Below are 72,089 nucleotides of genomic sequence, written 5' to 3' on the forward strand. Positions count from 1 at the left end.
GCATTTACCCTGGTGAAGTAACTGTCAATAACAACTGAAATAAAGAAAATATATCACTTTGAGTCGGGTTTGGGTTACCAGTTGGGTTCTGTCCGGTCAGGTCTTAAGAACATGGGTATTTTAGGCCTGTGCACAACTCTAACATGTGACTCTGATCATTTGAAACCTCACGGCTCTTGGTGATGATTTGTCAATATTCTTTTGTTAACATGGGAACACAATCTTGATAATATTTCTCAGTGGGTGTTAAATTGTGGTAAAATAGTCTAATTTTTCCATCTCTGGGAATGAATATATATATATGAAGCCAACACATCAAAATAAAGAGACTGTATACTGTAGGAAACTCAACTTCTTATGACAAAGGTCATATGACAAGCTAGGTCATATGTCATCTAATGCCACACCTAAAGGTAAAAGTGCTAAGGCCTGTTCTGAATGGCCACATTTGAAGACGGGTTGACGGGTCTCTTAGCCTCGTCCTGGGTGCATTCCATCGCCACCCTGACCTCGCTCCAACATCTTTGTGTCATGTGTCTTTGTAGTCTCGACACGATGAACCATACAAATGGAAATAGCAGTGCACACTTCAGTCCCTCCTTTTAAGTAATTTATGGTGTTACACTCAGTTGTATGCATCTAAAGTGACGGCAGTAGTAACAGTCAGATGGTCAATCACCTGCTTTAAGGAAGCACATACTGTATGTTGGACTGTCTGTTTAAGAAAGTTATAAACCACTGTCTGATGCAGCCCCTCGATTCCACCATTTGAAAGGGCGTTCAAAGGATGAGTCAATCCAATAGCACTTTTAGTGAACACTACACTGCTAAATCCATCATCCGTTACCACCATATGCATTTGTATTTCACATTACAAACATTCTCTCAAATGTACTCAAGGGGATCGTCAAAAGCATCCTCCATCACTGGTTAGAAGCATTTACCTTGCTTACCTTTAGGCTGCCTGACATGAAACGCTGACATTTTTTTGTTTGTGTGTTCGTGTTTTCCCAACAGAAGAGGAAAATGGCATGGCTTCAAGAGTCAGTGGCATAATCACCATCACCATTATCTGTAACAGCTCTACATTTAACTACCACACTGGTTGTCCTCACGTTTGCAATAAACTGTGGCAGTCCACTGTTGTTTAAGTGGATAATCCGCAGAACCTCGCTCTGGACTGCGTTCAGTATTTACTATGTTTGAGAGAAAATTGTTTTCTGTGAAAACTGAGGTCTGAGGTGGATTATCCAGAGTAACAAGAATGTTGTTTCTGGACGTTAGGGTTGAAACCATCCGAAACTGCATTCAGTAATATGAGACCTATACTGGATAACATATTAGGGAACAGGGTCAAAGACTTATCTTAGCAGCGTAACATTGAGCACTAAAGTACTCAAAACGCACTTTAATTATCATATTGAATGTGGATAAACATTACTGATATCTATCAAACTGCCTTATGGGTCTAACTCCAAGACACACACACACACACACACACACACACACACGGGGTAAACAGGCTGCCAGTGTTGTCTGCATGTGCTCATGGGCATGGTGGCCCGAGGTGTGAATGTGTGTCAGATGGTTCGGTGGGCAGCCTGGCAGCCGGCAATGTGGCGGTGCCCACACCTACGGGGAGCAACGCACACGCACACACTCCCTCTACCCCCCATCCCCAGTTCGCTTAAGCCTCTAACCCTCACACACACACACACTCTCTCACACACACACACACAGCTCCTGCTTGCTCGACCTGGAAATTATCCTTTGCATGATAAACACACTTACACACTCACACAAGGGTTAGAGTGGTGATACACCTGTCTGCCTGATCAGGTCATTCTGATCTGACTGATCCTGTTCTTTCAGTGTCATTTAGATTTGAAATGATGAATATGACATTTTACGATGAACGCAAGTTCATTGTAGAATTGATCAAAGATACAGAAGGTGCCAATGGAAGGAACTTAGCCTGAATTGATGATAATGATACATTTTGTTCTGATCTCTTAGCACAAATACTTTTAAATTATTAAAAGTGCCAAATGTTACATAATCTTTTTTTTACCCTAACAACATTCAAAATATTTGTTAACCTTTGACATGTAAAACATGTTGTTGGATATGAGCACATAATCAATTACAATTGCTTCAATCCAGAAGTATCCATATCAGCCTTCTATATATAGTCTCACACTGATGCTCTTTCTCCAGCAGTATGCCTGTCCGTGTGCCCAGAGCCTGATTTTTCCCCATGTTGCTCTTTGTTAGCTATTTACTTGCTGTTTAAATGTGGCCAATCATATGCAGCCATGTCATCTTATCCTCTCTTCCTCTGTTTATATGTCAAGCTTTTCTGTCAGCACATTGTGATGTATTACACCAGCCGGTGTGTGATACTACCGCACAAGGCATCTTTTAGAATCAGGGCTTTCCATGTTCATGTCCCGTTGTGTTAAGTTTCACTTTCACGTCACAATTAGCTGTTTGTTCGTGTCCGGTGTTCACAATGTTCAGTTTCATTTTCACTTTACAAACATAGAAGTTTTAAGCCCAACCATGTATTTTTTTCTTAAACCTTACTATAGTGGTTTTGTTGCCTGAACCAAAAGTGACGCCAAGGGGCGTGACAAAGCGGCGGTATGTGACAAGTTAGGATGAGAGCGTGTTGGTTACACATGCATCAGCTTCAAGTAAGGCCCTCTTCATTCATCACCTGGCATTAACATGTGTCCTGAATGGTCCGAACACAAGAGGACAGCTTTAAATACGTCTGTTCACACCTGACATTAGAATGCGCCTCCACATGCGTCCTGAGTGACCACTTGTGATCCGATCTCGATATGCAAATAAACACGTAGTAAACACACGGCTAATACAGCAGACGTTGCGACGTAATATTACATGAATGTCAGTAGTAATATCCCAACGGCACTGCTGTCTTTGCCAGACAACAGTGGGTACAGAGCTTCAGAGAGCCGGGGAGGAGAGAGAGCGGGCGGGTGTCAGCTCCGTGCAAAGCAGCAGAACAAAAACACAGACACATCTCCGACATTATGATAATAATGCACTTCCTGTGCCTAGTCTGATAGTCTGTAGATATGTAGCCTATAGTTGTACCGACAGAATACCATAGTGGGACGCCAGTTGAGTAGGCGGTCCTTAATGTGGCCCAGGACACATCCGCGTAAACACTACTAAAAGAATGTGGCCATATGTGGCCCTTAGTAACACACGTTAGCCATGGGATGGACGGGTGGCCTGTCCAGGACGGTCACCTACCTCATAAGGACACTCACGTTCCTTCAAATAAAACATGATGTTTCAATTGATTTGTTTTCTGTAAATAAATGTTCCATTAATATAAATTCTGTTAATCTGACTCTTATTTGGTCTATAAAATATTAAAAAAAAGAAAATAGTGAAATATGCCCGTCATGATTTCCTGAAGCCCAAGTTGACATGTTCAAACATCTTGTATTGTCAGACCAACTGTCCAAAATCCAGTGATATACAGTTTACAATCATGGTAGACTAGAAAAAACAGCTTTTATTCACATTTGAAAAGCAAAACACAGTTTTTAGTTTTAAAAAAAATTACAAACGGTTATTCAATAATCAAAATGCTTGCCAATTAATTTTCTATCAATCACCTAACCGATTAATTGACTAAGCGTTTCAGCTCTGTTACACATTTGTATGTCTCTCTGTGACATTTCTTTTCTTTGACCAGTCACAATAATCAGTAGTTATACTCTGACCTCTTGTACTGTCTCCACACAATGTTAGTGCTGTCTCCCTCTTTCTGTCTCACTCCATCTCTCTCTCTCTCTCTCTCTCTCTGCCCCCCTCCTAACCCTCGGTCTCTCCGCTCCATCTCTCAGCAGTAAGCCCTCTAATCTCTCCTGTTCAATCGCCTGGCAGACTCATGCCCTCTGTCTGCAGAGCCAGCGGGGATGTTTCCTGTGCAGGTGTACCACAGAGCATGCACAATAGGTACGGTGAGCGCGGTGAGCACGGCAGCTTTGGTGCGATGAGCAGGGCGGGTTGGATTTGGCACAATGAGTATGCTGAGTAGGCTGATGGGTATATGGCGAGTGGAGTTAACATGGCAGGTATGGGTGGATATGGCAGGCATGGGGGACACTGGGTACAGCGTGGGGGGTTTTGGTGGTTATAAGTATGCTGGGCAGGGTGTGCATGGACTCTGTGGAGGGTACGGCAGGCGTGGTGGGAAAAGTGGGACTGGCAGATGGTGGGCACAGTAAGTATGATACATGGCAGACACTGGGTACAGTGAGCAAGGCGGGAATGGTAGCCATGTTAGTGGTCACAGCATGACCCCATGCAGAGTGACGGGGACCAGGGGCCAAGGTTGCCAGTCGTGCCTGGACTCACACCCACTCTCCCTGACATCCAATGTGACTTTTTCCCCTTCTCCTCTTGCTGAGTCATTAGTAATTTTTGATAGTTGGTAGCTTTTTCCCCCCTTGTTGCTGGCATCTCTTAATCAATGTTAATTGGCTTGGAATTAGCATATGTTAATTAATGATATTTACTTCAAATTAAAGGTATGAGTGGTCCCGGAGGGTTTCCTGTTCATCTAATTAGAACCAATTAGCTGCAATTAACACGTGTAAATGAGACGCCACTGAGTCCAAAACAAACAGTGTGTATATGCAGGCTGCTGCCCAGCTTCGCTTGTGTTGCCGAAAAATGCGCCGGGCCTGTGTTTTCTTTGGTATGTGTGTGTGTGTGTGTGTAGGATGTGTAGTCGCATTGCATTCATGACAGTCACGTGTGTTCTAACAAGCCAGATGAAACAAAAAGTCATTCCAGCTCAAACAAATAACCATTCAGGACCTCTTTGCTCCCAGTTTTCCCGCTGACATCCTCACCGTCTCTCCTATTTTTAGAGCGTGCTGCCAAACTAATTTGTTTTACAGACCTTCCTATCAAGTGAAGAAAATCCCGGAGGTATATTAATTGAAATTCAGTCGACAGCACATCTTGTTTTGGTCTAAGAAACCACCAGCCGTGGTGAGTGTGGAGAGTAATCTCACATAGGGAAAATTGCCAGGAAATGAGAAGATGTAAACAAGGGAGAAGGTAGAAAATAAACAGAAGTCATTCAAGCATCTATGGCATCTCACCATACTCTATTAAAAGTATACTGCCTGTTTTAGTTCCGATTTCAGCAGATACTCTCTTATTTGGCAAGAAACGGCCACATGTTTAAAGACTGCAATCACAAAAGTCATCCTTTTTTCACGTAAATACTTTTGTTATTGAAAGGAAGAGAAAAGGGTGATAGGAAATTCAGAAATGATGCAAAAAAGACATTTACAAATCACATCTAAGATATGAAAATATTATACTGTATGTCCCTTTTTGTATTTTCTGAAAGAAAAAAGCAGGTTTGCTGTACTGGATTATGAAAGTTATGTTTAAGATTTCATTTCTGGTTGATTTCCAGATTTTTGTATTTGTTTTCCCTGAATCCCTTGTGCATGTGCATGTCCACTCACAATGCAAACTACTCACTACTGACTTAAGGGCAGACACACACCAAGCCGACATCACAGAACTAGCGGCGATGAAGGCCGACTACCGCGTTGCCCCACGTCGCCTTTGTCTTGGCTGACAAGTTGCATTTGAACACACTGCAAAAACTACAGCTGACGGACAGTTAGCGTGTACATTCTGCATCGCGTGAGAGGAAATAACTCTCCACACCAACAGGCGGCGGTAGTCTGTATTCATCAAAAAGAGAAACAGGAAGACCGAGGACGGCAGATATACAGTACAAGCCGTTGTTATGGTACGTGCATGAAACAAAGCGGCGTTTGCCAACCATTTTCACACCACTCTCATTCACGTCTAAGCTTCATTCCAGATGTTCATGTAGATGTGAGAATATCCGTGTGTTGGAACGATAAGATGAGATGATGGAGATGAAAAATGAGAAGAGCCTTCTGTGTGTGCACCGTCACTCAATGGCTTGAGTGATTTCTCTCACCGACGAGCTCCGCGGCCGATTCAACATGCTGAATCCTGCCAAAAAATATGCAGACTAGAGCCGACGGTTCAAAACACACCGCAAATACTAGGCCGACAGACGCTCACCGACGACCCCAAACTTGTCGACCGTCGGCCTTAAGAGCGTAAAAACATTTAACGGCTACAGCAGAATGAATATCAGCCATAAATAATATCGGCAAATAGTATGTACTTAGCTACGTATTGGGCAACACACTGTATACATGCTGTTCTGCAGACCAAGTTGACCCTGCTCTGTAGATTTCATACATCTAGCAAGCAGGTTTTCTCCTCTTTCATTTTTTTTTGTATCTGGATTGCAGGTCTGTCTGGATGAGTGAAGTCGACAAAGAACTGCAAAATATAATTGTCTGCTGTGTGTGCTCAGCTCCTAGAGAGACCTAAAGCACTGGCTAGAGTGTATTGGCAGACATAGTGTAACACATATCCTTTCATTCCACCTGGGTATTATAACTTCCCTCCAATGTGCATTCCTTTGAGAAACCCTAGACTTCAATTATCCATCCGGCATTGGCAAGGTGTCAATGATGAACCCAGTGGTGACATCCGCAACTTTCCGCACTGTTCTTTAATGATGAATAGATGCAGATTATTTCTTTTTGTGTTATTTCTTCTCCGCTGTCACCCTCACCTAAACCCCCCACCACCACCTATCAAGGTAAAAGAAGGTGTCTTGTTGAAATCCCTCCCAGCTCAGAGCGGCGCCTAATCTCGAGTTAGTGGTTGTGGGGATGCAGCATTGACAGGCGTCTCTCTCTCTCTATGTATGTAGCTTTTGGCAGACTCCCCTCTCAGTCTCCAGGTTTAGCAGCAGGAAACGGCGAGATGCTTCAGCATACTTACCACTATAACAATCAGGGTGGGGGTGGTGGTGGTGGGTGTGGGGGTAACGTTGCAGGAGGTTTTGCTGCTGAAAATACAGCATCCGCCGCCTTTGTTGGGTGATAAGGGAAAGGTGGAGGGTGGAGGGCGTGGGGGGGGGGGGGGATACATGCACACAAGGAGCGATCTTGGGAGCTGAACAAATCTGAGAACGGCATTATGGGTTGGTAAACACGGATGCCATAAGAGGCTGCAGGATTTGCCGTTTTCCCATTTTCTTTTTTTTTCTCCGGAGGGGCTGGAGTGCGAGGCACAATGACAAGATGGAGGTGGTGTGAATGGAGAGATGGAATGAGACAGACAAAATGAAAAGCAGGAAAAGAAAGAAAAGGAGACAAGAAAGTGAAGGGGGGTTGGGGATGGAATAGGACAGTGAAAGTAAAGGGTGAGAGAGGAGGATAAAGAGCAGCAGACGTATCCAAGCTCATAATGAAAGTTGAATTCAGCGCTCCTCATTACCCTTTCACTCACCTCCAGACCCACATGGTGTCACTTCTCTGTGGATTTGAGTCCTCCTGCTCAAAGGTTTGGCCCTCTGGTTGCAGTGAGTTGTCACATAGCTGTTTTAATAATCCTGAGCTCACATCATAAGGAAATGCCTACAGTACATGCATGTTTACATTGATACATACACTACGTTCAGCTGAGCTTTGTACCGGCCTTGAGGCCACTATACAATGTGAAATAACAGTGATCTTGCAGGTTAATTGAAATATTATTTGAAGTATAAAATATTTTGCATTGCACACAAACATTTTTATAATTGTATATAAATGTAAAAACAAAATACATATTTAAATAGATAAGGTCCCCAAATATATTTCAGATGCACACACAAATATTTCTTGTTTTAAATAAATGTAATAGAAATCCACAAATATAAGTATCTAAAAGTACGATTTTTACAATATATTAGTTCTCTATTTGGATGTTGTTACATTTCATATATAACCAGTTGAACCTCCATTTACAAACTACCTGTCATGTGTGAACTTCATTGCATTTGTGTGTGATGTGCACGATCCACAAATTATAATTTTTTTTTCAACAGGGAATTATCTGTAGCCAATTAGATGTCTCCCTCCTTTTTAGCCAATCACATGAGCATGCCCCCACAAGGGTGTGATTTATGTCATGCACAGGGTGAACACGGAAACTAACGTTAGTCATACAGCGACATGGATGTATATAAAGGACAGCTAGCTTTGTTGAAGTGGTCCAAACGTTTGGCTTGTGCACCAGGTTGTTTTGGTCTGCACCAGAGTACGATTGCTGCGTAAACGAAACCGCACCAGGGGTCGATTAAAACGGACTAAATGTTGGCTCGTGAAAGCGCCCTAAGTCCTGGGCTATGACAGGCACTTCTTTTTAAATGCACCATTAAGAGTTGTGTGGTCTGCATGCCCCCATCATGCAGCAGTAAAGGCCACATCATTTGCTTCTTCTTTTTCCTGTACATGGTGGTATTTGTCCAGGTGCAGTGTGGACTGTACAATAACTTTATGTTTACAACTGTTGGCTCATGTGTAATAAGTCAGAGTGAAGTCTAAACAGACGAGAACTGTAAATGTATCATTTTCAGTTTCAGGTAAACACAGCATTAAAATATATATTTTTAAAAAATGTATTGAAACTTTATAGTAGAATCCTCTGCATGCAATCTTTTATACATTAATAGCTTGACGTTCAGAGGTATACCGAGTGGAATTGCAGATGTCTGTTCGCCCAGAAATCTTTAATCTGCAGCGCTTGTGTCAGTTGTGATCTTGATTTGTTCCGGTCTCCGTCTCGACTTGGATCTCCTTTTAAAGCTCATCTTAGAATTGACTTGATATTCTTCTCTACAGATATGTGTCCACAACAACTGACTGAGTTTAAAGCATGCATTTGGACTAGTAAGAAGAAGCACATAACAGCCGCATCCCTGCCAGTATTCTGTGTTTTGGCTTGAGGGAAAGGAGAACTCTCACCCTGCCGTCGGCTGCTCGGTGGAGATAAAAGATTTCGAGTGTTTTTACCTGCGTTTGTCTCTGCCGCGCTGTATCTGGGAATTACACCAGGGAGCTGGTCGATAACGCCACTACAATCAGGCTCGCCACAGTGAGTAGCATGTTCTCCTTTCAGGGCTGTCACAGAGGAAAGACAATGCAGCACACCTGTAGGCTCCACTGAGAGCTTCCTCTGTTTTATTGTCAGCTCAGCGCGCTGGGACTGAGGCGTGAACTGCTGCTGGATACTCTCTTACATCGCACAGAGAAGACTATAGACAGTCTCTGTAAAACATGCGCTGCATGCTAGCTCATGTGTTTGATGCAATCATGCGAAACGGAAGTCCTACTGCTACATGCAAATATGACATTCAGCAAAATAATAATGACTGTTAGTGGATAGATCGGCAATATAGCCGATGATACAGCTGTTGTCATAAATATATATTTATGTTGATTTTATCAGACAACATTGCGACCGTGAAAAAGTGATTTGCTGCCTGTCCCACTCCTCACCAGATGTTGTCTGTGATGCAGTTTTGTTGTTTGCCAGCTGAAAAGAGAGCAAAGAAAAGGTTTGGACATCTTTATGTTGTTCAAGTGTTCCCTGTCGGGGACTGCCCATTGTTCCGAAGGCTCATTGCTCCAAAAATACACACTCTCCCTGCAACAAACAGGAGCACATGGCTAATTATGAGAGAGAATGACATCATCGGACCTTCCCTTCTCTGTGCATTGAATGCGGGGTGAGATTAGTTAGGTTTAGGGTAAGGATATTAGTATAAACAAACCAAAGGCAGAGCAGGGTGGGTCATGCCTTCACCATGGTAGGAAAATGAATATTGCAACGAGATCCGATGACTTCATTTTGCATAGTAATTAGCCATGTGTTTCTACTGTCGGGACATTTTTCGGACTATTGGTGTTTCGGAATATAGGCCGTTGGAACATCTACACCCTGTAGAGTGACTTAAGTAGTAATGAACAATGATATAAGCAGGACTGCAAACATTCTTGTTCAACTTGTTCAATGCTGTACAATGTAGCCCTTTTCACACATGCACTACAACCTTGAATTTATCTCAACATTACCCGAAGGAGCAGTATGTGCGCACACAAATTTTTGAATCATTCGGACCAGACATTAAACGTACTACCCTGCCAGCCCCCTACTATAAAGTCTGTAATGCCCGATTGATTGAGCCCATATGTGAATAGAGCCGGTCATTGGCTGTTGAGTCAATGAGCGGCTGATGATGTTTCTGTTATGCGGCTGGCGAAAAAACGGAAACATCCGAGGGTGAAGAAGGGGTCAGTTACTGGGCAACAGAAATGCCTTAACTGTTGAGATGACCACATTCAGGAACTTCTGTTGGTAAGGACTGATGCCGAAATTGTCAGACAATTTGAAAAACAGCAAGAGACTTGATTGTTTATGACCAAATTACGAACTGGCTCAGTGACCGCGGTATAATCTGCATCATGTCCCGCCTCCTGCACGCTCTACCTAGGCACCACCCCTCGCCTAAACCAAAGTATTTCCAGCAGGTGAGAAAGAGTCTGACACAGATAATCCCCTGTTGTGTGTTACATGTGTGAAAGGGCAACTCGGACATTGTCTGGAGTTCATATGAGAAAACGGCTTATGGATTTTTCAGTAAATATCAGACATCAGCTGGTCGCAATGGCATAATTTCACACCCCCATCTGCCCCCACTTTTACTGTCTAAAGGGACTGTTTGTAACTTCTTACACGTATAAATCAATCCGGGTCAGTGTCCCATGCGCGCTCACATGTGGCTACGCTGTTCAGACTCAGACTCCAACACAAACTACACGGAAGCACCAAAGTTATATCTAGTGAAATCCATCCTGCAAAACAGTGTTGGCCGCGGTCGGAGGACGCGGGGAAGACCGTAGCTTTGGTCTCCAGGGCCGGAGTCTCTGCTGTACTCTGCTCCTCTGCCTGCCTGCTTTCCGTCACTCACAGCTCGCTCCACCTCACATGCATGCGCGCACTCTACACACTGCAGAAGAGTTAGTTTAGCTCTGAGAATATCTAGTGACTGTACAGTGGACGTTTGTGCAGAAATAAATGCTGCAGCTCCTCCAGACCAACAGAGGTTTCCCGTGTCTTGTGAAGTGACGGGGCTCTGCAGCGAGAAACGTTATTGTCTCCGACCGGGTGCCGGTTTCTCCCTCCGACTGCGGTCGGGAGACTGAAGCTGGAAAAGCCGACACTAGGATCAGCAGTGATTCATGGAGAGACCTCCATCTGGTCAGCTAACATTACTGCCAAGCAGGTGAAATATAGAGTGATATTGTGGTTTTAGCTGACATGTGTCGCCTCACTGTTTTGACGGATGCTCGCTCACATTCAGGTAGTGCATGCACAAAGGCGAGCGTGAGCAACAGGACGCTGACTTTCGTTGACTTAACGGCCACAGGTGTCGCTGTTACAACCAATTTCTGATTCTTACAAACAGTCCCTTTAAGTTTGATTTGCTTACTGGATTCTCTCTTACTGTCAAAACTGTGATGAGAGGGGAGAGGAGTTGATACAAATGTAGATCGGCTCAGCTGGGTCGCCTTCACTTGTTACTGTGCTTTCCCAGCAATACGATGAGCGGCAACCACTTTTTTGTTTCATGTTTCAACCAACTGACTTTTCAACTCTACTCAGGGCTAAAAACCAAGCATTACTTCCTCTGTATGGAAATCTCTAGACATCTTGGGCACCTGCTGTTCGTGTGGCACATCAGTTGGCTTCAGTATTTATTCATTTATTTGTTATTCTCAAATGTAGTTTGCATTTGCTCTGAAGGGATTCATAAAGTTCTGTTGTGTCTCAGTGTATCATCCAAGTGAATGATCATGAATTCAATCTCCCCGAATCTCTCCTTTTCCCTAAAGAGCTGCTGAGCCTAAAAAAAAATGTTATTGTCCTCAACAGACATGCAGAGCTCAGAACATGGACAGTGTGAAACAGTATGGGATGTATTGTATTGATGTATGCTGTAACAGACTATCTTCCAGAGGTGAGAGTAATGCAACGTCTGACTTTGCCATTTAACACTACACACCTACAATAGCATGGCATACCAGCAAACAAAATGAAAAATCATTTTTCACTTCATTGTTGCTTCCAAACTTGGTTTGGTGATTGCAAGCAAAAGATAAAGTTCCCTGCTTAAACGAGTTCCCGCTCATTCTGTCTCTCTGTGCTGTCTTCAAATCCTTCCTTTATTCCCTCCAGCTCTGCATTTTTATTCCACTTTAAATGGATTTCATCTTTTCTTTCCACCACTATAATCATCCCAAAAAAGCTTGCAACTTGTGAACTTGAGGAACACTAAATCCCTCCCCCCTCCAAACCCCACCCTCCCATACACACAAACAGTGGCTGGGATCTTAGGCATTCACAGGCTGATGATTCCGATAATCCGAGTTCAAATACAATTCCTGGATCACAGGATTTAAATGACATTATATAGAAATTAGATTTCACATCTAGAGCAACCGAACCTCCCCCCGATCCCATCTCTTTCTAATTACACTACTTTCCCCTGAATCTGCACCAGACTCTTTCTTCTGCTTCCCTTTTTGTTCATTCTGCTTGAATACAGGCTGGGATATTCTTTAGCGGCACAATGCATCTATTACAATACAAAGTAACCCAGGAGCTGCTATATATTCCCAATGATGGCTCCCCTGTGAATTGGCTGTGTTTGATTCATGGAGGGCCGCAGTGTTACAGAAAGTGTGTGTGTGTGTGTGTGTGTGTGTGTGTGGGTGGGTGGGTGGGGAGGGGAGGGGGGGGTATCCAGTGATCTACCTGTAACTGACACAGTGAATATTTACAGAAAGCCCAGTTCAACTGAATTCATTTGAAGTCCGCCTTGGAAAGTGTTTGAAATCATGAAGGTGATATCAGTGATATGACTTTGTCTGATTTCCCACAGTGATACAGGTGTAGATGAGTACTGAGGGCAACTTTCACTTCTGGTGTTACATTTATACACATCAGGCTGTCCGATCAACGTTTAGTTTCGTAAAAACATATTCACCTAGAATCAGAAATGCATCCCAAGATCCCACCGAACTTTTGGTTTATGGTCTGCTGCTGCATCTGCTCTAGACTGCCAATCACAAAAAGTCTCATTAGTCTGGCTTGTAGTGGGAGCAATACTGTATAGACACAAAGGAGGGTTTCACTGTCCAATGACACTGAAATTGGCAGCTTGTTTGGTATGTAAGTGGTCAGATTTAAAGATGAATATCATCCCTAAAACATCAGTATTGGGCTTGGAACCCCACCCAGCCCCCCATCCCTAGATCCTATCCATCAGTGGCTATCAACCATGTCAGTGTTTGTCATAAGAGGAGCGTGGGACTGTGTACGGTGTGTGACCGGCCAGAGATGGGTCCAGATAAAAGGATTCCGCCAGTCCTGATTAGATCTGCTCCCATGTTTGTCTTCCAGTATCAGGGATTGCATGATTTATTAGAGTGTGTTTGGGATGTGTGTTGCAGGGTGCTAACTCTCCCACCTATTTGCCCCATAGAGGGGGGTGCATTCCAGCAAACTCCATGCAAATGAGGTTTTCTCTTCCTCTTTCTAGTGGTGTGCCCCTGTAGCTTGTTTAACTCTCTCCTCCCCAGCTGAAGCACCTTGGGGTGACTCAGATAATTTTCTCCATTAATGAGCTCCATGATTGCAAATAAACCACAAAGAAACAGCAGATCGATGGACTGCCATGCGTGAGATTGATTTGTTTAATATAGGCCAATTTACTATAGGCTAGTTTTTGTGGAAGGTGGAGAGGGCTGCATGCTTTTTAATCCAAACTATTTGTGTGCATGTTTGCCTATACAAACAGCTTTGTGTGTCTAATTGTCAGTATTGATAGAAAGGGTGGAGATATATGCGGCCAAGCTGATATTATCAATGAAATTGTCACTGACTTATGTTTCTCACAGATATATTGATATTGGTGCATATCGAAAAACAGATATGCCAAAGATGTATTTTGAAAGGGTGTTTTTGATGGTGATCGGGGTATTGTCACTATCAAAACAGAATACAATGTTCATAATGCAGGCTGGCCCACACTACATACTACATACATACTGTACATACACACTACTACATGCACACACACACACACACATATATATATATATATATACACATATATATTTACGCAAAGTTGTGTTAATGCCACTAATTTCTTTAACGTATAAACACAACTTGCGATTTTAAGGGTGTAGCGGGCTCCGTTTTAAAGCTAAAGGGAAGATACTGATATCATATTAAACTACAACACCTAAGGAACCCATTGATACCAATCATGTCATACTAGCTTGTCGCAAAGGAGGCTAAATAACGCTCAAGACTTATGCAAAATTTGTCGAGAAAAAAAAGGCATGGCCATTTTCAAGGGGTCCCTTGACCTCTGATCTCAACACATGTGAATGAAAGTGGGTTCTCTGGGTACCCACGAGTCTCCCCTTTACAGACATGCCCACTTTATGATAATCACATGCAGTTTGGGGCAAGTCATAGTCAATTCAGCACACTGACACACTGACAGCTGTTGTTGCCTGTTGGGCTACAGTTTACCATGTTATGATTTGAGCATATTTTGCTTGAGCGTGTGATGATTCTGTAAGTTTTGTTTTTGGTTGTTGGATTTTTGTGTCTCTCTTTTTCCCCTTCCCCTCTGTATTTTCCTCCTGGCAGGGCATGTGTGTGGCAGGGGGTGTGGCTGGCTCCGCCTTTGGCAGCAGACAAGGCACACCAGGTTCCACTCATATCATCAACCTTCCCATAAAAGCTTGGTCTCCACTCCACTACGGTGCCAGATATTTCTGCCTCATTCGGTAGTGCATCACGTTCCTTCCTCCTTAGTGTTTTTTTCAAGATTGCTATTTTTCTAGTGTTCGCTTGTGACCATCTTACTTACCTGTGTTTTTTTTCCTGTGCGCAGATCATCCGGTTTGCCTCGCTGCTTCTGCGTCTCCAGTGAATGAGATTTCCCATGTGCTCAGTCCTCGTGTTCCATTCTCTACTTGCCACGAGCCGGTCAGCTCCCCGCCCTCCTGCTTGCATTTTTCCTCTTCGTTGGAAAATAAACTATGTTATTTTTTACTTACCTGTGTCAGTCTCTGCTTTAGGGTCCAACCTAAAACAAAACCTAACACCCATGTTGATAAGAGTATTATATACTTGACAAATCTCCATTTAAGGTACATTTTGAACAGATGCAAATCATGCGATTAATCGCAATTAATATAAAATGTATATATTGTCAGACAGAGTGGAATAAGATGACTCTAACAACTTTAAAGGCACTTACTTAAGGGGAAACAAAAAGGCGAAACTGTAAAACTGTATGTCAATGGGTTAAACACCCTATTTCATCACACCATAATTCATATTTATTATGCACTTTTAATCAGTATTAATATGTCAAAAAGCCAAAGGTTAGTTGAAAGATATAATTATGACTATAACTTGAATGAGTGGGCAGTGACCACAATATGTATTGTTTACCACATAGAGATAAAGGTGAACCTACATGGTCACATCTGAGGTCCAATAGCTTGGAATCATCTTCCTCCTCCTCCTCCTCCTCCTCCTCCTCCCTCAGGGCTCAGCTGGACGTCCTAAGCGGGGGTCAAGGTGGGTGCTGTTGCTGCTGACCATCAGTCTGCCAAGCCGGCTAATTTACAACCCACCCTCCTCCACCTTGTGATGCTCAACCTCCAACAAACACCCCCACCACCCCCCAACCATCACCGACACTCTTCCTGTGCACACTCCCTCTCTCTCTCTCTCTGTCTCTCTCTTTCTCTATGGCCAGGTGTGAAGACGCCAGCAGCACGCTCCAGTGGAGACAAATCAGACCTTCCCGGCCGTGTCATCGTAAAACATCCCCCAGGAAGGTTGCGACCTCCTCACCCTTTCAACTCATCTGCAGGCATAGCAAGTCGGGAGAGGAGGAGGGTTCTCCATGCAGCAGCATAAATACCTCATCCACATTATCACAAGAGAAGAATTGGGAAATGATATGAATGGAGAGAAAGAGTTCAGCGAAATACAGGAGCAGGGATGGCAATATGACTAAATACTCTCCAATAAATGCACTGCACACAATGCACTGTATGCTCCTGTGTACAGTATGTCCTGGTTAAAGGATCACAGGGGTTCCATACAGTATATATGTCAGAGGGTCAGGGGCCCAAATTCATAAATGGTGATTTTTGCAAATAAAAAAAGAAATGCCTGGAATAACTACTTTTGTGACACTGTTAAAATTATATTAAAATGTATTTATTTAAAACAAACCAATGACCAAGGGCGTAGGTTTCATTTGAAATTTGGGGTGTCTGGAGGTCCTCCCCCAGGAAAATGTGAGCATCAAACACATAATTTCCTCCATTCTGATGAATTTGTATGCACTATTTTGTGCCTTTTTGCGTCAATTTATGCTAGACATATCTTTATTTACGCAAATGAAAACACAAAAAGCACAAATTGGCTTTCTATACTGTAATAAAGCATCTTTTACTCATTCTGCAAAGAAAACCTTGGTTAAGAAGACAATTCTACCAATCCTGGATTATGGCAATTTAATCAACAGATTGGCCTCCAAAAACCTTCTCAGTAAACTGGACGTCATCTACCATACTGCCATTCACTTTGTCACCGGTGCTACTTTCAACACTCATCACTGTAACCTGTATTCTCTAGTCAACTGGCCATCACTCCATTCCAGGCATCAGATCTTGATTACGGTCGCAGTTTTAAACAGTTTTAAACAGTTTTATACAGATGGTCAACATTGTAAATTAGAACAAAACAACTACGTTTGTTGCAGTATTTGAAATAAGTGTTTTAGTTTCACATGGGACATGAACAGCAGTCTCCTGGGTAAAAGTCCAGTGTTTGTTTGACCCATCTATGGCCCCTCCCACCCACTTTGTCGCTTGCTATATTTGTAATTATACCACGTAACTTTCAATAACGGTCGCTCGATGTACTACACCACCTGCTCTGTGCGTTGCTCGTTCTACTATGTCGCTTGCTGCAGCCTTCCGACCATCATAGAGTGCTGCAGGGATGTCATATTTTTGTAGGGCAACCCGGAAGTTAGCATCGCCCTGGGTTCCCTCAACAAAAACCCAATGGTTTTTTTCCATTGGATTTTGGATTATTGCAGAAAATAAGCTCTGTGGCAAAGACATGTTTATGGTACTTACAAGTTTTGTTCATCAAAATAATCTCCGCAAATGAACACCGCTTTTATGATTATCGAAGTGTTAATGCAAACAGCAGAAGTAAAAAGCTAACGTTAGGCTATAAAGGAAACTACACCACGATCACATGAGCGCGACTAAAAGGAGGACGAATCAACATGGTGACGTTTTGTCGTCTAATTTAGCCACTTGTTAGCAACCGCCTTTTTTAAGACACGTAAAAGCTTTAAAATTCCTTGAGTGGTGTATTTACTGATGTATTTTATGTCGTAGAACAAAACGTTAAAATCTAACCACAGACCTTATTTCAGGTATCAAACTAAAAACCCATTGACTTTCAGACGAGGGAACCAGAAGTGCTAAAATGCTAACTCATTTCCGGGTGTTAGGACTCATTCCTGCACCACTCTATTACAAACATATTTGTGATACGTCAAAGACAAACGTAATACGCGACAAAATACGTTTCTCTCCAAACGTAATTGAGAATGCAGTTTAGTTGTATGGGAACATAACTTTCAGTAGAAGCTGCTAGAGGAATCAGGATGCTAAATTGTCTGTTTCTCAGGCACACAACAAGAGTTGTATGGAATAAATCCTCATAATATTTACTGGATGCTCAAGTTTTCTTAGAAAGGTAGTACCTGAGTTCTTTGTTTTATAGTTTGTCACCTCTTCTTTTATCTTTTATGCCTATAGCACTTTTTTTATATATCTATTTTGTTTCCATCTTTGGTGCGAAGAATTCAATGATATTGCACTTTTCTTTCCAACAATCGCTTTTCAAGTCCCTTTTAATGTAACTGCTCTCCTTGGTTGTTGTACACAGCATCACTCCTGACTCCTGGAAAGATCACCCTACTTCTCCTAAAACACATAACACTCACCCACACACGCATTGAACCTCATCCAGCGTCAGACTCCCTGTTGCTCTACCTTGATGGAGCCATCAGCCAGAAGCCAGACAGGGAGCAGTTGTTCTCATGGTCTCATCCCCGCTGTGGAGCCTTGACACAGGGAGAGACAAACAATTTGGCCTCCCTCCCACAGTCACAGCTCTGGGAGCCAGCAGGGGTTGGTGTGTGTGACAGAGAGAGAGAGAGGGAGAGAGAGACGGAGAGAGAGAGGTCACTTGGTGTAGGTGTCTTTCAGTCAGTGAAAAAGAAAAAGAGTGAGTGTGTGTTCCAATATGGAAAATGTCAGATACAGGCATAGGGGATCTATTTGCAGCCAAATAGTTTGTTCCATGAATGTTAAGGGGGTTTGCTTTCAACAAGTGGGATAAATTTCCTCTGTATTCTTTGCATATAGACAGGCTCTCTTGTCCTTCCCAGGAATAGAGGTTGTGCGCATGCAGGTTGTTTGGCCAGCTTTTGAATATTACCACAGGCACGGTAAGGCGGCGAGGCTTTTGACACAGGGGCTAGGACAAAGGGAAATGGGGTCGTGTGGTGAAATGGTTAATGTGAATCTTAATAGAGGCGGCAATGTCATTATCTCCAAATCCGCTGAGCCCTCTCGACCGGGGGGTCGCGCCGTCGACGACCACTTTACATCCCGAGCGTGTCGGGCCGAGAGACCGGGGGCATGACTGCCAATCCCATCCGGAGGATTTGTGTCCTCCTCCGCCAAATTCAGTAAGCGCATGCAGGCTCATAAAGGTGTTGAGAATTGAGGAATTTGTCTGGGAGACATGGCCAAAGTCAATGAGCTAGTTTTGCTTTTGAGCCACAGGACAAGTAGAAAGGGTCGAGGCCTTTTGCGAGGCATCTGAATCTCACCTTCTCCGTCCACTGAAACAGGCCTGAGCAAAGAAGGGCTGCCTGCCTGCCTTTAAATGAGATGAACACTGTCAGATTTACACACTGCCATGGTTTCAACCAAGCCCTGATAATCCCTTCCCAGAAATAAATTGTCCCATTAAAATGAAATGTTGCCCATATAGGTTTAATAAATTGAAAACGCTTGTTTGAATCCTCGGTAATTTGGACGGAATCCCAAGCATGTAGCAAAGGCTCCGGCAAAATAAGATTATTTGCTGTGTATTATAATGTATGCAGCAGTTTTTATGCGACCAAACAGTGTCAGTGAACCCCCCGATGAAATGTGTGCTTATTTATATGCAGTTATTCAGGTATGCAGTAAATTCCAATTACTTCTTAAGATTTCTATTTAGCATGAGGGGGAAATATGACAGGGAAGCTCTGTGTTCTGAGCGGCATTGTAAATCTCGTTAACTCTTTGCAGCATGTGGCGAGAAATCTGCATTCATGTCAGGGAGTGAGCAGTGCATAATATTTTAACAACTAGCTAATAGTTCTGTATGGGGATGTGTTAGAGTGGGCCTGAAGTAGATTCAGCTAATGTGAAGATTTCAAGGCCGATTTCAACAGATGTGTTTTTATGGTGCCACTTACGTGTTGTAAGGCTGTTCAAAATATTTTAAAGGGGACATATCATGCTCATTTCCAGGTTCATACTTTTATTTTGAGTTTCTACTAGAACATGTTTACATGCTTTAATGTTGAAAAAAATCTTTATTTTTCTCATCCTGTCTGTTTGGATATACCTGTATTCACCCTCTGTCTGAAACGCTCCGTTTTAGCGCCTGTCTCTTCAAGCCCCGCTCCTGAAAAAACCCAGTCTGCTCTGATTGGATTGCAAGAAAAAAAATATGGTGCACTTTTTTTCTATTGAGCCTGCATGTGACATAGGAAGGGGAGCCGGATCTGAATGGCTTGTTGAATCACATGTTTTCTGATCCAGGCAGCCCACAAAAAAAACAGTTTGTGGGTTGGTAGGCACTCCGGATACCTAAATGTATGAGCACATGCACTGAAAAAGTGAGTTTTACATGATGTGTCCCCCTTTAAATTTGCATTAATAAATGAAATGTAAATGTTCAAGCCTCTGACCCCACTAAAACCTATAGACTATTGATTGATTGATGTCCCATGCTTATAAACCTGCACACACATTTATCAAAAGGAAAATGTTGGATACATTAGACCTTTAAATAAAGAATCCAATTTGGAAAAAAATGATATTTAAACAACTGAATAAATTAATATAATGTCATGTCATCATGTCAGGTTTTTTTCAAATGGTGGTCTGCGATGAATTTATAGCCGGCCCCCTAGCGTTAAACAAACCACTTGGCTGCTTAATTACATAGTGGCTGCCCTAAAAGAGCAAATTACAAATACGCTCTGTCTATTTTTTTTGTTACAATTTCGGTGTTTATTTAAATAATCTGCTTAATGTTTGTAATTTGTATTTCCTCAAATTTGTCCAGGTTAATTTAGTAGAGCGTGAAAGCTCATTTTTGACCTTGAAAACAAATCGTAATCGCATCCCTAATGCCACTAGTTTTAACATGACCTATGATAATACTGTATAAATGAACTTTGGGAAGGTGTGGGGGGGGGGGGGACTTTGTCCTGGATTTTCAACAAAAGGCCAATTCCAGTAAACGCCTGTATTGATCTAACTGAGGTGTGTGTCATTCACTGATATATACTGATCTTTTTTTTGTCTGAGCTTTCAGTCGATGATGACAACATGAATTTGATTCAGTTGTTGGTTGAAAGTTACTGAATGATAACATCTATTCAATATTTGTAATGGTAGTTTATTGTTGCTGCATGTTTGTATACGACACAATTCTTCTTAAAATTTATACTGGATTTAATTTCTTTTGTGTGTGTGTTCCTAATCAGTGTTCTATATGGCAGATATTTTTAGATTTAGTCTTTGGACAGAAACGCTTATTAGTTTGTAATTTTTATCCTCCGTACAGTTTTAGTCGCTTAAAAGTCATTAGTCAAAATGTTTTCTCTCTTAATTTTGGTGTCTATTTTTTTTTTTTTATTTAGTCTTAGTCCTGTGTCAAATGCCCTTATTTTTTAGTCATTAGATTATATTAAACATTTCAGTAAATCTAGTCTAACCAAATTAATTACTTTGTCATTTTGGTCCAATTTATTTCACATCAGGTAGACAGAAATGCTTAATAGTTTGTCATTGTTATCCTTGGTGTAGTTTTAGTCGCTTAAAAGTCATAACATTTTAGTCAAAATGTTTTCTCTCTTAATTTTGTCATCTAGTTTTTTTAATGTAGTCTTAGTCCTGTGTCATCAGATTATATTAAACAGTTCAGTAAATCTAGTCTATAGCCAAATCAATTATTTTGTCATTTTAGTCCAACTTATTTCACATCAGGTTTTTATTCTCTCATTATCTGACTATATGCCCCCATAAATATCAGGACCAGCCCTAGATTATTAGCAAAAAAGCAAATATTTGCAAACTCCTGCATAGGTTTAACTGAGCTGTGCTTATGTGTTGAACTGTGTTCTGAGCTACAGTATGAGTGGAGTCGTCGTCCCCCCCCCCCTCCCCCCTGTTGGGCCCCCAGGGGCCCTAAATCCCCGCTGCTCTCCCCTGCAGCCCCCCCTCTGACGTGCATGTGGAGGCGAGCAGCGCTTTGCCTATGCATTAGCCATCCATTTCCCCCCGGCTGACACCTCTCCAACATAAAACCGTAAGGCAGAGGTAAAATATCTCTCTCCTGGCGAAAATAAAGCTTTGTCTGCCTGCTGATCTATTGGATATAAAAATAAAGCCGCGGCTTTGATGCGGGCTTTACCTTATGCGCGCCTTTGCTTTTTGCGCACACAAAGCTCCAATGAAGATGGATAGTGCGGGATTGGCCGCGGTGCGTCCAGCACAGCAACATCACTCACTCCTCTTCCTCTTCCTCCTCTTCCTCCTCCTCCTCCTCCTCTCCTTCCCTCTCTCTCTCTCAGCCTTTTTTTTTTTTTTTTTTACTCAGATGTTGTTGAGGACTGCGTTGTGTGTTATTGATCAGTGCATGTCGATAATTATGCAGGGATCTCCAGTCTAATCGGCTTTTGGAAAAGTTGTGCGCGTTCATTCTTGTTTATTGTTTTTTTTTTTTCTTTTCTATGTAGCATGGACATCTGTGATTCCACAATATTTACTGTTTGTAGCCTCTTTGGATGAGGAAGAACAGTGTCAGTCTCTTATTGTACAGGCCTATATAGCTGCATTTGGAACATGCATTTGCAAAGAGGGTTTATTTCTAATTATATCTAGAGATTATAAATATAGGTAGGCCACGGATTTGTTTTCAGTGCTATAGCTCCCCTCCAACAGTTTCAACCCAATATAGCCTGTATGCGTATGTATAACATAGCAGAGCAGCAGCAACTGCTACAACAAAAATGTTTCAGAATAAGCAACATTTTAGCCACAGTCATTTGATTTAAGCACCATGCGAAGTTTTTTTTTTGTTTGAAAGAATTCATCCTCCAAAGAGCATATACACAGTACGTCTTTTTGAAGGCCATTCAGCAGGACTCCACAGAAAGGGGTTTGGTAAAAAGGAAATGGTGATATGATGAAAAAGCAGACTTTTGAAAATTTAATGGCATCAAATCACATTTTAAGAATCACACTAGACTTTGTATTTTATCCATCGTATTTTATTTTACAAATTAAAATGTTTTATTATAATTTAGGTTTTATGTTGCTCTATGTTACTCTGAACCAAAACCTTTAAGACCGTTTTCTTGTGGGATCAAATATAGGCTAAGCTCCGTGAGGTTTTCCACAGGGCCTCTTTAAAAAGCCCTTTTAGAAAAAAAGCACTAAATGTTCCAGGTAGTAGTGGGGCCTAGTAATTAAATCACTTAATGGTGGTGGTTACTATTAAAAAAAACAGTCGGATTGACCACTTTAAGGTGGGAATTAGATGTAGGATATTATTTTAACCATAAAAAAGATCATCAAAATAAATAAATAAATAAATAAATAAAAGAGGTGAATGGTTGAGCAGCATGCATGGGCCAGTCTGCTCTATTTTAATGCAGGTATCAGCGGCGGACAGCTCTCCCTCTCTATTCGTGCTTGCGGGCTTTTTTTTTTTTTATTCCAAAGCGCAGAAATCCGTCGCAGCAGCTTCAGCAGCAGCAGCTATCTTTTGCTCTGCAGCCATGCAGCACCGTCCCCAGAGCATTGGCCATCGGGCGATAATATCTCAAAGGGAGTGGTTATCGCCACACATTATATTATAATCATTAGTGATCCTAGCCCTTTCACCCCGACTGCAGAATAAGCGAGGAGAGCCATTAATCTGAACTAGGGGAACTGCTTTAGAGGCTGCTTCCCATGCAGCGCCTTTTATATGTGCGCTCATTTCTCAGCCACTCTGTTTGGAGCAAATGAGGAAAAAAAAAAAAGGCAGTTTTTTTAGTTTTGATTCACAGTGTGAACGTGGAGGGTTTTTTTTGTTGACGAAGCCCCCACACCTGTCTGAGTCAGTCAGTGTTCACAACCTGATATGATGTAAATATGATGATTTGCTGTTGATCTAAGGGTGAATCTCCTGATCAAATGTTCTGCATGTGTATTATCTTTAATGACTTCTATAGCATAACAACAATTTTGGAGACATTTTCTTAGGGTTTTTTTGCTTGTTCGTTTATATATAGATATTCAAGTATAAATGTACTATAGGCTACATCAATCACCTGTCAAACATAATTAGGAGAACTCCAAATAAAATATAATTCATATTCAATTAATAAATAAGCCTTTTATCCAGTTATAGATTGATTACCAAATATGGCATGTGCAAAGCTTTACTCTGACATAACGCCAGCAATAACTTGGAATTAAGGACATAATAATATATATAGTAATAATAGTATCATTGCCTATAAGCCTCTCTTTAACCGGATTGAATTCGCCCCCTAGAGGAGTGAGCGGGACTCTGGTGGTGGTTGTGGTGGTGGCCTTGTTTCTGGGTGACCTCGGAGTCTCGGCAGGGTCACTTGTTCTGGACCTCAAAGCCCCAAATTCACCGAATCATATGATCTCCTTGAGAAAACGTACGTGTGTGTGTTTGTGTGTGTGAGAGAGAGACAGAGACAGAGAGAGAGAGAGAGAGTTGGGGGTTGACTGGCTGAGAAGAGACAGCTGTAGGGAGATGATCTATAAATCCCATTGGATTTCTCTCAGCACAGGCCGGACCAGAGTTGGGAAGTCTGGAAAATGTTTGCGTAGAGTTGGTGTTGGCTCAATAATCCGCGATGAGTTCACATCGGCATATGTTTGGCTGCTGATCTACAGGAGGAGGAGGAGGAAGGGGAGGAGGAGAGGTGGACACAGCTCAGCCAGTCGATCGTGGGACTCTGCGTGCATGGATGGATGGATGGATGGATGGATGGATGGATGGACAGACAGAAGAAGGAGGGGTGGTCGGATTTCGGTCCTGGAAGTGCGTGATAATGCGGTGAACAATGATTGACGGACTGGGCAGGGCATGGACAGGAAAGTGGCCCCCCTAACACACACACACACACACTCTCTCTCTCTCTCTCTCCTCCATCCTCAAACTCACCCACAGTTTTTGAATATGATGGGAAACTTTGCGTCAAATGTGCGCGCTTTTCGTGCAGCACTTTGCGAAAGAGAAGAGTTGAAACGCCTGAAAAGTGGAAAGCACCGTTTTTACGCACATTTGTTAAAACCAGCTTTCTGTGAATTGGCGTGTTATGTATAAATACCACATTTGAATAACACACATAAAATCTAATGCTGCTTTTCGTTATTGGCAAAAAAAATGTGTATTTTTTTTTCAGAAGAGTTTTAGACGTTTTTCGTTTAAAATAATTCTCTTTGTGTTTAATTCCATGTAAATTGTGTTACACTTCAGTCAATAAGTGCAATGCAATCAAATGAAATAATGTCTCATTTCTCATGATCTTTTCTTTTTCTGTCTTTCTTTCTTTCTTTCTTTCAAAATATGCACATTTCGTCAAAACTGCACATTTGCATAATATTCCTATACTCCCACCTATATAGAGTTTATAGGAATAGAGATGAAAAATTATACAAATGCTATTAAACTGCAGTGTCACAGAAATGAGGCTGTTTATTCCTTAAAAAAAAAATAAACGCATTCATAAGCCAGAATGATCAATGCGTCTTGTTATCAATTATGAATATCAGCCGCTTGTTGGGCAATATTCCTTTTGTAAAAAGAGAAAAAAAAAAAAAAAATCCATTGGAGGAGAGACTGCAAAGAGCAGAGCAGCGGAGCGGTACCCCACCCTCCTCTTCCTCCTCCTCTTCCTCCTCCTCCCCGGTACACTCAGTTGATCAAAGCTCCAGTCGGGGGTGATATTTCTCTCTGTATTACCGGAGTCACGGTTTGTCCCCCCGGCAGGCTGGTCCGGCTGTAATGTCACACAGCTCCGACTTCCACAGCCTGGACACCCTGGGAAAACTACACCTACGAGAAGAAATGCGCTTTTAGTATCTTCCTCCAACACCTCTTCCCAACCAATCTCATCACCTGCTCGATTCAGTCTTTATTCCATAAAACGTCCTCTCTCCTTCCTTCCTTCAGCCATGCCCCTCATGCATTGTTTGTGGTGACATTGTGTCTCTTAACTGAGCCTGGAGGAGAGAGAGAGAGAGAGAGAGAGAGAGAGAGAGAGAGGGAGACAAATAAACGTGTCATGATTAGAATTAATGATTGCATGCATCTTCACAGCCTCATTCATTATCTCAGATTAATTATCTTCGCAGTGTACCAGTTCACTTGTCTGCACTTCATAAACCCCAAATCTCCTGGGCTGCTTTACAACACTATATGGAACCTGATGCAAGAATACCCCCTTTTCTTATACCTGTGGTTCCATGTACAGTATAGCCTATACTGTCCAAAATTAGACTTTGGATGAAGTAAAGAAGAAATGCGTAAAATATAAAATGTGAGTAAAATTAAAGGCCTCTTAATGGACACCATTAAAAGATACATTTCAGATTAATTTGGGTATTTCAGTTTCAACTACTGTTTTCACTTCTACACAGGTCTGCCAGACGGCCTCTCGTTATCAAATCTACCTCCAACCATTCTGAGATTCAAGCAGGACAAAAAAAAGAATAAGTTTTGTTTTCTTCCAACTTATTGAGCACATTAAACGCTGCGCAGCCAATTCCAATTTTACAATTTCTGCCTGCATCAGAATGAAAATGAGTGAGAATATAATCTATTGCTAGTAAGGGATTACAGTGGTAAGGTTAAAACCATTTTTATTTTTTTTTTGCATTTAATAGTGCCTTTGCCTGGAGGGGAGTTGAGATATTTTTAAGCCTATATTTTGATTTCTTTCTATTCGTGGATTAATCTGCCTCTGTGAGCTGGCTGTTTTTTCTTCTCTCTCTCTCTGGCTTATTCTAAATCAGGCAGAGATTATCCCCACTGACAGACTATCAAGGCATCTTCTACACATGGAAATAACAACAACTTTTGTTGTTTACATGCTGCATTTACAAGTTGGTGTGGTATAGTAGGGAGAGAGTATATAAGGCCTGCAGACTACAGACAGGCTTTCTGGAGTTATTTTCACATTCTTCTGCAGGTTTTTGTGCGGGGAAAAAAAAGAAAAGAAAAGTGCGTTTTGTAGTCCAACAGAATATTTCCATTGCTGATTGCCCACCTATGTACAACTATGGCGGCCCAGTTGTCATGTAGCTCAATTGACCCCTCTCTCTTTCCATCTCTCTCTGATGGAAACATAACCAGATGCTCAGCAGAATGCGCTCGGACGCAGCGTTCACAAACAGACAGGAACAAGTGGGGAAAAGGGGGCAGAAAAAGAGATGGGAGACTGGAAGAGAGAGAGAAATAGAGGAGAGTGTCGGGCTGAAGAGGTGCAGCAAAAACAAAAAAAAAAAAGAAATGTGTGTTTTGAAGCCTTATCTCTCTTTTTTCCTCCAAGCCACTAACACATGTCCTGTTGAAGAGGCGCTCCCCAGACGCCTGGAGGCAGCTGGACGGGCGTTTTGCATGAGAAGCAGCCCATATGCAAGAGGATGCTGGCGCGCTATTGGTTAGAGAGTAAATGGGTGTTCCTGAGTCGCTTTTTCTGCTTAAAGTCCCATATTGTAAAAAGTGAGATTTTCATGTCTGGTTAGAAATACACACGGACCGTATTCAGAAACTGTGCGTTTGAAACAAGCCGTTAGGATTTCTGTCCATTTGTGATGTCACAAATCTACAATATTTAGACCATTTCACAGTTTTAAACGCAAACGTACTAAATGTGTCCCAGTTTATTTCCTGTTGCAGTGTATGTGAATGACATTAGTTGACAGGAAGTAAACATGAACCCAAGCTGTTTTCTAGAAATGCAATTCTGTTGCCATTCCGTTGAAATGCGCTAAAACGGAGCGTTTCAGACAGAGCGTGAATACAGGTATATTCAGGCAGACAGTATGAGAAAAATAAAGTGTCTTTAGAACATTAATGCATGTAAACATGTTATAGTAGAAACCCCAAATACAAACATGAACCTGAAAATGAGCATGATATGTCCTCTTTAAAGTGCGGAGCTATTCAGCTCGATTCCATGTTGAGACGCACAAATAAATGTGACATTCTGTTTCTATTTACAATAAAGACAAATACAACAATGTTCTTACGGTAATTAAATTTATTAAACTATACTGTCTCACAGGCCACAATAGAAAAGTTTGTGTAAACAAACAGATTAATTACTACAAACTACTTCAATGTTGGGTATAGATAGAAAACGAATTTGTTCAACAAGCATGCAAACTTTATTTACCTGCAATCTATGTTCATTGAGCAAACAGGAAAAAAAAGAAAAAAGAATCTTATAGAAGAGCATGCAGGCCTGTAAATCATCAACACAATATACTTGACTGGTCTCTTTGATGGGAAATGAGTACTAATCCAGCAGGCTATTATAGGCTCATGGTGTTATTTACTTAAGGTGGACTTGAATTGGATTGGATCTCCCTAATGAATCGTCCAAAGGTGTCTTGGGCCGCGAGCTCCTGACGCGCTGAGCTTTGCACGAGCTGTCAACTTTAGAGCCTTTTCTGTCTTTCACTTCCAGGCTTCCTCTCCATCACACCCAAGGAGAAAGTGCGCGCAGAAAATTTGTTAATGAGCACATGACATTGTGTAATGTTACACGGCGCGCTGTGAGAAGAGGGTAACATCATATTTCCAGAACACAACTAAATCTTGGCAAGAGATGTTCTGCAAGCTTTCTGCTGTGTAATCAAACACTTAGCTCTATATGGATGAACGTCCAAGTGCAAAGCAGGCAGTTAAGATTTTATATTTTACCGGACAGCTGGTTTATTGATGATAAAAAGCCTCCAGTTATTCCCAAAAAACAACAAAACCAAAACATGCCCGACTTGTGCGTAATTTTCTGCGCGCAAAGTAACTTTTACATGAATAAACAGGAGAGCGCGCGCCATGCAATATGTGCGCCTCCAGCTTCTTTATATCCCGAAGACGCCTCTCTGTATCTACCTGCTCAGATTCCTTCCTCCTTCATGCCACCCCTCATGCCCAGAAGACAATTTGCTCATCAGCTGAGAAGAAGTGGCGTCTCTCCGTCTCTCTCCTCTTCGCCGCGGCTGCTTCTTCCTCCAAACACATTCACTAACATATGACAGTTTGCAGGCAAATTCTTGACAATTGGTGTCTTGAGATGTGTGGCATAAATAGCAGGCAGAGCCCTCGCTGTGGTTATGATGGGGCGGCTTGATGGTTTGCTGGCATGGCGCGCTTCTGATTGGTCCGGCCGCGGCCTGACGTCAGGAGGCTGGGAATAAGGCTGGGTTGGAGCTTTAGGAGCAAGACAGTTTTACTGGAGACCAGCGCATCCCAGCATACATACACACGGTACTGGAGACTGAGAGGGCATCCCAGCATCCCACACACTGACTACTACTACCGGAGCCGCCTCCAGCGCATCGCAGCATCAGCACCACAGAGCTGAAACGTCCAGGATCATCGGACTGACACTCTTTTTTTTGGGGTGTGTAATTTTGTTTCTCGCCGGCTTTTCTGAACAAGTGGATACGCTGCCATGTCAAAGTACACTGAAATATGTATAGGCGTGCGTGTCTTGTTGTGTGACAGCTCTGCTCTGCCCTAAAAGCATCTTATTATTAGACGCCTCTTCTTTCCAGCACTGACTGACTGACTGGCACACACCACGCTCCTCTCACCGATGCGTCACATCCAAGAGCGCCGGGACAACAACCAAACTGGCTCCGGTGGTCCGATCTGCAGCTTCCCGTGTTGAAATCTACATTTTTTTTTGGTTGAAATTGCGTGTTTTTTGCCCTCGGATTCAATGAAGGACTGATTATTTTTTTCACCTTTTTTTTTGGCTTTTCGAACCTGAGAGAGAGGACGTGTTTTTGTTTTTTTTTCCTTTGGAGCCTTTTTACGCATGCAGGGAGAAAACTGTGTTGACACCTGATCGACTGGCTTCTCCGCGCACATTGACCAGGAGAAAGCAAGATATACTCGGTCAATGCTCGACCCTGTGTTGTTGATTTTAGTTTGAGTGTGTGCGCTTCATTTGTGTGGGTGGTATATAGCCCAAAACCAAAAGCCATGGTCCACTGCGCCGGCTGCGAGAGGCCTATTCTGGACCGCTTTCTGCTCAACGTGCTGGATAGAGCCTGGCACGTCAAGTGCGTGCAGTGCTGCGAGTGCAAATGTAATTTGACAGAGAAATGTTTTTCTCGAGAGGGGAGACTGTACTGCAAAAATGATTTCTTTAGGTAAGATCGGGGGAAAAAATCGCCAGTAGTGTTTTTTTTTGTTTATGAATGTGTGTGTCGTTTCATGTCAGGAGCTGGACTGTAAGAAGCAGCAGGTCAACAGGCACACGTGCCTTTTTAGGAAATGATGAAGACATTTAAATAGCAGCATAAAATTGTGATGGTGCATCATAAAAAAAAAGATGGAAACACTTATAATTGTAGGCCAAACATTACATTTTACTGAAAAAAAATAGAAAAACTAAATAGATTTAGTGCAGATTATTTTTTTTGTATCTTTTATTTTATTTACAACTTTTAAATGGCTTGCATACTATTACTGTAGTGTTGACTAAACTTTAAGTAATTATTAAAAATCCAGACTGTATATCATGCTTTTTTTCCCCAGACAAATAGTTCAAATTGAATTACCTAAATAACAAAAAAAGAAACTTGGCACATCTGTTGACTACACACACAAGATTACAATAACGCAGAGTTTCTGCTTTACTTGTTTATTTATTCTTTATTTATTTATTCTCTAAGTAAGTGGATAAAGCGACCTGTCCGTGCCTGTAGGCGTGAGTGAGGACGAGGAGGCGATAAGCTTTGATTAGGAGCGAGTAATTAAAAGCTTGTTAATTTGGATTCTTATGCTAAACAACAACAGAAAAGAGGTGCAGCAACATTAAACGCGTGTGCACTCGCTCTCAGCGGGTGGAGAGGGGTGTTTGTTGTTAGGAAATCGAGGAAATCACACTTTGGGTGTGATTTTTGACAAGGTGCAGGCGGCTGGAGGATCAAACCCCGGCCAGAGGAGCCGCTGCCCGGTGTGTTTGCTCAGTCCGACTGAGGAGGACGTGATAAGTGGATTTGAATAGTAAACTAGTTGAAAAGATCAAGTCCGCAGACAATGCAATCACAGACTTCCAGTCAACAAGCCAGTGCACACCACTCAATACACATTGTTTAATGGTGAAGGCAATGGCAGGGCTATCATTTATTATAACAGAGCAGCTTGTGCTGTGTTCTAGTATTAACTGGACCTGTGTAATTACTGGTTTTCATCTTCGTGCAAAACGTTTAAATATTTTAGTATTGTATGGAACAAAAAAAGGTTGGAAATGTAGAGATCAAATATGTAATATATATTTAATAAAACTACTCACTTCAGCAGGTCTATGCACAGTTGTGCAAAGCTTCTTATTTAAAAAAAAATTAAAACATTTATCTTAAGCGCAACATCACTATATTTCCTTTATAATAAAGTATTTATAGAGCGTAATTTCCCCAACGTGTGCTTATGTATAGATAAAAAAAAAGTTACATTTTAATTTATTATTATTATTATTATTATTATTATTATTATTATTATTATTATTATTATATCTATTATTGATTGAGCACGGATGTTATTTTTTAATTCTGTAGCATAATAGCATAAGGTCCAAAAAGCTCCTAAAATGCGTTTTTAAAGTGTCAGTCTACACATGAAGCTGTTCGCTTTTCTCCATATTTGACTACCTGGATTTTATCTATAGAGACATCTTTTCAACATTATTATTTGTATTCTTATTTTCATGTAAAATGTTATGTTTAAGAATGGGTTATGATTCGACGTTAGTCCCCGAATTCAACTGGTCAATACAGGTTTACTTCATGTCTAGACTCTATTATAAACCCTTTTATTCATGTGACTTGAAGCTGGTCAAGTCAACAACAACATTTTTAAATGTGAATCTATATTCTGCTAAATGACTGGGCGTCGATATTATTATTATTTAAACGCTTCAATAATGATTTCTGTAAAAAAAAAAAAAAAAAAAATGTATTGATAACAAAAAAACTAAACCATCATCTCCTTCTTCTTCTTCCTCCTTCACGCAGAAGGTTCGGCACGAAGTGTGGCGGCTGCTCGCAGGGCATCTCTCCCAACGACCTAGTCCGGAGGGCCCGCAGCAAAGTGTTTCACCTCAACTGCTTCACCTGCATGATGTGCAATAAGCAGCTCTCCACCGGCGAGGAGCTCTACATCATAGACGAGAACAAATTCGTTTGTAAAGACGATTACGTAAACAACGCCAATGCAAAAGACGGCAGCCTCCTCTCAGGTACGTCTCTGTGTGTATGTGTGTGTGTGTGTGTGTGTGTGTGTGTGTGTTGGTGTGCTATGCGGGATAAATTGTGATGGATGTGATGTGTTCAGCCCAGACTTTGGCTTCATCATTTCCATGACCAGGACTTATAGACGCGCCATTCAGAGAGTGTAGAATTCAACAACAATCACAGTCCATATATAGTCTATTGCCATATTCTCAGTTCAAGCCTTTTATTTTTTCTCCACACCAGATGACATATTTGGGCTTTTATAGTGTAATTGTTTGTTCCTTAATCTTTCAGAGGAGTTTTTATTAGGCCTATACATTTGTTTGCAAATTTTAGTTCATAGGAAAGTCTTTTAGGAGAAAACACATCAGCTGCTTTTTATTTGTAAAATTCATTTTTATTCCCATCTCTATACGTTTATATGAAGAAAAAAAAAAAAAAACTCAGGAGTTACCATTTATGTTAATTAATGTTGATGGTAGTTTGCATCACCAACTTGAGGTCATAGTTCAGCCACCTAGGTTTGTTTGCAAATTTTAGTTAATAAGAAGTATTTTAGGAAAAAAAACACCACAGCTGCTTTTTATTTGTAAAATGAATGTTATTCCCATCTCTACATGTTTATATGGATCTGGACACGTCACACAGCAGCGTTTAAAAACCTCAGAAAATACCATTTATTTTGTATTAATGTTTGTAGTTTGCATTACCGACTTGAGGTCATAGTTCAGTCACCTTTAATTGACCACTACATACATATAGTGTAGCTCTTTTCCACTGTGCGCCACTCGATCACTGCAATATCCCACATGTTTTGGAGACTTCTAATTGTCCACATGTCCTCTGTCCTCTTTATAGTAACGGCATGTAGCGACCCCAGTTTATCACCGGACTCTCAAGACCAGCTACAGGACGACGTGGTCCTAAAGGACACGGAGATAGCCGCCCTGTCCGACAAAGAGGCGGTGAATAACGAGAACGACGACCAGAACCTCGGCGGGAAGCGGCGCGGCCCGCGCACCACTATCAAGGCCAAACAGCTCGAGACGCTAAAGGCGGCGTTCGCTGCCACCCCAAAACCCACGAGACACATCAGGGAACAGCTGGCCCAGGAGACCGGACTCAACATGAGGGTCATCCAGGTAAAAGGACTTGCATTTATATAGCGCCTTTCTAGTCTTCCGACCACTCAAAGCACTACATGTCAGCATTCACCCATTCACACACACATTCATACACACACTGATGGCAGAGGCTACTAAGGTGCCAACTTTGTCCATCAGGATCTAATCTAAATACTCATTCACACACCGATGGCTCAGCCTTCAGGAGCAGTTTGGGGTTCAGTATCTTGCTCAAGGACACATCGACATGTGACCCGGAGCAGCCGGGGATCGAACCACCGACCTTCCGATTGGCGCTACCCTCTGAGCCACAGCCGCCCCGCGAAGGAATCGGCAACATTTTAGCATCCATCCTCCTATACTGGATTATCCACTTGTTTTCACTATGACTTCATTCACTATGACTTCATTCACTATGACCACCAAATGAAGATGGCTAATAGCCCATATTTATTAGGGGGTGTTTCTCAAACTTGGGGGTCCACGTGGCACAGCAGTTTAAATCACTAGTGTAAGGCAGGCTTCTCGCTGCCTTAACTATAAACTTTCTTGTTACTTAATTAAACTACTGTAGGGCTGCTGTGGGTAAAGCAAGAGCTTCGTCTGTGCAACAGGATCCACTTTAATGTCTCAACTCCAGCCTATAGGACAAGTGAACACCCATAACCAAAAAGGTGGCACATCACTTCTTACTTCATATCACTCAGAACAATCTTAATCATCACTCACCTTACAAGCACACGTGTAAGGTGCGCCATATTATATAGTTCCAGATCTAACTTTAAAGGAGCAGAATACAATATGTATACTGTATAAAATAAGTCTTTACAGAAATAAATCTAATCTTACATTCTTCCCCTTCAATTACAGTTCTGACCGTCCCCAGTCATTTATAGATATATACGGTTCAATAGTAAATCATCAAAACGTGGGGGATCTTCTGAGTCTGTCTGAGATATTATGGAAATAATATTCAGGGTGGACACCCACAGGTTGAGGAGGTGGGCTCGCGCCTTTTTCTGTTTTATAGGGTGTTACGCACCCATTAAAAAGGTGTGATGTAACAGCTTATATTTTATGGAAAAAAAATGTCCCTGCCAAGCTGCCAGACTTGCCATGACCCATCAAGAGAGAGAGAGAGAGAGAGAGAGAGAGAGACTCCACCTCCCATCACCCCCCCACCCCCCCCCCAGCATCACATCCTTCACCCCTCTTTAAAACGAGGGCCTCCTCCCTTCAAACTGCGCGGTCACATTGAATTCATTAGGCCAAAAAGATTGGCCGACGGACGAGGGGTTGATTTGGAAACGGGTAATTTATATGGGTATTTTTGATTCTTGGCGCAGGCGACGAGGCAAAGTCGCCAACTGGCGCCGAGGCTGCTGGGAGCTGCTGGGAGTCCTGGCACCGCGCAGCCAGCACGTTTTGCGACCACATTTAGCCATGCTGGGAGCATTTCCAGCCAAGTGGAAAAGACAGAAATCTGTTTCAAGGGTCTTCAGATTGTCTCCTCGGAACTCTGATTTACAGCAGGGCCACATTAAGTTAAACAAAGAGCAAGACACAGACAACGCATTATTATTATTATTATTATTATTATTATTATTATTATTATTATTTCCCCCCTGTTTTGTATGTGGGACTATTTTCTTTTTTTTTTTTTTTCTTTTGGTGATTTCCCCCCAAAATAAATTAAAGCGGTTATTTTCCGCAGCGCATCAAAGGCAAGGCAAGGCAAGTTTATTTATATAGCACATTTCATACACAAAGGCAATTCAAAGTGCTTTACATATATATAAAATGAGGATAAAAGATAAAAACGAATAAAAGAATATAAAAGTACAAGTTAAAAGAATACAAAATTAAAAGGATAATAAAAACAATTAAAAGACAGTAAAGTGCAGCACTTGATCAAATAAGAAACGCGTCTGAGTTTGAACAGTTTGGTCTTGAGTCTAGATTTAAAAGTGGCTACTGTTGGTGGATCTTTGATCTCATCTATTGATTCATAGGGAACTATTGTAAATTATAGATTCAAGAGCCAAAATATTATTACCCCATCAGGTGTAATAACAGATCTATTCTCTGAACTAATTGGAAAGCAGATTTTGTTTTAGTTTTTTTTGTATCATAATGTGGAGGAGAAGGCTGCGGGGCAGGTCACAGGTAAAACAGGTTCAGCATAGCAGATTAATGGCGATAAAGTGAAAGTGGCGAAGTAGGGGTATCTAATATGTATGAGCATGAGAGAGGGGGGAGAAAAAGGGAAGCTTGTAATTAAAGGAAGCCGGCCTATAGATTAGGAAATGATAACCTCCAAGAGCCCGGTAATATATTGGTAACAACCCTCCTATTAAGCATTAATTGGAGATTTTAAGCCCCCGCTGCTGCAGCCTTCAGTCGGAGTAAATGGAGGGTTAAAAGATCATTAGGGAAGGTTAGATGTGACTCTCGCTCCTGTAACGATAATTGGTGCGCAGTTCTCTCTCCACCGCAGAGCCTTTGCGGATTTAACGCACACGGCTCATCACGCACGCACACCCGCAAAACACACACAGCCCAGCGCGGTTATTTACTCTAATAAAGAAGAAGCCCAATGCGGGTGCAGGTGCCAAGGTAAATATGACACCTAATTACACTTGCTTTTTTTTTTTGTATGGCGGGAGAATTTACACAGTGAGGTTTATTTGCAGATTACAAAAACAACAAAATCCACAACATTTTTTTGTTTATTTGTTTACATACTCATTCAGCCACCTTTCTCCATCACCTCCATTTCTCAGAATCAGAATCAGAATCGTGTTTATATCCAGGTGTAAGAGGTATACACTAGGAATTTGCTTTGGTTTTGTTGGTGCAAGTTAAACAGTATAATAAAAAAAAAGAATAGATACAAACGTTAGAATAAAATAAGAATAAAACAAATTGAAATTCTACCAAAATACAATATACAAAATAAGCTATAAAACAAAAATAAACGTGATCTAAACATATAGTGCACATATTGCTGGTGTGCACTCTTCCATCTCACACACACACAATATTGACAGTGCAATCAAAATGGCGTCAGAAGAAGTCTATTGCACGTGCTGACTGACACGAGGTTTTATGTTTGTGTGTTTTCAGGTTTGGTTCCAGAACCGACGGTCCAAAGAGAGGCGCATGAAGCAGCTGAGCGCGCTGGGCGCTCGGAGGCACGCGTTTTTCCGGAGCCCGAGGCGGATGAGGACGCTGGTGGACCGGCTGGAGCCCGGAGAGCTCATCCCCAACGGGCCCTTCTCCTACTATGGAGGTATGTGTACAATTACATTTTTCCTAAAAGAAAAAAAAAATGTTTTTTATATCCTCCAAAGAGTTTTTCCTCTCATGAACCATCTTTCTTTTTTTAAATTCAAGTTAAAATGATCCTCCTGTCTTATCTCACTGCTCTGTGTTTCAGTCACATTTTATTTAACATATAGTTGAAATTATTATTTGTATGTTTCCTTATTTCCTCTGTCATTTATTTTTCTATTTTCCTGTCATTTCTTCCTGTAATGAGACAAGGCCCCATCATATAGTCAAACAAAGCACTTTTATTTAGGTCTTTTTTTTAACCTCAAGGAAATACAGTACTATGATTGGCCTGTACATATTGAGTTAATTTAGTACACACGATTTAAATAACATATGGAGAAACAAATATATGCAATGCAGTGATTTTCTGGTCCTGCTGATATTCAGCTCTTATTTTCTTAAAATAAATTCAGTTGTGTTATATTATTCAGTTTGGGTGACCTCGTCCATAAGCTTTTTGGAAAATCAGTGAGCAGTGATTTAAGTTTCGATGAAGTTATGTTTACATCCCAGTGATTTGATACCAATGCACACTCTTCCTTTAAAATGCTTTGAAATATCTGATAATTTTCAGAGAATGTCATTTGTGCTCGGGCCTTTTGTCCTTTCTGCTGAAGCAAAAGTCTAATAATATTCTGCTGAAGTGAAGAAAAAAAAAAAAGAAAGATCGGTCTCAGTAGGTAGAATTGCTGATGAAATGGCCCCCCATTTTAATTAATTTTGTGGCCACGTTGTTCTCCCCACCCAATTGCAGTTTTGATTTAAGTGTAACGTGCTGTGTGACTAATGTAGTACGGCGAGGGTCTCTCTCTCTCTCTCTCTAATACAAATCAAGCTATGTATATTCAATGAATTCCTCAATGTCTCCGGAATGATTTCTGCACACCCATTGTTCTCATACCAAACGTTGATTTTTTTTTTTTTTTGTTCTTCTTCTCTTTGGATCTGCAGATTATCAAAGCGAGTACTACGGCCCGGGAAGCAACTATGACTTCTTCCCTCAGGGGCCTCCGTCGTCGCAGGCCCAGACCCCGGTCGATCTCCCCTTCGTGCCCTCCTCGGGCCCCACGGGCACCCCCCTCGGAGGTATGGACCACCCCCTGCCGGGCCACCACCCCTCCAGCGAGGTGCAACGCTACTCCGATATAATGTCCCACCATCCGGGCGACTCTCCCAGCCCAGAACCCGGCATCCCGGGACCCCTGCACAGCATCTCATCCGAGGTGTTCGGCCCTAGTCCGCCCTTTACCTCACTGTCGCTGAACGGCAGCGTATACAACAACCACCTGTCCCATCCGCCCTCGGAAATGAACGAGGGCACTGTGTGGTAGCTCTCCGAGAGAGTGGACTCTATACTGACGAAGGATTCGGTTAACGGAGGGTGGTGAGGTTTTGGTGGTGTTGGGGGGCTGGGGTCGAGAACAGGGAAATGGATATCGACAGGGTTAGGGCGACGCCATTGAATCATCTTTTTTTTTTTTTTTTTGGTGTTTTCATATTTATTTATTTATTTGATTTGTTGATCTTTTTTTGTGGGTAAAGCGTATCCGGCATAAGGCTCAAAAACATTGTCTTCAGTATTGTATTGTTTGGGTGTTTCAATTGCTTCTTTCGCCAACCACCCCCCCTGCCCACCCCAAGACTGGACTCACAAAAAAATGGGCGAGACTACAGAACTGCCCCCCATTCACCCCCCTCTTTCTTTGAGCCCCCTGTCACCCCCTCCTGACTCCTGTCAGCGCAGCGGCCCGGCATAGCGACCAAACCCCCTAACACTCACCGGTGGGGTAAAAAACAGCCCTTTCCAAATCTCCTATAGTATGTCCCGAACACAAAAACATCATTAGCTACTGTCAAAGACTTCAATAGCTTTACAGAGAGAGAATAAAGGGGCAGAGGGTTGATCGTGTGCTGACCTGGCACTGTAGGAAGGCTGAGCGGCGTTCAGACTATGTTCGAGGCACCAGACTTGTCCCTTGTATTTATTCAGAAGCTCCTCAGACCTCTTTGCCTCTCAAGGCTCTGCCATATTGACACTTAACCTTTTTGACACTATGTTTCTGAAGGCCAGAGGAAATGACAATTTTTTCCTCCGTCTGGGCTATTTGTTTCTTTTCTTTCTTTTTTTTCTTTTTCTTTTCGTGGTTTCAGAATTTCCACCAAATCTGAAGAAAGCCGCCTTGAAAAGGCAAACAGTAAAAACCCTCTACGGATTGCAAACCCTTTATTTAAAATGGAAGTGAACTTGAAATGTTGAAATGAAGTCTACCTTCTAAAAATCTTCTACTGGGGTTCTAAATGGGACTTAGAACAGTCAACTGTTTACGTAATCTATTTAATTCAGGAGTCCAGAAGTCTCGAAAACCATGTTTTAGAACCTCTCGATCCATATAAAAATGTTCCAAGCAACCAACCAAACTTTTGTATTGATTTCATTTATATTGTATGGAGATAAAAAAAAAAAAAAACACATTTGCTGGGGTTGTGGTTCACTGTGCTAGTTTGTACAAGATGTTGTTTACAAAAAAGGTTTAAAAAAAAAAAAATACAAAAACATAAGTAAAGTAGACATTTGCCAAATAAAAAAAAATAGCACAATACTGTTAAAGTGCTTTGCACCATCATCTGCAGAATGTGTTGAGACAAAATGTAAGTGTTAAAAGGAGTAATTGACTTCCTAATTTTTTAGTCTGCTGAAGATACATTCATAAAATTGTTAATATAACATACTTAGACAGGTTTTATTTTTGTGTCTTCGAAGGAGAAAATTCCAAACTATTAAAAATTGATGGTCAAATATGCAGCTAGTAGCTGCTACATCTCTTTGAATATCAAGCCCTCATGGTATGTCTTTTATTGTTCCAATAAACCTAAGCTTATGTGACCTCCAGTGCATATTAGACCATTCACTGTATAAATACAACATGTTGACAAAAATGTGTTTCTAATAAAACTAGAAAATATACTTATGAATTTTTTAACATATTTTCTGTGGAGCAGCTATCTTACAGTATACCCCTTACATATCCGTGTATTATGTATCACACGGTGTCAGTGCAGCCGTACATCACAGGGCTCTCTGTGAGGTGCTTATCAGGCCAGTGTCACTCATTTCATAATGAACGCTTTTTGTCTACTCGTCTAATTTTTCCATTCACTTGGAGTGTGAAATAATTGGCCTTTTGCAGACACGGTGACAGGTAAACAATTCTGATTAATGTTATTCAAAAACATGGAGTGAAATTGAAACGGCAGTTTGTGGAAAGTGATGAAAAGACACAAAGGAGAGGAGAAAAAAAAAAGGAGTCCGAATGAGAACGTAGAAGCAGAGTTGTAGAAACACGCTATACGGAGTCACGCTTTGAAGTATGACTTGTGTGATGCTAATCTTAAACTGTCAACAAAGGGTTTTCTCTTTTCCCTGTGTGCCGCAGCGTTGCACCACATCCCGATGACTTGAAGAACAATTCATAGACAAATAGAACCAGGGGTTTGAACAACAACACAAACTTTTTCTGCTGATTTCACTTTTTTCTCCCAGCAGTGGAGGCATTTAGTGGACTGGCTTGCTGTAGCCGACACAAGGGGGAGCGCATTCACAATTTATGCCGATGCAACTTCTTTCCCCACCCAACCACTTTGGCTCCGGCCTCACATTCTTCTGTTCAGTTACTCGAGGTCGTCGACTAATCATAAGCAGTTAGCTGTGCAACTGTGAAGGACAATGATGGAATTGCTGTGACCGCAGCTCTCCTGCTTGTTATGCTTTTATTAGCCTGCTCCTACATTATTATTCCCTGCAGCTTACTGTTCTCGCGGTGCGGTCTGACGGCTGGGAGGGGACTTTTCCTAACTTATTTCGGTGAACATAGCCGTAATAATAATCAAGAAGCCCAAACACTGAGGCGTGATCTTTTTTGCAGGAAGGATAAAAAAATTATTCACACTTGTAGGGAAACGAGTCGGGCGGTGGGATTGTGGCATGAATCTGAGGGAACCTTTATCTCACCAAACCGTGCATGTGCAGTTAGGACCATATGCAATCCTAGTTTTCTCCCCCTGCCTCCAGACTGTAATCCACCATGAATTAATCATGGTCTTGAGAGTTAACCAAGCTTGGGGATGTGGGGTGGAAGGTGGGGGTGGAGGGTCTGTGGAAGGATATAGGTCTCTGTTGAGCCCCTGGGCTTAGCCCCCCCTGTGGTAACACCATGCACCGGCGACTGGCCGCCCCCGGGGCCAAGGCTCTTTAAATTCAAATTCCTATTGATCGCTCATCAGCTGTTGGTGCAAACTGACCTTGTAGTCTAACGCTGGAAAAATAAAGCAAGCCTTAACAGCATTGAATGGGTTTTAAATGACATTTTAAATCTCTGAGTCAGGACGTTTGAATAGCCCACACACCCATTGGGATCCCAAATAAGTGTACTGTATGTGCATGTGTGTGTTGAGAAGGGGGTGAAGGGGGATAAATGCTTCGAGGGAGGGGGGTGGGGGTACAAAATGGTACTTTAGGGTACAACAGGGGCCAAAATATTGAGCCAATAGGAAGATCATGCCCAGCAGGCGAACACTGAGATACTTGCGTTCAAACTGAGAAGGTTTTTTTTTTTTAGAGCGCCTCTCCATATGAGGAGCATTTGGCTGCTAGTTTTAAATGCAGAGTGGCTCAGCTGGAAGTGTACCCTCTCCTCGGAGCGAACGTAACGTAAGCACACAAACACATGGCACCGGTCCTTGTTTCTCCTCAAACAAACAACACATGTTGGGGGAAGCCAATCTCTTGGCAAGGAATGACAAAACGCTGTTAATCAATGGAGCAGGTTGGTTGATCGCTGAGCCACATTTCCCTGGCTCAATACTCAGCGAGTGGGTGATACACCGTCATGTAGCAGCCTGATAAGCAGGCCTCTGCTGACGAGCTGTTTGTTTTGCCACCTCACTATTCTTTTACACTTCCTCCCTCCTCCTCTAACAGAAGGCGATGTTTAACTCTTAAGACCAATTCCTTTACTATTTAAGTCATGTTCAGGGGCATTTTCTCACAAACAATGTCTGTTTTTTCTCTTAAAGGTATAATTCAAGGGAGATTCAACCTATAGCCAGACCGAGAAACTTTCTTCTTTTCCAGCTCTGAACATCCACACCCTAATAGTTCTTTTCAAGAAAAAATAATTTGCTGCAAAGACTTTTTGTTTTTTTGTTGAATACACAGAAGAAGAAACGTAAACATAATCAGCTCTGGCCACCATCACTAAACAGGCAAAGAAGAGTGTCAAATAGTCAAACAAACATAATCAATAGAAGGTCCAGGGAAATGACAAAAAAAAGAGCAGATAGAAACCAAAATGAAAATGAAATAACAAAAAAACAAGGAAATTCTGATGCAGACAAAAGTTCCTGCATAAATAGAATTTAGTTTTCAGTCTGTCTGCAAACACCAGACTGTCCAGGTAATAAAATAAATGAAGTGAAATATGATATGGTCCCGTGTCTTTGGAAGGAACATGAATACAGATATGAATGTTTTGCACAGTTCGGAAAGTATTTTATTGTGACCTCGGCTGTTGCCCGGATTTTAGAAATACTGAGGTCCTGAGACTAACTCTGACCAGACAACAAAGAGAAGGTTCTTCCTGATATTTAAATTTGTCATATTTGATTTTTCAGCTAACTGTTTCAATTAAAAATAATTTAAAACAATTAAATGCTGCATAAACTGGTCTCATAAACTACCCTAAAAGCAATAACACATTGCCTCCAAAAATGCTGGATTCAGCTTATAAAATTAAGCTTACCTTAATGGAAGTACATTAAACAAGTTTACAGCTGATAAGGAGTATTCTCCCACACAACAGTAACATATAGAAATCCACCCAATGCAGTGTGAGCAGTGAAGAAGACCAAGGTTTAGAACCTGGGTTCTCAGTCATCAAAGCAAGACGAAAATCTACAATCTGGAGTTGCTCCATTAAGTTAAAGTAATGGTTAATTTGTGGGTTAGGGTTAGTTAGGCCTGGAGAGTGCACATTTTCTGGTTCTGTTCCTTTAGCTTTATGAAGTTAAGTGAAATTAGAGGGTGAGAAATGACAACCAAACAAAGCTCATAATGCCAGCCACTATAAGCTTCATACCAATATTACAACAAGCCTGCAATACAGCCTACCTCCATGGAGGTTATAATGTTCTGATTTTTGTTGAAACAACTTGTTGAATCAAACCTCTGGTCATTTTGGATGCTGTAGTTTGTGGTGCTATTGAATTGTATTGTGTTATACTGACAGGTGCTTCTATTACTTTGTCCACCCCATTCATATCAGTGAGTTTAGGCTCCAGTAACAGGTACACATCTCTGTGTAATGCAACACAGCATGACCTCTACGGCGGCCGGATGAGATCATCAAAAGCCAAATCTCCACCTAAGAATGTGCAGCACCCGCTCATCACTTTGTCCGGAGTACTTACCTGTGGTATACAATAGACTGTGATATCAAAACTCCTATCAGCCTAAATGGTAGGTAAGCAAGTATCCAAAATAAAAAGATGTGATGTCTTCATACATTGTAATTGACTAATCACTGAACTTTGACCCCAGAGTTATGTTCAGAGCGTCATGCAGTTCCTAACCCTGATCTTGACTTCAAAGTCGACCTTTATCCAGGGTCATGTCAGTCACAATCCTCAACCCCCTGCGTTGGGTCAGTAGTTCAGATCGAAAGCCCTGTTGTGCTACTGTAGCATAATTATACAGCAGTTTAGCTGCTGGAATATTTCCGTCGGAACATACAATGCTAATTTTTATTGGAAGAGTTGAACCACAGCAGAAATAAAGAGGATGGGGGAGACCAATTTAAATAAATGCTGCATGTAAGGAGCACTAACTAACTGAGTGACTAAGTACACAACCACAGCACAAAGGTCAGATTACAATGCCAATTGACAGGAGGCCCATCTAGAGCACGTGTACGGTACCTTCGTCTGAAGTTGTCTGTGTGTAACTAGTTTTATAACTTTTCAGACTTTTACATTTAAATATTAAAAAAACATTGTTCAACATTGTCCTTTTTATACCTCTTAGTTGTTATGTTCTTTTGAACACACATGTCAAAGTAATGTTACCAGATCCCTATCATAGCTGATAAATCCTATGAATTGACACGCAACAAAAAAATGACCAACCTTTGTAACATGTTTGTTGTTACCATGTGCTACTCCAGATGTCCTTTCCACTCTGTGTTTTGGGCTGCTAACGTTAACCCTATACTCATACAGGGAAAAAGACAAGGAGTACGAGGGTGATATATTAATAATAAGACTTGCTGCTTTTGTATTAATTCAGAAATACTACTAGATATACAGTACATACAGTAGCTACTTTAGCTCCTTAGCCTAAGCGACCTTCCAAGTACACTTCTGGTAATTTTAGTTAGCATCTGACATAATGACACTGACACTGGTTCTTTGACAGTTTCCCAGGTAGCTAACTTGCACTCAGAAAATAAAGAAAAAACAAACATTCAGTTTTACCTTTAACTGATGAATAATTCATGGTACATATTGAGCTTAGTTCTGGCTTTAGTGTAGCTTGCCCCTGAGAAAATGTGCATAAATGTACCTCTAATTTGCTATTCAGAATCAGTATAAAAACTGAATGTTTTACTTATAATTGGTATGTAACCCATTGTAGTCCAATTTACATAAAGAAATTGCCCATGTAACAAACAATGTGCTCACCCAGGGAGGAAAGTATACTCGTTTAGCAAAGTGGAAAGTACTAATTTCCCCCTGGAGGATGTCCTGATGGTATGTGAGGTCTGTAGGTTGGCCTGATTAGCACAGAGCATGGAGTGTGTCTACACCATCTGACCCACTGAGTGATATTCATTTGTCATTCACATATTGGAGACCAACTGCTGTGTTTTTTGCTCAGGGCAAGGGTTTTCTCAATGAGTTGTTTGTGTATGATTGCACTGGCAATTTCCCACCGTGATATTACATGGAATACACACTTAAGTGCAAAATCTGTTTAGAATTTACTTGGTTGGTGTATTTCCTTTCATGAATATGTTTTTCCAATGTTGATTGGAAATGCATTTTGTCTGAAATAGCTCTTTAATGGTTCTCTATCCATACAATATCCAGAGCATTAATATAGCAGCAAACAACTATTTGCTATGTAAAGATATAGAGGAATAATGTCTACCTGAGCAGAGAATGAAGTCGCACTCCCTCTGTGTGTGTGTGTTGTAATCCGAGCTCCTCTGTGCTTTGTTGGCACCACAGGGTCGGTTGTTGTTCGTTAACACTTTGGGACGCGAACACCAGTCTCCTGGTTGAAAGTCCTGTGTTTGTTGGACCTATTTACCTCCCCTCCCACCCGTGCAGTTGTTCTCACTTTTTATTCTACGTCATTAGCTCTGAGCGTAGCATATTCACGCACATGCATTCACATTGCCGTCAGTACAGACTACATGGCGTACAAATGACACGCCAAAGGCAACAACAGCATTGTTATTGCACACAAAATGACGAGTAGTTTGAAGCCCAACCACGTAGTTCTTTAAACCTAATTATAGTGGGTTTTGGTGCTTAATCCTAAAGTGATGCCAAGGGTAACTATAGTGGTTTTGATGCAGAAAATAAAGTGACGCCAAGGGGCGTGACAAAGCGGTGGAATGTGACGAGTTGAAATGAGATAAAACTGAGCTGTTCGTGAACACGGGACACGCACAAACAGCTGATTGTAACGTGAAAGTGAAACTTAACACATGGGACACGAACAACAGTCTCCTGGATGAAAGCTTTGTGTTTGTTGGATCCATCCACCTCCCCTCCTGTCCACCTGGTGTGTCTCTTTCGCTCTTTAAACTACGTCACCACACTCCCGATACACTTTCATGGAGTGTTTACTGTTGCAGATGGGTTTACAGCAGTATCGACTGCTGATGGCCATGACAAAGCCTAGGTATTTGACGCCCTGGGAATGAGAACGGGCTGACCATTCATAGTCAACAACACTGCCCAGGCTGTTCTCAAACACTGTTCGTAGTTATTGTAATTATATACTAATAATATTGTAATTCAAGTGTTCTGGGAAATAACTAGACTTCTGCACCTCCTTATGGCTCTGTTTTCAGGCTTTAAAAAATTTAGGGCGTGATGGAAGACTTTGACAGGACAGGACAGTGTTGTAGAAAATGCAGTGACTTGCAGGGCTCCATGAATGAATAAAGTACCGAGTTTTAATTGTGGAATATTACAAATAAGCACACGCCTCTTAACCTTTTTCTGTCTAAAATAAATATAAATGACATTTATAATGAAATGAAATAGCCATTATGAAAGGCAAACTCTATGTTGAAAGAAAGGGCTGGCAGCGCTGCAACAGAGACGCTGCCAGTGTGGACGCCACACGCGTGAGATACGCAGCTGTTCAGCGAGGCAGCCGTCACACACTGCTCACAGGGGATGTGTGGCCCGGGGCTTATTTGTCACATAACTTCCATACTTAAGTAACGCCACTTCCATAGTTATTTCAAACCAAACCACAATATTTCCTAAAGCCAACCAAAATGTTTCCTGTGAAGACAGATGTTTATTTTGAAAAGACTGTAGGCCTATGTATGTAACGAGCGGAAATTCACACGAGTTAATGGACAAGGAAAGCGCACGAAAAATGAGGAATAACTTTTCGTATGATATCATACGAAGCGTTGCACAGCCAGCAACAACCCCAGAAAGTACTTGGAAGTTACATTTAGCATCACCTACTAAGCAGTGCCCAAATTTAGTTCCAGTAACTCCTTCTAGTGGGAGATAAACAAAGCATTAAACATGTACAGACATAATTCCATAACTTTATAAATGTTTGTGTTTTGAAATCTACAATTAGAAGCTGCATTTCTTACTTTTAGACACAACAAATATATATTAGAACCAGGACACCCCAAAGCCAACACAGCAAAGCTGTTACACTCTCATTTCAAGAATTGTTCACTGCTTATAGCAACTCCTGGGCAAATTTATTTTTGTTATTTTCTGCCAGTTTAGCATTTTCTTCTGTGGCATTATCTGAGTGTGTTTGAGCAAGTGGCTAAATGCACCACTGTAAGACAGCCCTTATCACCTAAGCACATTGTTACTTCAGCTCCAGGTGTTCGCTGCCATGTTACTGTACCCATCACACATGGCCATGTTGCTAATTAAAGCAATCCCATGCTTATCCTGAGAGGAAAATACCTGGATTAGAGGGAGATTTGCAACTCAAACCTGAGACATGCCTAATCAATTTAAAGCCATTAGACAATTAATTCACTTTGGTGGAGGGTGGATATTGCACATGCACTAATCTGGCCCCTAAGTTGTCACTGTGTGTACTGATGAGTATTGAGTGCTCTGTGTACATATACAGTGATGAGAGTGTGCAAGCAACCCGAGCAGAGGAAGGAATAAACAATGATGTTTCCCGTGTGAGCATCAGGTCAATAGCTTCAGTATACTATGTCAGTTATGGAAGTTAACACCCTGATTTGCTGTTATGTGAAGTTATGCTGCATTCCACTGATTCATTGGACATGTTTTTTCAGTCATCCACTGACTCCTGATCGATGACCTTTGACCTCTTTACAGTGGATTCTGTGAGAACTGATGTAATCTGTTTCCACTTTTCATTCAGTCTATTGTCCAAGGTCTTTGCTGTTTCACTGATGTAATGTTTCCCACAACTGTCACATGTGATGTCATGATGATGTCATACACCACTCCAGTCTTCCTCTCAGGGGGGGGTCCTGTCTTTAGGGTGGACCAGCAGATATCTTGAAACTTCATTTATACCTCTGATTTCAGGGGTTGCGAGGGGTAAGTGTGCATGCTCCGTAGCAACGTATCCTCATACAACAGTTCGAATGATATCTTAGAAAAGCTATTTTGTTATTTTTTGTGTGTTTTCCTGTGAATGTCCAGTAACATGAGCAATCAATGCACCTGCACAAGCCCCTGCAGTGTTTAGGCAACAGAACTACTTGGTAAGGAAAAGATTTTGGTTTGGGTTAAACAAATAAGTCAACGTTTAAGCTAAAATAACTACGGAAGTGGTGTCACTTAAGTACGGAAGTTACGTGACAAATAAGTCAACGTTGAGATGGTACACGAACAGCGATCTCAGCTGCTAGCTTAACAACTGTGAGTACTAACACTGGCCATGTTCGTTGTTTACGTTCATAATGATAATTTTGGGGGAGGGGCTTTGTAAGGAGGCCTGAAGTGACGTGCTGTCAGTGTTGCCGACCTGGCGACTGTCTTGCTAGACTTTTGAAGCTAGCGCTGCTAGTTCCTCGAAATTACCAACCCTAGCTTTAACACTAAACGCGTTTTTTTGAGTTAGTAAATTACGTATACTGTATTGTTATTATACAATGAATTGTTTCTCTCCAGAGAAGGAAAGTAATAATGTCATCTAGAAAAAAAAAAAAAATGAATTTCTGAAAAATCCCTAATCCATCAAGACATTTACAAACAGAAATGAACTTCAGGTGACGTGGACAATTCCCTTTGATTTTTCCTGAGGAGGAATGAGGCACTCGTTCAGTGGTTCTGGGATCTGGGCAGTAGTTAGCAGTACATTCCTTACAATAGTTTGCACCATATGTAATGTTGTTATTGTCTATACCTACAACAGGTTTATGGGTGGCTGCCTAAATGTATTTTGAGTTTCATATAGGTAAGATATAGCGCAGTCAGGTAGGTTTTTGTTTTCGTTTCTTTTCGGCCGTTGTTGGCTGTAGGTAAGTAGGAGGTTTATAGCTGGGTTAGGAAGTGTGTTTGATTTTGTTTCTTTTATGGTTTGGCACCACCAGTAGCCCTTTCTTTATTCAACGCCTCTTTACTTCTTCATGTTTTTGTATTTTGGAGCAGCAGAAGCTCACAGTTCTGTACTTCTGTGCACCGTTTGCCTTACTACATCCGAGTCTCGTTGCCTCCTTTATCCCTAAACATCTACAGGGTTGTAACACCACCACAAAGCTTAGAAAAACAAGTTTTACATCAAATTTCTGATGGTAATCCAGAATTTATAGAACCATAATAAAACATGTAGCATATTTTTAAATTAATATATTATATATATATTATATTATATATTTAATTTCCATACACAACATGTTATGGGACATTTGTCCATATATGGACTGTCTATATTTTACATAGCTACAGAGGGGGGAGAACTGACTAATACTTGAGTCACACATTGTCTTTAAGCTGAGAAAAATTGGCCTGAATATTTCTGTTAAAAAAAAAAAAAAAACATTCATTCCAATTAAAGCGGGCCTGTGCAAGTGCAGCCAAGCAGCTCTGTTATTCAATTCCATTAGAATGAACGATGCAGCGGCATGCAACCATGCAGTTAACAGGAATTAAAACCATAGGCAAGATGACGGATTACACGAGAATAGAGGTGTGTGTCTCTGAGTGTGCGTATGTGTGTATGCATCCATGCACACATGCATTTTTTTTCTTGCTTTCTATTTTGCCAAAATTGTACATATTGAATATTTTCCCAACACATGTACTTGAATATTAAATCAAAATAGCTTGAACATTGAAACGTGCTATTAGGTCTATGCTGTGGCATGGCTTCAGTGTACTTGTCAGTATTTGCCAGCTGTAGTTATTGCATGATGTATGGCTCTGTTCTTGATGCATGCATGACAGTTGGCAGTCATTAATCATAGTTAGAAGATAGGACATGGTTTAGGGTCCCTGTTCTCGCTGGTGGTAAGTCTCATATAAGTTTAGCGTGGTGTTTTTCGAGGTCCAAGCAGCTGCAGGGATGGTGACATGAACAAATTCCATATCATTCAACTATATGAGAATGCTGTTTTGAAAAAAAAAACATGGCTTGTAAACACAACACACAATCTGGGCCTCCATTCTTCCACTGTATACTCTATTAAACAACCACAGTGAGTGTTGATTTCACTGCAGAAGAACTTTCCTTTACTTTTCCTTCCCAAACTTTCCTTTGTTCTGCTGCTCAGCATCATGTTTCTTGTAGATGCGTGGGTGTGACAGTCAGAGCCAGGCTCACGGAGTGTGTCTGCGCTGGTAAAACAGCATTGTTGCGACACACCCACCTTAACAGAATAGACTAACCATGCATTTAATTAGAAACAAAAGCTGGAAATAATTAATTAGACGGCAATTCCCTTTTTTACCCTTGCCAAAGTTTATAATGGAGTAGATAGGCGGCTGGAATTTCACAGAAAATAATTCATTAAAATTAAAAGTGAGGGGAGGCCACAAAGACAAATGGTCAGTGTTCCACTTCAGTGTCCCGCTGTCCTGCTCGGCAATATTTTGGTGTTATTTTGGTGCATGTGTTGATTGATGGTTCAATTCCCTTTGAGATCATGCATACCACAAACCACTGGATTTGAAATGCACAGCCAATAATGAGTATGCAAATATTTTTGAAGCACACCTGTATAACTAATTTACCTCATCTAAGCCATTAAAGTCAATACTGCAACAGTGTAGATGAGGCGTATGAGGTCACCAACTTATTCAGACTGGGACATGAATAACCTAATGCAAATGCCTCACTTGAGTAGAAATTATATTTGATTGAAGGACAGTGTGTTTTGCAAGAGCGTGTTTGGTCATTGTTTATTTCAATTACAGCCATTATTCATGGCTTTTGTCTTTTGATTCAGAGTGTGATCACAGTCTGAATCAGAGGCTTCTGCTGCATCTCCTTTTCATTCTGTGTTTCCTCGTGGAGGAGTCAATCAGGTGGACCATGCAGCAACCCAGGATGTGTTTGTGTGGTCATTGAAAGTGTAGTTTTTAGTAGGTGTAACGCCACTATTTGTGACCATGAAGGTCCAGACCTTCGGGAAGTAAGGGAGCTAAGAAATGCTGCAACAACCCCCACCCTCAGTAGGTTTATTATTGCAAGATTCTTTTTTATTTTTTTTTTTCATTTCTGAATTAGCCTAGAATAATTACCGATGTGCTGTGCATGTGTGTTTGTTGTATTTTCTCAGCAATAGGCCTTCGGAGCAATGGGTGATTTCGGGATAACGGGCTCTCGAGCAAAAGGCCTTTCGGTCCAACGGGCCATTTTTCGGACTACTGGGGTTTCGGAATAATGGGCCATCGGAACAATGCTATGGCATCGGCGGTGGTACTGATCCGAGGGGACATAGGGTTGAGGGATTAGGGCTGAGGGATCATAGGATTGAGGGATCAGGTCTGAGGGATCATAGGACTGAGGGAACATAGGGCTGAAGGATCAGGGCTGAGGGATCACAGGCCTGAGGGAACATAGGCCTGGGGGGGACATAGGGCTGAGGGATCGGGACTGAGGGACCATAGGCCTGTGGGGGACATAGGGCTGAGGGAACATAGAACTGAGGGATCAGGGCTAAGGGAACATAGACAGGTTCCCCACCTGCCCAAGGAAGTTTTGTGGCGCTACAACAATCATCCTACTTCCGCCTTCTCTTCTGACGGACAAAAATCCTCTGAGTGGCCACAAGAGGGCCTTGTCAGGTAAACATAAACATAAGTTGTTTGAAGGTAGAATTATGCTAACAAAGAAGCATATGTAAAGGCAGAAGCATTGGCCACACTCAAAGGCACGGCAGAAAGTTGACTCTCTCTCTAAGAATTCAGTGTCTTTTGTGTGCCTTTGTAGTCTCAACATGATGAACTGTACACATGTAAAGTGATGGAAGTATCTGTGTGAAGAAAAAAAAGTTACAGCCCTGGCTTTCATACCTCAACAAACCTGGTCAATTGCTGCATAACATAGGCATGATTGTCAGATTGTTCCAGAAAGTTACAGTGGTCGGGCCTCCCCCAATTCTGCCATCTGAAAGGGGATAACAGGGGAAGCAGTTCTGATTTAGTTTAGTGCATTTCAGTCTGGAGGACTTTAGAGCCTCAGACATATCATGCTTTGGTTTGAAATAAGAATGGGGCATTAATTCATGTAATTATATATCTTGTTAAAAATACAGAAGGTTATTTTATAGTTTTTATTGTTGTCATTATCACATCATTATCACGGTTTGGGTTTTCTTGACATGTTGCCTCTTAATCAAAATGTACAGCAAACTTCAAAATGAGATTAATGGCTGATCTGACACAAGCTCATTTCAGTAACAAGATAAGAACAAACAAAACAGATGCGAGAGAAAGGACACATTTACACTCCAATTAGTGCTTTTAAAGGCCCGTGTTGTATCAAATGCAGAAAACAGAGCCTGTAGCCTCCTCCATAATGAGTCATTGAACCATGGCTTCCAATGGGCCTCCTTCGTCACTGTCACGTCCACTGAGTGCCTCAGTCACATTCAAATTGGTCCCGGGGCCGCAGACATTGATAAAGGGTCTGTGTGTGGTGGGAAGCATGCAGGCTAATTTCTCCAGGCTGGGCTGAGGCAGTCCAGTCGCTGTCCATCACTTCCCTGTTATTTGCATTGGCCCCAATCAGTCCAGAGTGTTGATCAATGCAGAGTCAAAGTGAGCTTTCTTTCAGCATTAGGAGGTGCTTTCCATTACACTGTTTGGTACAGCCCAGCAATGTTTTAGCGCTGAATAGATGTTGAGAGCACTGCCTGTATCGATGTGGCAACGCTGTGGCACCAACAAGAAAGTAGACACAGCTGTTGTCATCCATAGCTGCATCTGTATTGTTTTATGAAATCAGTCCCACAAAGAATTCAGAGCTAAAAAAAAAAAAAAAAAAAGACAAGAAGTAAGAACAAAGCGTTGCCCAGCTAAAATAAATTTACCTGGCTTTTGCTGCAACACACAATGCGACGTCATCCACCAACACACTGAAATGGAACACACGTTCCTGGTAAATTACTGTGAAACGTCAACAGCGTGTTTTACTTTTTACCTCCAGATCAATGACACAGATGATACCTGCCACCGTTACTTTCTAGAGTTGTAAAATACACCCTTACTGTATTTTAATAGGCGTTGTTTTGGTGTCTTATAAGCATTCTAATTCATAGATGTATTACTTCCCAGAGGATGCCGCCTTTTCATTTTGAAAACTCTTCTTTCCTCCAACAAGTCAAGTCAATTTTATTTGTATCGCCCAAAATCACAAATCCCAAATTTGCCTCAGGGGGCTTTACAATCTGTACAGGATACGACACCCTCTGTCCTTTACAGTATGACCCTCTCATCGGATGAGGAAAAACGTAACCAAATAAAACCTTTTAACTGGGAAAAAATGGAAGAAACCTCAGGAAGAGCAACAGAGGAGGGATCCCCCTTCCAGGATGGACAGACGTGCAGTAGATGTTGTGTGTACAGAGTAACAACATAATGAAAATACAACATAGACAATCCATATGACAAAACATGTGAACATATGTGAGAAGGTGGATCCAGGAGGATGTCAAGCAGCTTCCCGGCGTCGCCAAACAGATAGAGCCAGAGCAACACAACCTCCTCTCCACGCCAACCAGATAGAGCCAGAGCAACACAACCTCCTCTCCACACCGAATAGATAGAGCCAGAGCAACACGACTTCCTCTCCATCACGGAACCTAGAGAGAGGACCATATTACTTTCACACACTACTTTCAGACCAAACTGTTGACTGAGGACACAACATACTGGATCACACAATCTAATAAACATGAAGACACATGCAAAGACACATTCATTTCGGTTTATTCATTTATTTTGTCTCAAGAGACAAGCATTGAAATGATTGTTGTAAAACTAAAGTGTATTTGGAAAGCTTTAGGTGACCCCTGCTGCTTCCCCAGAGGTGGCGAATACAAAGTTGGCATGACCCATATAGTCCTCATGGCTACAGTTATGAGAAGTAGAAAAATATCAGTGTTTTCCTTCAAGCAAAAAGAAAAGAAAAAAAAGATTTGTTTTTAGTAACGTGCAGCATTTGTCTTGATTATGCATTACCATTTAGACAAGTATTTTATGAAATACTAACAATTTAATAAAGACTGCTGGGAGTAAATAAAAATGACCTGTAATAAATTATGTTCAAGATAAAAAAAACATGTAAAAAACACAAGCTGAGTTTGTAAGATTTATTTCACAATATAATTATTTGTTATATTTTGTTTTAGATCTCCATAAATGCAGGGTTATGTTTACAATTTGGACTTTCCAAATTTTAAATTGGATTTATAATGACATGGTAAATATTGTATTTCTTATTTGTATTTATTTCTTCTCTCTTTTGTCCATTGCCTCCCCCACCACTCTCTCTCTCTCTCTCTCTCTCTCTCTCTCTCTCTCCCTCATCACTCCACTTACCATGTTGTCCTGTTTCCTAAAGTAGCCATTTCTGGTTGATGATTTACAGTAAAATTGCTTATAAATTGGAGTGGAAAATGTTTTGCAGACCTGGCAGCTTTCAAGTCCTGTGCCCATTTGTCACTCGACATTTCCTTTTGTGTAACAGCACAAGAATTAATTAGGCTGCGCGGCAGCAAAAGTTTACGGCTATAATTTATGGGGAGATGAGATTCCTTGGACACCATCTCGGACCTGTGTCGATTTATTATTTTTATTATTATTGTGGTACGTGTGTGTATGTATACAGTATGTGTTCGACTTGTGAATGAGGTTGCCCTGCGTTAATAGCAGTAAAGCAAGATTCATTTGCACTACTTGGGGTTTGTGTCAGGGCAAACATATTCACTGTGCGGTGCAGGCAGGCTAACAGGCAGGCATAAACACAAATTCCAGATTCCATAGTAATACATTCAAAAGCACATTATGCATAAATATACGTACACATAAGCATGCATATTTTATGTACATTCTTTTTTATCCAACCACACACACACTGGAGCTATAGATGGCTGACAGGCTGCAATTATTTGTGTGTATGTAGGTGAAGACATAACTCAATTTTATTTATATTTTTAATGTAACTTTTAGATTTATTCTTAAACCTCTTTTATTTACTGAACGTAAACCTCCTCCTAACTTTCTCACTTGGAGCTGTCCAGTGCAATCACAGTCTTCTAGTGTTGAGAGGTTGCTCATTCAGTTCCACTTAACCACATTTTACACACAAACGTCTATACCATGAGGAAAAAATAAAAGACTAATGAACAAGTGAAGCTGATTTCTGTGAACACCCGACCAAAACCAGACACAGCATCCACTGGTTTTGGGTTATCAACCACGAGTCAGTGGACAGTCAGAGAAAGACCAAGGAGGCCACCCACATACATTGTCTGGTCCACCACTTTGGTCCAAATATCAGACAGCTATGGGGTGATTTGCTACGAAACGTTGTACTGACATTCATGGTCTCCAGAGGATGAAACGGCTGCATGATAGTTCTGCTGGTCCAATCAGTCGTCATGATGGTGGAATCTGAGGAAATAAGGCCCAACCTGAAATGAACTCAAATGATCCTTTAACCTTGAGGGACCCATTACCCCCAGTGTCTCCCCGCTGCATTTGCAAGAAAGTCCATGGGTTCCCCCTTTTTGAGGTAAGTGCTGTGCAACAACAAAACACACACACACACTCACAGCTGCACTCAGAGCTGTAGTAAGAGGTGTTTGGGATCAATTGTGGATAATTGGGTCTCCACGCGACATAATCTTACATTAGTACAGCCAGCTGTGCAGCAGGCATACTACCTGTTTACCGAGGGCAGGGTTGGTGTTTTGCAGTTCCATGTCTTGTGCATGTATGCGTGCCTGTCCAATAGAATACAATCCAAAGATAAAAAAAAAAAAATACTCGTATACCATGTTTGTGCCACTCTGCGTGTGTGAGAAAAGCTGACCTACACCACAATCTGATGTATCGAGACTAATGACAAACACCAGGGTTATGTGCATGTGACATCACCAACCCTATCTTTTGTCATTCCCCATTTTCCACTTCAACACACACACACACACACACCATCCGTAACTTTTAAAAAAAGAGGCCGCTCACACCAATTTTGTAATCAATGCCCACAGAAAATGGGATTCCTCCGGCCGCCGGCAATTAATACATTTGTGTCCTTTTTTAACACTAGTGAACCGAGCTTGAAATTACCAATGACTGGCTCCTGCTCATTTCCATATTTATTGCAGCGGAGGACGAGGTGGTGGTGGCGACGGCGAAGGTGGGGGGGGGGGTGGAAACTGGGGCGAATGATTGATGTGGAGCTCGCCTCCCGCATTACAAACAGCCCATTATTGGGCAGACAGAGGAAGAGAGAGAGAAAGACAGAGAGAGAAGGAGAGAGAGAGAGGGAGAGAGAGAGAGAGAGAGAGAGAGAGAGATAGAAAGGATGAAGAGCGGTCTAGCATTCAGTTGATTAAAGTTGAAGACAGTGGGATCAGTCTGCGCCGGAGGTTTTTGTCCTCCACCCCTCCTTCCTTCCCCCCCGCCTGTTTCCCTTCTCCCTCTATTTTTTTTTTTCTCCCATCCTCTCACTCCATTTTTTGTGGGTTAGATGGCCGGGGCGGGAGCATTAAAGGCCTGTTTTAATGGATGTTGACAAGGAGTGGACCAACAAAAGCCCAAGCCTGAGGATTTGCTTGAAGAGATTCAATCAGACATGTTTTCACTGCGATTAATTGGCGGACTCCAAGGGGGAGGGATGTGGGGATGAAGGGATTGGCGACAGAGGTGTGAATGAGTGTGATTGTTCCGAGCACCCCCCCCCTCCCCCCCCAACCCTCCTTCCCCACCATCAACCCCCTCACCCCCTTTTCCTCGCACACCCCCATGCTTCCCTCTGTCATTTTGAGCGATAGTTTGGAAATGTCCTTTGAATGATGCTAAAGAGCAAACTCCTCCGCCCTCCCACTTCCCTCCTCCTCCTCCCCGTGAATTATGAGTATTATTTCAGGGAGGTGGGATGTGGTGAGCCAGAGAACAGGACTACACCGCTTTGATTGGATCTGACCTGACTCTACTTGTGTCAGATACAAGCACACACACACACACACACTGATAGAATTGCTGGTATTAGTGTGTGTGTGAGTGTGTGTGCACAGTGTGATTAGCTTAGACAACCATGTCCTAATCGCAACACAACTCAAGAGGTAAAAGTAGCGTTGTTGACCTAACTCTGAACCTCACACCTCTAGTCACCTCACACACACACATACACACACACACACATGCACACACACACACACACACACACTGACATTAAGCTTAACTGAGAGCTCAGCTAAACCATCCTTACCTCCAGGGCTGGGTATCAATTTGACACAAGCTCAAATTTTGGTCTGAAAACCTTACATGGAAGTTTATGAAAACGGATTTTGTGGTTCTTATGTGGGGGTGGCTGTGGCTCAGGAGGTAGAGCAGGAAGATCGGCGGTTCGATTCCCGGCTCCTCCAGTCTGCAGTGTCCAGGGGCAAGACACTGAACCCTAAATTGGTCCAGACGGCTGGGCCATCGGTGTGTAAGTGAATGAGCATTAGATCAGATGCTGATGAGCAGTTTGGCACCCTGTATGTCTCTCCACTATATAAATGCAAGTATCAACTGATGAATGCTTACACAGCCCTGTGGAGCATTCGTGGGGGAAAAAAACATTCAGATGGTCCTCAATTTTTAGCAGATTTATGCCTCCAGGAATATATGTTTGATTAGTGAAATCCTTTGTTCCAACTGAGGTCATACCTCCAGCTTGCTGCCAAAATGGGGGAAAGTCTTATCAATTTGGTTTCTTAACACACAATATTGTACGACAAACACCGCAATGACTACCTCAACAACCAAATAAAGGACAATACATGGCTTGAGATCTCCCAGCAGCTGGGATACAATGAAGATTGTAATGTATAGTGGATATGCACTTGCTAATGTTATATGTTGGGTCACAGAATGGGGCTAGCCAAACAAAATGTGGGGTCCAATTAGTTTATGTATTGTGTAGTTAATATTAGTCCCTTAGATAATTCTCTGTCTGGATAGGTTTTTGTTGTGTGGGGTCGGCACGGCACAATTTAGATGAAGATAGGTTGTAATAACTTTAATGTTACCATGATTGTTCATTTAAGGGGAGGCAGCCCTGGTGAATGGGGTACAAATTGTAACTAATAGATAACACCAAGAAACTTCCCCAGTTGATTACTTACATTAAGGCAACTGATTTTCTTTTTTTGTATTAAGTTTTCTGAAATGTTATGTTTAAATCTTATCTTATCAAATATGCACAAATTTGCATATTTCCAGAACAGAAATCTGAACATTGGATAAAGCCAGGTTCAAAATTCTTGTTTCATTTTGTTGACATGTTAGAGTCAAAGTTTTTTTACTGAGAGAATGTTGGATATCTCTTTGTATCACTCCATAAATCAGAAAATACTATCAACAGCCATAAAAGAAAACCAATTTCCGCCCTGTTTTTTAGGAATACGATGTTCTATAAATCAGGTTATGGATTATACATGAACAAACCCCTCTGTAAAAAACTTAAGAATATAGATAGGAATTAAACTGGAAAGTTTGGTGTACATAAATGCTACTGAAGTGGAGATTTTGGGAAAATGGCCTTTAAAGATATGGATTGTAAAATGCCATACTTTTGCAAAAGACTAAAAGGGAACAGAGTCATAACTAATAGATATCTCTTGAAACTTCCCCAGTTGATTACTTACATTAAGACAATTTTTTTTTTGTAGTTTTCTGAATTTGTATGATTAAATATGCAAATGAGGCATTATCTAATGCTAACTTCCGTTGAATTTAAGAGAAATCTATACAGGCACAAATAGACAAAGTAGTAAAATAAACACCTACATATGTATTTTGGTTTTCTTTCCACTGGGCTGAAAGAAGACATGTTATGGAAGCAAAGTAGCACAAAAACAATGTTTTTGTCTTGCCTTAATGCCATGATCTGTTTAAAATTTCAGTTTGTCCGATTTTTGTGTTTATAACGGCATGCTAACAGGCTAAACTAAAATGGTGACCACGGTCAACATTATTCCTGCTAAACAAAATGGTCACATTGTCATTGTTATCATGTCGGCATGCATGTCGTTAGCATTTAGTTAAAAATACGGCTCTGCCGAGGTACAGCCTCACAGAGATGCTAACATGGCAGATTGGTAGAGTGATCCTAAACAGATTTACGGACATTTATTATCAACTGACATCTGAGAAATCGCTATCACAGTCGCGTAGTGTCCAGCAGTATGTGAATGATATTTGTGCTTTTCAGTTTGAGAAGTTAACGGCACTGACGCAAAAATGTATAGATTAAGTGTTAAAGGTTCTCAAGATTATATTGTTTGTATATTGTAATTATAATGATGATGAATTATAGTGAAGATGTTAAAATGCTTCAAGAAGCACATTTAAGGTGACCCAATGATATCAAACTTTCCACCAGGTTTCAGTTTCTGTATATGTACACCTGTAGTACCTTTGACTCAGAGAGTATATTATGCAAATCCAGACGTGACATAAATTCTGCAATGACATTAGCGCTGTGATCTTAAGCTTGGGGGAGGTAGGGATCCCAGGCAGCATCTGTGGCTGTTCGTCCCTCCTCCCAACACGTATCTCCGCCTCTCCAAACTTCAGATCCTCCTCAGAAGTGTTGCAGCAAAGTCGGCTTTGGTTTCGGGGGGGAGGAGGAATAAGAAGTGGGGCAGAGAGAGTGCGCATACAGCAAATTGGCAGCTCCATCAAATTATACTGGCATTAAGGGGGTTTCGCAGGGCGTAATCCACACGCCAAAGCCAGAACGCCCCTCCCTCCCTACAACATTTAACTTTTGTCGACGTAAACGCCACATTTCATGCTCTGCCATTAATCTGTCGGATTACAGGATGCAAGCAGTTTGAGCAGGGTTTTGGGTGGGGGCATAAGAAATGGGGTGAGGGGTTGATTTATAATGAATTGTCTCGATCGTGGCTTAGTGTTGGGTGGTGGGTAGGAGAGGTAGCTGGATGAAGAAGGTACTTTATGACTCTCTGGTTAGGGCCACGTGTGATCTTTGAACCCACAACTGGTCAGAGTGTCAGGCTGAAGCATCTCTGCCAGCAACCAGCATGAAAGGTGTAGAATGATTCCCTGTCTCCCTCTCTGTGATGGGATCTTCTCCCTTATGAGGGGCAGGTGGAGTGATGTTCCTGGGGTTTGCTTTCAGAGGATAACCCACCTGGGGACAGCAATGGAGGACAAGTCTGTCACACTGAGGGAGATTCTACACTCTCTCTCTCTCCTGGCCATGGAGGAGCTCACAGTGGGGCTTAAGGAGGATCCAGGCATGGTTTCTAGATGGAGTGCTCTATAGGAATAAGTTGACACATGCAGAGTTTGAAGACGTCACTGCATGGGGGGGTTAGAGGGGGGGGGGGTTGTGGCACTCATACCGGAGGGCGAGGACGAGAGTATAGCAGCTGGTGTTGGCCGCTCAGTGTGGTCTGTATCTGATGTAATGAACTGGACAATTAATGTAGAATAAAAATCTCATCATAATGTGACTCATATTACTTCAAACAATATTCTCCAAGAAATGCACATATTTTTATATTTTAACAGATATCACAAAAAGGGAATAACACTATAATAATAATACACCTGGGAAAACTGTCCAAAAAAGTTGAATTGGCTGAACAGTTATCAACTATTATCAATTTATGACACAATACATTTACTCCCCAACACGTGGGATTTGTGAAAGTGTGCAGAATAATCCAGCAAACTTTTGATTTTAAAGACATATTCTCATGAAGTAATCGTGCTCTTTCCTGCCTTTACCAGGTTGGGCTCCTTTGATCTACTGTCAGAGAGTGATTCCCACCAATAAGGAACATGGAGAGAGAACAACTACTGCAGAAGAGACTGTCGTAACAAGAGAAACAAAATCAGACATTTGATCAAATGATGAAAATTAACAGAGAAATTACATCATGTAGCCATGGAACTATAGAGGGTATTGATTAAATATTCTCTCTCAGAAGCAAATGTAAAAGTAGAGCAATATTGTTAAAGTGCTGTAAAACCTGTTAGGGAAGAGGTCAGGTTAGATGGTTAGACATACAAAGCTCATGACTTTGCATCTCATCTCCTAAAGTCACCATTGGCTTCTTTTAACTACAGTTTTCCCTTATCTCTAGTAGCTACTAGTAGTAGTTGACAGAGATAGAGTCTGCATCAGAAGGAACGATGGACTAATGCATGTGATAATAAACAGATAAAATACAAAGCAAATCCTCTTTCCCACCACAAATAGCCCACTTGTGTTCTACACATATAGCCTGTATCCCAGGAAGAAAGGGAAAAAGACTTTAGTTTCAACACTAAGTTTAAACTTTATCAATTGAGGGTTGTTTGTGCGGCAGCACAATTATTCCCTGCATCCCTGCTATTTGCATAAATAATAATCTCAATAAATAAATTGAAATTGAAAATTTTAATGAAAATGTCACTGCTTGTGGGCATATTGGGGTCAGTAGAAAATTCAAGGTTTATTTATAAACATTAGACTGTCATTTTCCTCAAACCTAAATTCTATGCATTGATTAGTTTGATGTTAGATGGTAGATCAATATTGTTTATAGATTATGTCTGCTCGTCCTAACTCCTTAATCATTACATTAGCATTGGAAAGACACTGTTGCCTATGACGGCCTTGAACAGGACTCGGTCTGGACTTGGTCTTGACTCAGACTCAACTGGACCTAGTGACTTGGACATGACTAAGTTGATCTTGACTACAGCCCTGGTGTTAGATTGTCATGTGTCTGTTCAGAACATGGTGGTTTATGTTGGTAATTATCATTTTTGTGTTACCATGATCACCATCAGAGGTCGGTCGAATTGTCATTAGTCTTGCAGGTATTTAGTCAAAAACATGTATTATGCAGATGTCAATTTTAACCTGATGATGGCAATGATTAGGATTCTATCTGGGAACCATGAATGTCTGTTGTTCCAGTCCATCCTGCAGATGTTGAGATACATTTTGCTGGTTAAATGAACATGTTGATCTGCTCATGGTGTCAGTTGAAGGGTCAGAGGATTAAAGTCATTAGGATTCATCAACAGGACACCATGGATATCTGTACCACATTTCATGGCAATTCATCTAATTGAGATATTTCAGTGGTGGATTGACCAACCAACAGTCGCTAGTGGGGCTAAAGGTTACATATACGTACCTGCACACTGCCGTCTTGCTCCCAGATCATCTTTTATTTTATGTGGACATGCAACACCAACAACAGAGGTTGAGGTCCAAAGTGATTTTGAAACCGAGGTTTTCTTGGACATACTAGACATGGAGAGGATGGTGGTTTATGTGGCATCAGGCCTCCTCTGAGGGGTGTTTGCCTCACTCCTGGGGGCTTGTACAGCAGAGGTGAAACGGATGGCCACTCATACCCACACGCCACCGCTGTCACTGCTCTACCCTATCCCGGGAATAAATTGAGCGTCTGTGATCACACCATAGATCAAGACAAATAATAAATCACCCACTTACTTCTTCCCCCATTCTTTGCTTCTTCCTTTTACATCTCTCTACCTCCTCTGTGGATATGCATTCTGTTGGCTCTCTCTCTCTCAACATTATACTGTCTCTATCAGCCTTTTCAGCCATCTCTGTTGTTCACTATCTGTGTTTCTGTTGCAGCCTCAGCCCTCATACTCAACTCTATCTCCGCGCTGTCCCGCCAGCTTGCACTGCACAGAACAGAGTCTTCTGTTAAAAAGTGAGTCAGTGCAGATGTGTAATCTTCTGCCACCTCTTGTTTCTACTGCAGGCTTCCCACCACATCTTTCTTATACTTACAGATGTACAGTCTCCGCTATTCAAAGCCAGTATTGTATAGTGTGAAATAAATTAATTATGTCTCTGCTTTCTCTACTACATGTACTTACAATGTCTCTATAATATATAGTTAAAATTAACATTTCAACAGCACAGGAAAACTATTGGGTCTCTTGACAGATGGATTTGGGATCTCGTTTGTTAGGGTTAGATAAGCCAAATAACGAGAAGATACCCTGGGTATGTAGAACTCGCTTCGTAGTGCAGGCCTCAGGAGACCAGTGTTCGTGTCTCAAAGGGCTGTTGAGTTCTTTTGAATTTACATTAGTGACGTTTGTTATGTGTTTTCCGTACTTATGTTACATTTTTTTTAAGTACGAATTTTACTTAGTTTATGTACTTATTTTAAGCCCATGATGTTTTTCCTAAACCTAACTAAGCGATGTTGTTGCCTAAACATAACCGTGACTGTTTCGCAGTAACAACGTGGCGTGAAATGACATGCGAAAAGCCTAAAATGTGTTACCATGACACGCAGAATGACCTTAAAATGTCGTGCTATTTATACGCCTTCCCATGAGATCAGGTTGATTAGTTGGGGCAAAACAAAACAATATAACTCCCTCTCCCAAACTGAAATCGGCTAGCATGATCGTGTCAGGCTAAATGAATAAAGAGAAACAAAATATCAATTCAGTCTAATTGTTAGCCTGTCAATTAAAAGTTCAACAAATCATGATTCTGCAACTGCATGCCATTCTTTGCCCCTCACATTCAGAAACTGATTTCAGTGGATAGTTAAAAAAGCAGTTTCAAGCAGCGAAAAAGGTTTTCAAGCCCAGCAATTGGTCCCTTTTGGTCAATAATTTTTTCTCTTCGAAGTTTAATGGGAGGACATTTCTCTCATTTGAATGCTACATGGCTCATACAAGTGTTGTGTATGTATGGGCATTGGGGCATAAGTGATGGAAGAGTAGTGTTAAAAAAAAAAAACAGCATAATGTTGTGTCTCAGTCAAAACCCTGAAGAATATTTAACTAAGGCCTTGATTCTTTTACGAAACTACTATAGGCCTTAAAAGTTAAAGGCAGCTTGATGTACACATTATTAAAATGTATTTGCCAACGCCTCAGAATTATGACACGTGCCTCACACTGTTGGAGAGCCTCGCTGCTCCTCAGGAACACTGGGGCCTCTCCATCAAATTTTGCCGTGACTCAATTCCGGAGCTTCGTCACCCCTTCCTAACTGATCTCGACACAGAGAGGGAAAGTATGGCTACAGGGTCGAGACTGCCGGTTGGAACCGCACCGCACGGAACAAGTCTTGACTGCTTAAATCCGCTTTGATCTGCGTTTCCTGGAGAGGGGATTGTCTCGCTCGGTCCTGTGGTAACACTTTTGTACCAGCCTATGCTCTTCGCATCATCTCTCCCTGTGTGAAGAAGTCCTGCTTTGCCTTTCTCTCACTCCTTTCTCTTTTTTTTTGCTCTATCTCACATGGGCATGTGCACAAATATGCATGCAAACACACGTTCGCAAATCCACATGCACACATTTTTCTGTCAAACACACTCTCTTCTGTCACATTCTCTTCCTGTCTTTCTCAGCCCCCCCTTAGTCTTTTTCTCTCTCTCTCCATTTTTCCTTTGACTTCCACAGACACTAATTCCTTTTCTTCAAGGACAAGCATCTCACTGCACATCATCTGAATAAGACTTTGAGTCGCCATGGCCTCCCAGGGCTTAAGTCCGCAGAGCCCTTCTTCCCGATCCCCTTTTTAATGTTCTAACACCAGCCTAGTGCCGTCAATAAATATTAACATCCAGAGGGATGAGATATGCTCTGGTTAGGCAGCCTGTTCACCACATGGGTCTCAGGGTGGCTGTCTCTCAGCTGATACTGAAGGAGGATTGTTGAGCTAGTGACCCAGACTGAGAGACCAAAAAGCTTTGGGACTGAGCAGCTCTTGTAGACGCTATTCAGGAAATGTCTTCATCAATCGCCATTAAATCAGATGATGTCAAACTGTTGTTTCTGCATGGGTGGGAAAATAGGAATTAGGAGTCTTTTAGGACAAAGACTTGCTTTGGGCTTTAGTTCTGACATCCAGAGTTGACTAGCTTTGAGAAGTTGTTCCTCACATTAATAGTGATAGTAGACTTAAAATAAATAGCCTTGTCAATTCATATCCTAATACCACAGCTGCCTATGAAAATGGGCAAAGTAAGTTCAAATTGGACACCCTAGCTGGTATATGTTTCTTCAGTTAAGAAGAGGAAAGACGGCAACAACTATATATTCTACATGTGAATACATCTAATATATACAGTATACAGTATATATGTATATATACTGTATATATAAAACCTGAAAACACAACAATAGTACCAGACCTTGGCCTGATGACTGTAACTCCAGCATTCACCGCCACAGGATACTGTCACACTCAGTCCTCTTGCCTTGTCCCTGACTCCCAGCTCCCACCACTGAGCCCAGATTCATTACAAGCTGTGGCCAGGGTATTAAGATACGGCTGCATTAACAAAGTTGTCTCTGTATCTTAATTGAATCTACCCCCGCCAGAGCCGAATCTGGATTATGTTTACCTGAAATATAAGCGGCTCGGCAGACGGAACACGGCCCCGCTGATAAAACACTGGGTTGTCCCCCCTCCCCAATCCTAATCCCCAACTGTAATTTGTTCCTCGATGGATGTAGCCGCGGCGATGGGAACCCCTGATTGGGATTCATTCCGAAAACAGGGAAAGCATCTGCAGGTAAGTTCATCTATTAACTAGTGAAGGTGTGTGTTTCTGTGTGCGCAGGGGGTTCATATAAACTGTGCATGGATCTGCCTCTGCCAGCCAACTTTAAACAATATTCAGCTCTATGTGCTCCTTTCATTGTGTAACAGCTTTATTACAGGTTCATTTGCTCATTTGTCATTGCCATCCAAATTGAATTGAACTAAACAAGAAAATAGTTGTCAGCACAGTCCAAAACAAACCAGGTTAGGGAGAGATTGTGTTCATGGTTACCCAAAAAAAAACAAAGTTTTGGTGTCCCCATGACCTCGTGGTCTGAGGCCATGCAATTACAACATTACAAAGCTTGTGGGGGTGTGTTGCATCAGGTACCAGCAGGCGGCAACATCCAATTCTGAAAAGTGAAGCCAATGCTGAAGTGCCTTAAACTTGCATTCTTTCTAACAGCCAGCAGGGGGCGACTCCTATGGTTGCAAAAAAGAAGTCTGATTGTATAGAAGTCTATGAGAAAATGAGCCTACTTCTCACTTGATTTATTATCTCAGTAAACATTGTAAACATGAGTTTATGGTCTCAATCGCTAGTTTCAAGTCTTCTTCAATACAGCCTGATGTTCATCTAGTAAATTATGGTCCCATTTAGAGTCAAATAGACCATAAAGCAGAAGATGCTTTAGGGGGTGGCTACCTTGTGATTTACACGTTGCTACCACGGCGTTGTGTGGTCTGGGAGTTATCCGCGTTTTTCATTGTAGAACTTTAACCCTTTAACAGTGTGTTTTCAGTTCATGAAAGTTAATTGTAACATTCTGGTCGTCTAAAAATGTCTCATTCAGCGTTCGGTTGTACTTAGCTCTTGAGTATTCAAAACCATAGTCCACAAAACAATGGATGATGTCACGGTGACTACGTCCATTTCTTATATACAGTTTATGGGTACTACTGAGACAATAAAATACGATACAGGAAGTCCACTTTGAGTAACAAATGCATGGATTTGAAGGCTTATCAGAAGACAAAAGACTTTAACGATGCAATGCATATACAGTATATACTATATATATATATGTATATATATATATATACTGTATATAATGATACACACACACATATCTGCAGCCTTGAGGTCTAATATATACAGTATGTATTCTTGTATGATATATTATAATAACCTACAGGTTTTCTTTTCTTACTAAGATTTAATTAGGTTGTATGAAAACATTGTATTACATTTTAAGGGTTCAGATCCCCCAACCATTCAAATGGACATAACTTTTCTAGGATGTCTAGATCTATGATTACTGTCATTACTGACTCCACCCAAATGCACAAACTTATTTGATCTGATTTCTATAAGCCAATCACAGTGTTCTGCATCATCTAAAGTGGACTGCTGCTGCTGCCTGGGCTCCTTAAGAATAGCATGCACGCTCAATTATCTTGACTACTTAAACCTGACTCGAATTGGTAAGAATGTGTGAACTTGAATTGACCTTTATAGAACCACTTTAGTCCCAACTGATTTGGGTCATTCAAGTCGGGTTTTTGACTTTAAGCCCCACTTTTCTCAGCTTGCTTTATGGAATGGGCCCCTGGCCAGATCATTATCTCAACTAATGTGGTAGCTACAATCAGGCCAAACCTGTATTCTTGTAACCTGTACTAATTTGTTTCTGATCCCTGTGCTTCAGGATTCTGGTTGTCTTGTCGGCTACCCCTGTGCAACCTCACCCTATATCCCACATCACACGTCCTCATCCAGCCTGGTCTCTCAATAAACCTTCTTAAAACTTCACCAGCCGCTGTGTCAGTGTCCTGCGGTCCACCCTTGTGGCACCACAACAGCCAGATACTCGAGCTACAGTTCATTTCAAGTATTCAATCAAACGACTGATTGAAAAGTGACTGTTTTTGTCTTTTCTTTGGAATATTCCGGCATTGACATTTTTAGCTTTCAAAGTGTAATCTCTTCAACTGTTATTAAACCGATGTGTCGTATTTTTTGATTTTGAAATATAACAAAGGCACTTCTCATGTATGATGCTAATGGCAAAACTGATAATTAGCCAAGCCAAGGAGAGAGCCAGTGTGTAATACCACCTTGCTCAAGGGTACACTCAGTCCTGGGACTGACACTCCACATCCCCCAGCCCGACACACACACATACACACACAAACACACCATCAGACCATCTCATACACAGAGTCTGGCTGGAGACCAGAGACCTACTGTGGCACGGTTCATATGTGTGTGTGTGTTGAGGATGGACAAGCCACCGTTGGGGGGTCCTACATGAGGGATGGCTCTGGATGGTGACAGTAGGCAGGGGCCAAGTCCTTCGCCTTTTTGTCCCTGACAGGGCACCATCCCCACACAACCCCTTTCCTTAACCCCCCCTAACCATCTCCACCTTCACCTTTTCCCCATCCTCAGCTCCCACCCCCTCCACTTGATTCTTCCCGTCCCAGGTGAAGGGTAGAGCACTGATGCAATGTTGGTCTTTTTCATCACCACGGCTATCACCATCCCCATCAGGAGGAGCTGCATGTGCTTCTTGTTGCATGTTCTACTGTTTGCATGGATGTTTCAGTCAGTGAGTCGATGATGAGGGATGGACCTTGATTCATGTAGCCTAAATATTCTATTGTGGTCCCGCAGAATCACTTTAAGAGTCCTCTTTCCTAATGTGTTTCAATGTAAGTTATAGTTATAGTTGGACAAAATCTCATTCTGAGTATTTTGTCTGAAGCGAGCATGAGGCTTCAGCAGTCTGAGTTCAGTCAGATTCAGTGGGTATATCATCCAAAGTCTTTTAGTATGAAGTTTTGTAATTTTGTTTCATCGGAAAAGTTTTTTTTCCTGGCTGAGCTGTAACGGAGGGACGGTAACACAAAAAGGGACTTTTGTACTAAAAAGACAGCAACTGTGGAGGATACCCACTGAAGCCACATATGAACTTTGGAAGATGTTTTTCCACATTACGAGGAATGTTGAATTTGTTCCCCATTACATATACTGAAATCAGGTTAGTAACAACTGTTTCAATGTTGACATAGACACCCAACTATTTTTTTTTAAGACATGAACTTGAATGTGAAGCTACTGTTTAATTGAGCTCCTAAAAAGTGTGCCATTGATTTCACTTCATTTGCATGTTGCCTATTGCAGTCCATACTGCAGGGGTGAGGTACTTGAGTCACATTTGAGGACTCAAGACTTGCTTGACTAACATCGGTAAAAGACTCTACTTGTTATGGTCACAGCCATAACTCCAGTTTCCTAGTGTGACTTTTTTCCCTGTTTTCCATTTCCCCTGTTTGTCATGTGTGGACGTGTATGGTAGTGGGTGTGTGTGTGGCTTTCCTCCCACCAACAGATTCCCGCGCTCGATGACGCAATCAATCCACCTGACACCAATCACGCAACTGGCAGCAATCAGATGATCAGCACACTACTTATACCAGGACATTTCAGACACTCGTCGCCAGTTTGTTGTTTCAACCCAAGTGGTAGACTATCTCGGCCTCACTTGTTCCATGTTTTTCTTGTTTTTTATTTTTGTACTAACGTGTGTTTTCTCTACGCCTAGGTGCCCTGCCTACCTGCCTGCCTGCTGCAATATCTGCCTGCCCGTCTGGGTGGTGTTACCCCAAGCCCTATTTTTGCCTTGATCAATTCCTCTGCACATTTTTGGCAATAAAAGCCTTTTGTTAATTTTTCATCCGCCTCCTGTGTCTGCATCTGCGTCCGCCTCAACTGGTCTTAACACTACTTGACTTTGACGTTGGTATTCATGACTTGAGACTTGACTTAGACTTGAGACAGATGACTCGAAAGGACTTGACTTATTATTTCTGAAATATTTGCATTTTTCTAGATATTGACAAGTTACGTTTTGTTTTTGAAACATGATCGGATGATTTCTAGTTCAATGCGCGCAAACCTGGCAACCTACTAGGATGCAGCAGACCAGCAGAGGCCAGCACACTAGTCAGTTATCATGGAGGGAGTTATTCCAAAATAATAACATTTGGATTTAGTTGTTAATGTAGAATGCACTCTGTTATACACATTAACAAGCGCACAGCAGGAAGGTGAACCGCAGCTGTCAGGCAGTTAAAATGGCATCCCGAAGCGGTGGTGGGATTTTAAATGTTTGGGTTTTTTTCTGGTGTCAATGGCAATAGTAACACAAAGTTTACAGATATTGGAATAATACGGTCATGTTCAAACAAATCGCAGAAAAAGTGCCCTCTTGGATCCCCCGATGGTAGATAAAGATGATTAAGAGTCCTGGGTACCCTTCCAGTGGAGAAAGCGTGATGAAGTGTGTGTAGTCAAAACAGGTCTGATACTTGTCTTGCAGCAAATAAGGCTCTGTGCTTTTAATGTTTATGGTGCTTTTTCTTAATACGATATGTAAGCTCCTGCATGTGCTGAAGTGCTGTCTGTTTATTGACAATATGCTGGCTGTAAAATTTGTAAGACAATATAAAATCAAGTGTTAGTGACTGGACTATTGTGTTGGATGATATCATTATTAGCACACAGGGCAACCCACAGTTTAGTATTGAATCTGAATTCCAGTGGTACCGTTTTTTTTTTTGCATTTTAGCCATATCTTTCTCAACTGAGAAGAAAAAATTATATTCTCCACAACAAATCTGACCAGAAATATTTAACTATCCTGCAAGTTACTGGCGAAGAAGTTTGATAAGTTTCTGTAGAGATTTTAACACAGTTTTTCATTTAGTAACTTTTCCCATGACTCTAGGTCACCATTTGAATCCATTGTAACAGCTGTGAATTGAACTAAACTGACTACTACTGCTATTCTCCAAGAGCTTACAGTGTGTGTGTATTTGATACTCACAATACAGATTTTCAATGTAGTATTACTTTAAACGGCTGGTGCCCCAATAGCGGTCCATACTGTACAATAGTTTTAGTGCCACACTGTACTTGAAGATTTATACTAGTCACTTTAAAGCTCCAGTTGTACAAATACTCCTTGGACTGCTTGGGCATGGAGGAAGGCTAAACAAAGATACTGCAGCACATGTACACACTCAATAGTCTCAGCGCTGAGCTGGAGGGGGCACTTTGACAGCTTCCTTACTCTAGACCTTCCACAGGCACGGGAACAGGTGCTGGAGGCTACACACACACTCCACACTGTATCCACACACTCTTATCTCCAGCAGGAGGGCTTAAGATAGAAAGCACGCTGTACAGTAATTACCACCTCCCTCCCTCTCCCCATCTCGCTCTACCCCCCCTCCCCCATCCTCTACTACTTCTCCACTCTCTCATCTTCCCAACTTTCCCCTCTTTCCTTTTCTGTGACTCCCCCCCTGTGGGATATCTTCATCCTCCTCTCCCATGCTTGGGCTCATCCCTCTACCTACCTCCCCCCACCTCCCGCTGGCCAAGACTAAGCCATGTGTAGCCTCGCTGCTGGAATGTTGTAGACAGAGAGACATAAGGCCCCCCGGGGCTTCATGGCGAGCCAGGCGCAGTTGGTGTGCACTCGACGTGATGCTGCCTCTCCTCGGGTGACAACACTGCATCCTCGGCGGTCATGCAAACCCAGCCTCCCCTCTGGTTCCCCGCTCTGACTCGCATTCCTCCCGCCCGAAACAGATGCTCGGGACGAGGGCGGGCGCCAGTCAGGGGGGACGTGGGTTAATTGGGGTAGTAGTGGGGGTTAATTTCAATTAAAACTTCAACTAATGGAGGTCAGGGAAGCGTCTGCAAACACCTGATTAAAACAAATGGTCCTGCCAGTCAAAACTTTATCTTGGTCAGCCTCCGGCAGAGTGTCCTAGAGAGGGAAAGAACAAAAAAGGGGGAGCAGGCAGAGGGAGAGAGAATGACTAATTGGGGGACACTTGTTAGCGCAACATCTGCAGGGAGATCAGTGAGTTAAGGCTGTGTGTGTGTGTGTGTGTGTGTGTGTTTGCCTAAACATGTTTATTAGGGTTCAAGTGATGGGGATTTTTTAAATCTGATTCTTATTTTTGTAATTAAAGCAACTGATATCATAGCTGATTTTCTTGGCCAAAAATACCTTTTTACTCTTTCCTTGCTGATAAAAGACTTTTTGTGCAAGTTTAACACCACTAAAACTAAACACAGCCCTACCACCAATGGGGTGAAACAAGTAGTTTGTCTTGAAGTTGGCAGTTGAAGAAAGGTCATGGGGTCATATAGATCAAAATATTTTATCCAATATGGAGGATGAATGTGTGAGGTCTATTGTAAAGTTGACATTTTGGCTAGAGGCTGAATGTTGGAAAAGTCAGAAAGAGGTCATTTTGACCTAACGGTGGTGCTAGAATAAAGGCCAATAGGGCATCAAAAAAATGAATGAAATTTATTCATTGGATCAGGTGTATCCATACCAAATTTCATGGCAAGATATCTGGCTCTACACTAAAGTTCTGGAGACCAGCATGGCAGAAGGAAGGGAACTGTCAACCATTTTATATGACATCAAATGGAAATTACACATCTAAGGGAATTTAGGTGATGATATTATGCAGGAAACTTCTAAGTGTGTCAGTACTTTAAGCATTCCCCAAATCAACAAAAAACTATTCAATGGATGAGTAGCTTGGCATAGTGTAATTAAAATCACCAGATATGTTGAAGCTAATTTTCACATCACTGTATTTGTGCACAACTGGACTGTGTGTGCGCTGCCTGTGTATTTGCCACAAACTACCACTACTCGAACTGTAAAGAGGAGCTGTAGCTAGTTTGCAACGTGTGTACAAATACGCCGAGTGTGTGTGACTCAAGTTCTTTCTGTCGTTTTTCACAAGTTTATCCCTATTTTCCTCTTGTCTCTGTACCTTGATGGATGGAATCATAAAGCGTCAGGACTAGTGCAAAGTTTTTTCTAAAAACTGAAGAACATTTCTAGCTCAGAACTAAGACAAACAGACAGACATTGACATCCTCACGTCGGACACACATCAAGCAGCGGAGAAGTGCGGCTCACCGCAATAATTAAAATTTCCTGCAGCCGGAAGGCGTGTTCATGTGTTTCAGGCAGTAAGAAATTCTTTGTAACATACAGTAGGTAAACATGTCATAGGAGTCACAGGATCCATTTACTGATTGGCTGTATTCTCTGGTTGCAATTCGCTGCCAAAAGTTAAACTATC

At 41.7% G+C, this 72,089-nt stretch overlaps 1 protein-coding gene across 2 annotated transcripts; it reads left to right on the forward strand.

Annotated features, from left to right (window-relative positions):
- Nucleotides 1–28,914: 28,914 nt before the first annotated feature.
- lhx1a (LIM homeobox 1a) lies at nt 28,915–39,278 on the forward strand. Of its 2 annotated transcripts, none has more exons than XM_037774465.1 (5): nt 28,915–29,849; nt 31,719–31,939; nt 32,793–33,076; nt 36,185–36,350; nt 37,346–39,278. In XM_037774465.1, exons 1-5 carry the CDS (start codon nt 29,680–29,682, stop codon nt 37,723–37,725), a joined length of 1,221 nt encoding a protein of 406 aa, XP_037630393.1. In that variant the 5' UTR covers nt 28,915–29,679; the 3' UTR covers nt 37,726–39,278. The 2 variants fall into 2 exon arrangements, with proteins under 2 accessions (XP_037630393.1, XP_037630392.1); XM_037774464.1 differs by having other exon boundaries at nt 29,680–29,849; nt 31,716–31,939.
- Nucleotides 39,279–72,089: the final 32,811 nt, after the last annotated feature.

Source organism: Sebastes umbrosus, chromosome 7, assembly GCF_015220745.1.
Source record: "Sebastes umbrosus isolate fSebUmb1 chromosome 7, fSebUmb1.pri, whole genome shotgun sequence".
In the NCBI taxonomy this organism is placed as follows: Eukaryota; Metazoa; Chordata; class Actinopteri; order Perciformes; family Sebastidae; genus Sebastes; species Sebastes umbrosus.

What these genes read in the sequence shown, in the direction of transcription:
- lhx1a (XM_037774464.1), top strand. Translation starts at nt 29,680, where the DNA reads ATGGTCCACTGCGCCGGCTGCGAGAGGCCTATTCTGGACCGCTTTCTG. An exon ending in TGCAAAAATGATTTCTTTAG is followed by an intron (nt 29,850 to 31,715) that starts GTAAGATCGGGG and finishes TCCTTCACGCAG; the next exon opens with AAGGTTCGGCACGAAGTGTG. An exon ending in TCAACATGAGGGTCATCCAG is followed by an intron (nt 33,077 to 36,184) that starts GTAAAAGGACTT and finishes GTGTGTTTTCAG; the next exon opens with GTTTGGTTCCAGAACCGACG.